We start from the raw sequence: 69,020 nt of genomic DNA on the forward strand, positions 1-69,020 counted from the left end.
GTCGAGGGGCTCAGAACGGATAAACCCCCCGGCCTGCGCCCGGCCCTGCCCCTCTCTTACAGCCTCCATGGCAGTTCCCCTGCAGCTGAATAGAACCATCAACGCTCTGTCTTCAGTGCAGTTTCTTGTACATAGAAAAAGGGGACAGCACAAAGCGTGAAGCAAAGCCAAGAAGGTGGCACCTGATTTTAAAAAGAATACATTCAGTACATCACAAAAAAATGCGGTGGAACTCACTCTTCCAATTGGGTTAGGCAGGAGGAAAATGGATTTGGAAAGCAAATAAGAATCGCTCACTTCAAGCTATAAGGTGGCTACTAAACACAGACTCTCCCGTGCATGTCCTGCTCATTAGTTCTGCGCTTTGGACATGCCTGCGGCTTCCCTGAAGCACCCTCTCTGGGTTACTCTTCCAAAGGGGTTCCTGGGACATCTGCATAGGGAAGCTGCCTGAAGCAATCACCGTTTGTTATCCTGTCAGGTTTCAGCCAGGGCAGATAGCCTGTGCATGCAGGGACTACAAACTGCAGGCATCGCAACTTGTGGATCCCAGGAAAAAGGGGGTACATGATATGAATTTACGGTACAAGGCTGTCACTGAAACAAGCCATGTGAAGTGGAATATAGTACTTCTAGCACCAGTGAAATAGTGTACGTTAAAAGAGTATTCATCTATATACAAAAAAGTCATGAAAACTTATTTTCAGGACATTTCTCAAGATCTTGAGAAATAGACCTCTGTTTACTGGTAAGGGAAGAAGAAGTAAGAAACTAAAAAGTGTCCATCCCAATACACACACCACCACCACAAACACCACGACCCGCCCCCAAATTACCTCAGGTGAGCCGCGGCCTTTTTAAAAAGTGCCAGCATCTAAAGCGTATGTAGTGACCTGGAACAACGTTGCTGCATATTTGGGATTCAGATGATACAGGGCAGCGTGAGGATTGCTAACATGGACAAAACAGCGGGACTTACTTTGCCTCTTTATTTCGGTAGCTAGGTAAATAGCTAAGGATTGAGGCTCTTGTGGCGAGGTGTCTGCTTACCCTTGAGCAAACAGTACTTCCATAAGTGCAAAACCAAACCTGCAACGTTGGGAATGGCAGTTTCCTGCTGACACGCATTTTTTTCCAAAAGGCAGGTGTCTGCTTCCTATCTGGGGCCATCTTTGTGCACGCTAAAAATAGTTCATGCCCTTAGTGCAGTGCTGAGAGTTTTGAAAGATGGACAGCAGTGTCTGGTACACACCTTCTTCAGGAAGGTCAGGAAGGGCTTCTTGACCTTCCTGAATTTTTTCAGCGGTTGATCTCGAAAAGCTTTTCTTCTCTCCTTTTCTCTTCTGGTGTGCTTTCAGCCTCTTCTCCAGAGACCTGTTTTCCCTTTCTGTTTCTTTGCTTTTCATTTTCCTGAAACGAAAGACCCTGCAAACCTTGATATTCCACAGTGTTATTAGAGAGGTAAAACCACGATCAACTGGAATCAGTTCTCATTTTAAACAAAGGGAGCTCATTTTACCTTCTTTCCTCTGAAAGGCTCATCAGCTGTTCCGGGTCTACCGAGGAGTCTGCTGTGCTCTCGGGGGTGGTTGGAAGCAAAGGTACAAGCGCCTGAACCGGAAAGGTTGAAGTTGACAGGTGGCAAGACACCTGGAGCAGTAAGCTACCGTTTTCCAAATTGCTACCTTAGCTCCTCAAATAAGATCCCTTTGGTTGCTTTGCATTATCCACATTTTGCACCGTCGTAAGATAGGCTTCAGGAGCTCTGATGAATTGGGATGATGGGCTGCCCCTTCTCGCGGGCTGGGGCACCACAAACTGGAGGGGTCTTGGAGGGTAGGACAGACCCTTGCCAGCTTCGTTCTGCTGGGCTTTCTTCTGCCTTCCTGGGACACGGTTCTGCCGTTATCCCTTGGGCAGCATTATCCCATTCTGGGGCGTGAGCCTTTTATTTTTAAATCTGCGATTTTGTATTTGACTTCTTGTAAGTATTTAGATTGATTAAGCACATTCCCAATGCATCTGAGAAACAACCTTTCTGTTTTTTCTTCTCTATCATTACAGGGTGGGAAAAGTCAAACAGACAAGGGATCTAATGACAGGAGGAGGCACAGCAGCTGCTTGGACCTATCAGAAACTACTGTCATACATGAGAAACGTGTCAGTGTTTGTTGGCCTGACATCCCTCTACTATTTCTGATTTCACCACCATACCTGCCCCTGCTTCTTTGTAGAGGATGAACAGAGAGGGTGCTGTGTGCAAGAAGTCTTTTGCCTGGGGCTCTGCGTTTGCTTCACCTGCACGGCTCCTTTGATCTTCCAAACGCACCCGTGGAACACAAAAGCACGTGCAGCAAAGTGACCTCGTGGAAGTGGACAACACCTAAACCAAAATCCACCAGCAGCACAATAAGGAATTGGACCAGAAGCCCCAGATTTTGAAAACCCTCAGCCCCTCCTCATACCTGTGCACCTGTCCACAGGTGCTGGCACCTCCTCGGCTGATGGAGGGGAGAGGCCGGCCACCTCCTCCCCAAAGATGTCCCCGCAGTTTTCAATCACAAACTGCACCAGCACGTTCCCCTGCACACATCAAAGCCTTGGTCTCAGCCTACGAGTTTTCTCCCTTTGAGCCTCCCAGTTCCCCCTGCCATCCCCCTGGGGAGGGAGGGAGGGAGGGAGGGAGCAGCTGTGTGTTGCACAGCTGGCGGCCCCGCTTGAACCACAGCAGCCTATGAGCAACAGTTAGCTGGTTGATGGTGAGAGTGCTCATCCTTCGTCCTCCATCAGGGTGCGGGCGTCTCCCGTATCACACTGGGACGCAAAAAAGCCTCAGCAGTCCGGCTGCTGTTGGAGCTGCTGGAAAAGCTTTTTGGGCGAGCCGACGTATTTGTAGTGGCCAGCATGGCAGTTTGCTTTATACCGTTGCCCTGAGCGTGGGCGTCTGAAGAAACTGCCCGGCAGTCAGTGTGCAGGGATGACGGCCGCAGGGGACAGCAAGCTGCAGGTGATGGTCAGCGGCGGCACCGTGTCTGCCTGCGTGTTGTCCCGGCTCTGAGCTAATGGCGCTGCTCCCCAGTGGAGCATCCATCGAGCCTGAGCACAGGCTGTGTCTTAGCCAGAATCCGAGCAGGAGCTGAGGGGACAGTGACACCTCCAGAGGTGCCATCCGGCCCCCACCTCCCTGTGTGACTGTGCTGTGAGTCCTAAAGCTCAGCCGTGATGCCCACTGGCAAGGAGTCTGGGCCAAGGGATGATCCCAAAGTCCTCCCCTAGGACGCACCACCAAACAATATCTGCCCAGTCCCCAATTATCACATGGCAGACGTAGTCAGAAGAGAGGAAAGATCATTTTATTGAGGACATCAGCTGCAGGCTGGGGGGGTGGTGGCTACCCAGGAGCCCCAGGGCTTCAGGCAGGAAAACAGCACCTGCAACAATAAGAGCCAGGAAGCACTGCTAAAGCCACAAAGCCAGGACGAGGCGTGACTTGGTTGCCCTTGCTTTGGGGAACGCTTTACAAAGTGCCTTGAATCAGCGCTCCCGCCCAAAGGACTGGTTCTCTTCATTTACTCCAGCAGCCTCGGCAGACAATAAAAGCCTTACACAAGCAGCCTGCCACAGCAAGAAAGGATCTTCCTGACTTGCCGTTCAGTTCTCAAATGTTACGTTACTGCCTGTGGAACAGGGTTTAATAGGCTGTATTCCCAAGACCTCTGACTCCCCTTTACTGACCTGGGGCCTCGCGTTTGTGCTTTTCCCAAATGATATTCGTTCTAGTGTTTGGTCCACAGTTCCCCATTCTAGTATCTAATAGTGCATTCCACCACTTCATACGTTGACTTTTCAATCGCTTCGTCCGTCTCTGGCCGGCCCCCTCGCAGGGAACACGGAAACGCAGATCGGGACTCCCCACTCACTTCACAGTTAAACTGTGTCTCTCACACACATCACACTTGCTGGGCAGCCCTCAGCCACACAGGCAGCATGTTACATACAACTCTAGGACTGCTGACAGTTTGCGTTAGCACACAAAGTACGTGTTTCAATGAACAATTGCCAAAAACCAAGTTCTAATTTTTTCTGGCCCTAAGCAGGGGCCCTCTGCTCTGTTGCCCCTTCTTCCCCCAGTTTCTTACCGGAACTAGTAACTCCAGCTCACCAGCTCCTTGACCATGGCTTCAATCTGTTCCTGAGCCACATGCACATCTTCTGTAGGTCCTTCCAAAGTGATGTTATCCTCTCCTCCAGTGAATTTGATGTGAACCTTGAGGTGAAAGACAATGGATCTCTTAAGAATTTGCCAAGATCCAAGCCAGGCCAATGCTCTTGGTCAGGCCTACACCATCCATCCCTGCCACTAAGAGATGCGCTCCTTCCCAAAAAGCCCAAACAAAATCCCCACAATTTTACAAGTCAGTAACTTAACGATTTCGGCCATATGGCAGTGCCTAGAGCCCAAGGCTCTGGTGCTGTCCCAGTTTCTGCAAGGGCTTTGGAGAAGTTTACCCATCTAGCCTTTATCTAGATACCGCCTAACTCACCAGGGAGAAGCCTCGCTGCACTCGCCATTTCCAGGTATCCTACTACATCAGTTCTCAAAACAGCACCACATAAAGCTTCCTTGGAAGGGCTCAACCCATGACAATAACATAGGAGGAGCAGTGTTTGCAGCAGTAAAAGAGAGGGTTCCCTTGAACAGCAAAGATCTGTGTCATTTCCCCCTGGGTTTACCCACGCTAGAAGACACCTCTCTCTTCCGTGACGAGTGATCTGGACTAAACCTTCTTCTACGCCGGGGGTGCTAAGCTAACCAGCTCATCCATACCTTTGGCATCTGCTGAGTTATTTTGGCCAGGTTCTGTCCTTTCTTTCCAATAATGAAACGATGAAGCCAAGAGGGGGCAGAGACCGAGGAGACGGTAAAACTGTTGGCCTGAGAGACAGAAAAACAGAGAAGCTGTTTGATGGACAAACTGGGAGAGGCCTTCACAACAATTCAGTTCCAATTCCCATGCTGCACCTCCGGTATTGACTTCTAAGCTGCACCTCTAATGGCCCAAGAGAGACCACCCCCGCTACACCTGTCAGTGCTCACAAATGTATCTTCGCGGGACCTTCAAAGGAGGCCTAGCCCATCTTGTCAGTACCTTTGCATAGACTTCAGTCAATGCTTGCCCAAGTTTCTCAGGCTCGCCTCGCAGTATCAGCGTCTCCGAGCTACTGTCTGTGGGTGGGATCTCGACAGAGACTCCAGTCTTCTCCAAGATCTCCTGCAGGGAATTCCCCTTGGGGCCGATGACATACTTGTGCTGGGACTTCTTCACCTCCACTGCAATAGTAGTAGTCTTCTTTTTCTGTAGGGGCAGAGACACTGAGGCATCAATCACAAGGGGGCGGGGAAGGACAAGAGCGACAGGAAGAGGCACAAGATGCAGTCAAACTCTGCACCCAGCAAAGAGCAAAGCCAAGCTGAGCACAGTGGCTCGGCAGTACCCTAGCACCCCTTGGACCCCTGCCTACAGAAAGCCTTGTGCTCAAAAATTCACAGGGGAAGTACAAAACTAGCATGCTGGGTCAAGCTCCCTGGGACACGGCATGCAAGAGACCACACACACACACACACACAGGCATGTCGTTGTCGTCGTCCCCGTCCCCCCGTTGGACAACAGGGTTCAACTCCCAGCCGTCTCCCAGGCAGTGCCGTGATGCAACACTGTGCAGGCTATAAGCCGATTGTTGAAATCCAGACCGGTACAAATACAGACCTAACCACGAGGAGAAACAGCCCAGCAACCCACAACAAGGATATTCACAGCAGCGTTGGCTGTGGGAAATAAACTGGAGTGACATTCACTCTTCAGCAACTTCTGCTTATGTAGCAGCTTTGATACTGTCAGCTGGCCACCACTGTAGACCTCACACTTCTTTCCTTCCTTAGTAGCCCCGGTGTGAACAAGAGCCAGGGGAGCTCTTGGTGGCCTGCTAATTCCCACGATACAGAAAAGCCAGAAATCTGTCACCTCCCGGATAGTATCAGCCCAGCTCCCACTCTGCCGAGTGAGGAAACGGTAGGATTCGGGGTCATGTACTGCAAGGGCTGCTGAGCCAGATGCAACCGAGGGATGCACAAAAGTAGAACAAGAAGGGAAGAGTGCCTAGGAGCGGGTGCCAGGGGAAGGTGGGAAGCTTTATGGACCATCCGTACCTTCTCCTCATAGATCTTCTTAACGCGAGCCACAGCCTGGGCTAGTTGCTCCTTTTCTCCGGTGAAGACTATCTCGGTCTTGTTGACACTGGGTGGAGGAATGTTGATGCGCGTCCCTGTGTCCTGCATGAGCTCCCTCACCAGCTTGTTGTAAGGGCCAGCAATGAAAGGGTGGTACACTTTCTCCACGTCCAGCCGCTCCACGGCACGCTTATCCTGGAAGAGCCCACAACAGACCTTGGTGGGAACTGCCCTCTATATTACAGTCTCTGCCAGGCACAGCTAAGTTCCCAGGGGTGTCCTGCCTGACACTCTGGCCCAAGCAACCTTCTCAGTTTGCGGGCTTGTAGATCTCCACCTCTTTCAATCTACAAATACGGTTGCTGCTGCTGCTCCTTGTTTACGATATTCACCCCTGTGATCTCCTGCCTTATCCCAGCTGGCACCTAAGACGCTTCACTTCAACTATCAAATGCTTGTTTGGGCTTCAGAGATGGACAAAACGCAGCACAAGAAGTTTCAGGACCTGGCAGCGGTGCTCATACAGCCGGCGAGTGGCACAGTATACGTCTCCGTTCAGGCTAACGTTAGCCACTGACTGTAGCCACGGTGGCTACAAACTCCGACTATACCGTGGGGAAGCAAAATGGCTGACCAGCTAATGCCATGAGAGAGATCACAGTACTGAGGTACCTGCTCAGCGGAGATAAGCAGGATCTCGTGCCGGGCCTTCTCAATCCCTTCTTTAGTGCCGCTGATCTTGATCTGGTTGCTGGGGTCATCTGGGCGGGGGATCTGCATTTTGGTTGCAGTTTTGAGCTTCAGGTCCTGCAGCCTCTCACCCTTCTTTCCAATGACAAAACGGTGGTGCTCCTTGGGGATGGCAACTGTCGCTGAAGCCTGCGGCAGAAGAACCAAGCATCTGTGAAAAGCCTTGCCTGCACTGGCAGATCCACAGGAACAGAGCCAGGGAAAGCAAGGTAGACGCTGCTCAGCGGTACTGCTCCTCAGAGCAAACACAACGCCTTCCCAGCACATTCTGTCTGAGGGCTGACACTGTACCAGCTGATCTACAGTGCCTCTATGCCAGGAGTATAAAGCCCACCTTTCCCTCAAAACCCTTCTGTTTGCACAGGAGCAGTACTCTGAATTAGCAAAGGCCTTCCGACACAGACGAGGAGGTGCCTCTCCTCCAGTGTAAGACACCAGGCAACAACTGAGATGGCAGCGCACAGCTGGAGTTTATCTGAACTCTGGCATCTGCTGCCAAGGCTACAGAGAGCAAGACGTACAGTATGACTCCTAGGAAAGAGAAATTCAACACCAGAAACCTACTGCAGGAGGCAGGCAGCTAGCAGATGCTTACCGCTACTTAAGTGCTAAGGCGTCTTCAAGTGTAGCACATGCTGCTCCTGGGACTGCTTCTAGAAGGCCCCGCATGCAAAAGGGGTCCTTCTCAATCTACCATTAAAGGGCTGCTCTATACAAGGGCTTCCTGACTTCTTCCCTTCTCACTGAGTTTTTACAGGTCTGGTAGCTGATGACTGCTATCGTGCTCCTGATCCCTGTGATTAGGCAACCACTAACAGCAATCAGACAATGAACATTCAAGCTATAATGGAAAAATAAAGGATGAAGAAAAGATCACTCGGTGTGACTTTTCAGCTCTGTGTTCCTGTCCTGAAGCTAGCCAAGCCCAAGAGAAGCTGGAATACAGACACACCTTCCAGACCTGGGGCCAGGGCAGAAGGAGCTATATTTGAGAACAGTGGCTCACGGGTCTGTGGCGGCACGACCTGAACTGTTTTTTCAGATGCACATTGTGGATGTAGGGTTTCGTTCCTTTCTCTTTCCTCTGGCAGGGTATGACACAGGGGCTGAACAGCGCTAAGCAGACATGGTATTAACATTGCATTACCTACCTTTGGCATTATACTTTAAAACACACTGCAACACCTGGCTGCGATACATCCTAACAAGAGCTACCACCTTGACTATGAGCTCAAGAACCTTAAGGTAAGAGATCAAAACCTAGAGGACTGAAGCAACCGAAACAACAGGGTTGTGGCTCCTTACCAGTGTGCCTTGAGTTACACAATGCAGAACCCTGACCCGAAGCTTTTGGCTTTTGGCAGGACTTCCTTTCCTCTACTTTTCTTTCTCCCAGCCTTCCACGTTCTCCTCTGAAGGACTTCAGGAAAAGCACAGTCCCGTTCTCACACACTACTAGCTTTGTGTGTGAGGCTCCTGCACCCCCTCCAGCACCAGCACCTCAGCACAAAGTCACTGGTTGCAACTCAAATGTTCCAGAGATCGCAGGCTCCACGCTTCATGCAACACCACGGCCTGTAATTACCTTGGAACCCTATTTTAAGCCTCATTCCCATTCCAAATTGCCAGTTGGGTGCTTTGAAAACGTACAGCAAAGCTGAATTAGTCATACCTCTTTGGCTTACAAGCACACGGGCCCAAGGGTCTCAAAGCATTTGCGAGTCTTGGGGAAGAGCAAAGACGAAGGCAGAAACAGTTAGATGCCCTCACCCGAGTCTGCAGTCGAGCGACAATCTGCTTCCGAGCCTTCGTGACTGCTTCCGCCTTGCCAGAGACCACGATCGAAAGGCCCTGGTCCTTTGCGAGAGACAGCTCCAGGTGAGCTCCCGTCTTCCGCATGATGTCAAGGCAGATCTTGGCCTGCTCGCCTTCTCCAAACTGATTCATGCCCTTGTATTTCCTCTCCTCCAGTGGCACATGGAACACCTGCTCAGCCACGGGACAGACACAAGCAGGGCACAGCAAGGTGTCAGTGTGCTTTGGATTGTCAGTGCCTCCCTCTGCAATCCTCCCTTCAGGCCTGTTCCAGCTATCTGTGCAACAGGGATGCAGAGCTTTGTCTGGGCAGTTTTTCAACACATCCCTCCCCCTCCAGAGCAGTCCTAGCATTCAGCTTCAGTCTTCCTTGTGCGCCAGGGCAAAGGACAGCAAAGAGGCAGTTACTCTGACACACTAAGGGATTTCATACTCCAGGGAAAGCTTCACTTCACCTACTTTTTGGAGGGATGAAAAGGAGGGAGATAAGACACCCACTCCCACCAACCTGAGTGATGACAGAAGCCTTTATTGGCCGGATTTTGCTCCAGGGCCCAGCAGGTTCCCGGGCAGCTTCCAAACATGGTGCTTTCTCAGGGAGCGCAGGGAAGGCTTCCTCGTAGGTGGGAGGATCCTTCTCTTCTTCAGAGTTTAAAGCTGTTACTGCGGTGAAGCAAACAAGGCAAATGAGATGCTCTCCCCACAGAAACGCCCCCATTCATAGGCAGTGCAACTCTATTGAGGCATCATCAAAGAGAGACAACAAAGGACTTGTGCACTACTATTCATCCTGCTACAGTTATGCTTGTGGAGAGCAGCCGAGTCGGGAGCACAGCTGAGCTCAGCACAGCACAGACTGCAGTAGGTGCCGCCATGGATGCAGGAAGCAACCGTGCAAGTGAATGGTGGCAGCAAACAAGCACATTATGGCCAACTTTGTTGAGAGGAGCTTGATCGGGGGACAACAGGCCAAGCAGAAGGAAATCAAAGGGACACAGCAAGGCTGTAGGTCAGAAGGGGACAAGACAGACACATGCCCAGGAAGAAGGCAGAGAGAAGCAGAAGCACTCTAGTTGGGGCAGAGTCCAGGGAAAGCCTGTAGCTTATGTTCGACTCAGCTGTGCACTGGGCTGTGCCAAGCGGGCCAGCTCGCAGCTGGAGAATGGGTGCCGAGACCCATCAGTGAGTCAGTCAATACGGTTATAATGACTTTCCCCAACACCTGGCTGAGCAAAGGAGGAAGTGACAATCCAGCACACTGATCCCACGAGGCTCTCTTGCAGCCCAATGACCCATGCTTGCACATGCCCTGCCCCACGGCTGACAGCGTTGCTAGCCAGAGCTCTGTGAAGATCTGAGGCTTGCCTCCGCCTGGCCCTGCACTGTGCAGCACCACCGATGTGCTCCTGTGGGTGGAAAGCCAGAGTCTGGCAGGCCGCCAGCCTAGGAATGGCGAACGCCGTGCCTGGACACTTAGGGGGAGCCGGAGGCATGGAGCGAGCTTGGCTAACAGCAAGGAACCTTGCCTGCGCAGTCTCTATTTAGAGGCACATCACAGGAACTCAGCTGTGTCTTCTCACCTTTCACCTGCTGCTGCGTCAAGCCACTGCGGTGTTCGGCAAAGCTCTCCTGGGTCAAAAGTGCCACCGAGCTCATCGTCGACCTCCCACGCACACACACAATCTGGGTATGCCACTGGAAGAGACAGAGGAGGCAACGCTATTACCAGCACCATTCAAGATGCACACAAGTCACTCCAGGAAGGCAAAAGACGTGTTTACTGAGCACTTTTCCAGCCGGCCTCTTGAGAAGCGCCTACAGGGCCAGTCTGCTGCCCTGTTCTCTTGCTGAACCACACAGAAACTCAGGGGGGATTTTTCCTCATAGCACAGCGGGCATCAAAACCAGAGCTCCTCGTTAAGAAGGCAGAGGATGTGCAACCTAAGAAGCCTCTTGGAAAGGGGGACACCCCAAGCTGTTAAAGCATACTCTCATTAATCTATCAAGTATTAATGGCGTGCAGTTTTAAAACCAGTCTCCCAAGGTACACATAGGCAGTGCAAGACCCTTGTGGAACCCTGGAGAGAAAACAAAAAAGAGCCCAGGATGCTGCCTCTTCCTGAAAAACTTACGCCTTGATTACCAACCGAGCATGAGCACCTGGGGCCCAGAGAGCAGCTCCTGGTGTCTCCAGCTCCTCTGCAATCCCTCCCACAACAGGCTCTACCGAGCGTGACCTTCCCTTCCGCTCCACGTACAGTCTCACAGCCCACAGTAAATACCACAGCCTCCTGGTAGCAGACTCTGCTGGAACTGCTTCTAGAACCCCCCCCCCCCAGAAAAACAATCACCCAAACAAAAAAACTACCTGCAAAGCCCACTACAGTACATCATGCAGCCTAACAGTTTCTTCTCTCAAGGTTAGGAACATTAGGAAGAGAGGCCTAATCCTGCAGCTGGGTTTTACTTTCCTGTCTCTACTTTATCTGTTTTCATATTTTAATACAAAGAACACCTCCCTACTTCTTGCACAGACCCGTGTTGCAAAAGTTTTACAGGCTCTGGGCCTCTCAGTGACATGCTCTTGGACAAGTGAGACTCCTTACATGCTGGGTGAACATGCCTTTCCCAGCCCACTTCAGAAAAGCCCCGGACTTTCTGCAGCAGTGCATGTCTTTGTCAAGGATGTCACAGCATTTCCCTAAGGGTAATGCTGCAGAAAGAAGGCTGCTCTTGTGCTTGATCCACAGGGGCTAAAAGGCTTGTATTTCTTGTTATAGTGTCTGCTCAGGCCGTGCCTGGGTGCCCACTCCTGCTAAGGATGGGACCAACGGATCTGCAACTTCTCTCTTTCTGGCCGCAAGGGAAGTGCAAAGGCAGTTTCCAGATCCTGCCTTTACTGCTTGTCAGCTTCAAAACAGCCACGAGGACACCTGCCAGGCTCTTGCTCTCCTGCTGTAAGGTTCATTTGATAAGCTCTGCACAGTATAGGCCTGAGGATTTTCTTCTGTAGCATTCTTGAACACAAAACAAATGTGAACCATAGTTTAGTACTTTTCTTTTTTTTTTTTTAAGAGAAACAATGCTTTCACATGAAGTGGGTATTTTGCAGAAACCCACAGATCAAATTGTCAGATACCCTCACAGCCACGGCGAATGAACTTTTTCAGCCATACGCTCGCATTCAGTTTGAACATGTTAGACTGGTCTCAGTGCAGCTGCTGACTGCTCTAACCACCTGACTGGTAGCGGCCTGGGTGAATGACCTGGATCCCCGCAGCAGCACAATCCTAAGTGCACTTGTATCAGCTTAACATGCTTCTATATGCAAAGGGAAGAGTATGTTTTGGGAAAGGCAGTATCAGCGGAAATACTGTAACCAATAGCACATCTTGATTTTCTTTGACAAGGTGTGAACCGCACAGGGGGGCTTATCTGGGATGGCTCTGCACTCTGATAACAGCTGTAAAATCCAGGGTTACAGATCTCTCTTCCAATAGGCCGTACCCTCTTCAGAAGCAGCTTAATGTGCATTGGGAAAAAAAGACTAGCTACCTGACCGAGAGCAACTGCCCTTATCCTACCAAAGAAAAAGTTACCATTGTTACCGGAGAGCGGCGGGGAGGCGACTGGGCGACCGCCCCCCGCAGCCCTGTCCCCTCGGGGGTGGCCCCGGCCCTCCCACCAACCCGCGGGGCAGCCGCCACAGACAGGGGGAGCGCGACGTGACTCAGGGATTTTGTCCGTGCCCTGGGTGCCGCCGGAGCGCTCCCCGTTGCCGGCGCAGTGCGGGGCGGCCACTGCGTGGGGGAGCGGCTGGGGAGGCCGGCAGGTTGGGCGGGTGCAGGAGGCCGGTGGGCCGAGCCCCTCCGCGCAGCCCCCGCACCCCCGCTCGCTGCGGAGGGTTGCGCTGGCGGCACGTGGGCCACACCACGCCAATGGGAAAGGCCGAGACCACAGAGTGCAGTCGGGTGCTCGCTGGACATCCCGCTTGCGGAGCCCGTCTCTCTGCTGCCGCTGTCTTGTTGGAGGCAGCGCAACCCGCCCGGCCGCAGAGACGGGCCCGCACCCTCCTCCCGCTATAGCTGAGGCTATACCCCCAACCCCCACCGCCCGCCCCGCGCGGCCAGTGCCACCGCGTGCCCCGGGACCGGCCTTACCTCTAGTAGGCCCGCAGCTAAGCCTATGCTGGGCACGAGGCCGAGGGGCCTGCCGTCATCGTGGTCAAGAAGAGAGATGTGTGTGACCTCCCAACATACGGGTGGTCCCTCCCCTGTGTGCCCTTTGTCAGCCGGTTGCTAGGGGAAGAGCCCGACTCGTTCCCATAGCAACCGACCAAAGGGCACATGGGGGCGGGGCCACACCTGTGTTGGCAGGTCACGCACTTCTCTCCTCTTCACCAAGATGGTGCCCCGGGACCGGCTTTACCTCTCGTAGGCCTGCAGCGAAGCCTGTGCTGGGCACGAGGCCGAGGGGCCCGCCTCTTCCTGCCAGCTGTGCGCGCGTGGGAGCGGCGGTCGGGGTCGCTGGCTGCGCGAGGCGCGGGGCAAAGGTGAGGAGACGCGGCGGGAGGGGGGCGGCCAGCGGCGCTGCCCTCCCTCGGCGGGGCTCGGGGGTCTGCCTGCGTGGCCCCCGTCTGGAGGGGCGGTGCAGGACAGCCCCTTCCCCGGCTCTCCGGGAACTCTCCGGGAAGCCCCTCTGGGGTGCTGAGCAGGTGCTGGTGAGGAGGAAGCAGCCGAGGGGAGCTGTGGGGTGGGGCACACACACACCCCTACCACCACCACCCCCATACCCACAAACACCCCCGCCCACCCCGGTCCATCCCTAAAATCCTTCATCAATTCCCACCCGTCCGTCCCTAAACCCCTTCCCCCGCCCCCTCCCCTACTCCCGTCCCTCTGTCCCTGGCATGGCCCAACTGCCCAGCACCACCAGACCACTCTGGCCCAAACACCATAAGGCAATGGTTCCCACCTGACAACAGCAAGTCGAGGAACCTTTTTTTTCCTAAATAAAGACATTTTTGCTTCATATGCTGCCCACTACACCAAATTATGTCTTGCTGACTGACTGGATACCCAGCAAAGATGAACTCCACATCAAATCGATCAAATATATCAATCATTGAAACATATCCAAGGTAGTTTCTTGTATTATAATACAGGAAAATAGCATGCAATATGATAAAAGGAAACAGCAGTAGCTATTGTGAGCGATATGACAAAAGAGCAATAGGAGCGAAGCACCAAATTGTCACTGCAAAGCCTTAACGAGACTAAGGAAAGGAGACATCACCAATTCCAACCCCAACATCACACAAGACCACCCTTTATCTGGGAGCGCCCTTGCAGCCGGCACCAGCAGTCTCTTGGGAAATGGGAAATTCCCCTGGAGAAGGTGCCAGAAAGGAATTCCCCTGCTGCTTCTCAACCTGCCCTGGCAGACATGTGAGGCACAGCACAAAAGTTCTGCTCCCTGATTTCTGTGGTGAGCAAAATTGACACGGCACATTTGCAATATTACACAGACCCAAGAAGTCACCTTGGAAAAGTAAAAGCTCCCCTGGAGAAGTGCAGCGAATGAAGAGACGGGACGCAGCTTGATGCAAGCAAGTTGTCCCTTTATTAGTGATTTTCTTACAATTATATATGTTTCTACCTTCTACATATTACACACTGATTGGTTAAATCTTAAGCGTAAGAAACACTGATTGGTTAATATTTAAGGCACACCGTTAGAACAATAGGTACTTACTAGTTTATCTTGACCTAGCAATAATTTTTATTCCAAGGTTAGGGAGTTTCTTTCTACGTGGCTTTCTTAATTACATATCGGCGCCATCTGTTCCCTTATCTGGCTACTTTGTTTCTCTGTCCGTCTGGTTGCCTCCTCAACTGTGACGGCTCAGGGGTCTGCAGTTAGCTTGTTCCTTTGCTCCCAGGGCTTGTGCCCTACAAGTTCTAACAAGTCTCTGTTCATCAGGCTATCAGTACTTGGACTCTTGTCCTTGAGGCCTTGTCCTACAGAGAAGGTGCAAGGAAGGAGTTCTCTTGCTGTTTCTCACCCTCCCCTTGCAGCCATGTAAGGAACAGCACAAAAGTTCTGCTCCCTGCTTTCTGCTCTGAGAAAAAGAAAATTGACCTCTCATACCTGGAATCATTCACATTCCAAAAGAAGCCACCTTGGGAACGTGCAGCGCTGCTCCCCTGGAGAAGGTTCCAGAAAGGAATTCTCTTGCTGCTTTTCGCCCTGCCCTGGTAGCCCTGTCAGGCACAGAGCACAAGTTCTGCTCCCTGCTTTCTGTGGTGAGCAAAATTGGCCTCTTTTCATTGGCAGTCATGCACAGCCCCAAAAAACTCACCTTGACAAAGTGCAGCAGTGCTCCCTGGAGAAGGTGCCAGGAAGGAATTCTCTTGCTGTTTCTCTCCCTGCCCTTGCAACCATGTGGGGAGAAGCACAAAAGTCCTTCTCCCTGCTTCCTGTGGTGAGGAAATTGACCAAAAACTTATGCACTCATGCAGAACCAGAGCTCACCCGGTGAAAGTGCAGCACTGCTCCCCTGGAGAAGGTGCCAGGCAGGAATTCTCTTGCTGCTTCTCACCATGCCCTGGGAGCCATGTGAGGCTCTGCTCCCTGATTTCTGTGGTGAACAAAATTGACCGGTTTAGTTGTACTCACGGAGAGACAAGACTTTCTTACTCAAAAGCAAAACCAGAAAGCCACACAGGCTTGGGAATCCTCTTCTTCTTCTGCGTGGCTGGTGACTTCCCATGGCTATTCCTCAAGGCAGGATAAACAACCATGAATTTGGAAGCCCGCATAAATTCAAGTACACTTAGTCCTCTGACAGTCACTACTTGTGGGCCAGCAGTCCTCTCACCCCTCCACTGATCTGCCTCTTAGTCCTCTAGCAGTCATTCTCCATGGAGGGACCACAAGTCCTCCATACCTACCTACCAACTCACCAGAAATGAGTCAGACCACATCAGAAGTAACACTGCCTGACCTGCAGGAGATATAGAAACCATCATTACTGGTCGACAAGACAGAAAAAACACCGCCATCCACCAGACAGCAGAAAAACAACCAGAAGAAACATTGTATACAAACCAAAGGCCCCCACCCAAACCCTGCAAAGGCCAAAAACATGAAAAAAGGCACTCTCCACATAAAAAAAACAAACCAAAACCACACAAAGAACACATAATAAGATCACACTACCATAACCCCAGGAATACAGAGCCAACAAACCCAGATTCTGTCCATAAAAATAACACGCTTTAACGCTTCACTCGCTTAACCTCTGGCATACCATAACCTTGTCGCCCCCAAACCCCAGCACGCTGTAGCCCTAAGGCAACACAAAATGGAACACAAAGTCCCTGGAGATCTCTGTCAGGGCCTTCAGGTGGACGCTGACCTCAGGCATCGTAACCTTGAAGTGGGAGCCATGTGGAGGCACCAGAACATCACCGGCACCCATCTTCACACCCTGAAACAGTGCCTGGGATAAACGCTCCTGGGCAGAAAGACTGAGGCACTCGGAGGCTTTGAACCGGCCGGCCACAGTCACAGGGCTTGAGCTCATCATTTCTGTGTCAGAGCCACCAGGCAGGTGGCCCCATCCTCCCAGAGAGACCCCTCAGGGCACCTGTACCCAGCTCCAGGGGGCTGGATACACAGCCTCGGATCCATGGTGGGAGGGGTGCTTTAATCCTGGGAGCGGGATTTCTAACAGTGCCCCTGAGGAGGAAAGCCTCCTCAGGCCTGGAAGCCTGAGAGACATCCCTGCGCTGCTCCACACGTCACCAAAAGCAGGGGCTGAGGAAGGCTGCTTTGGGGCCCGTCGAGGGAACCAGCTCCCCTGGGCTGCTCTGCGGCCACTGGCTGCCGTTGCTGTCACGCAGGTCTCAGTGCTGCTCTGCAGTCGGCCGTCACCTCCCTGCGCGACACTCTCCAGCGCAGCACACGTCTGCACTGGCTCTCCCTGGGGACAAAGATCACAAGCGAGGGATGGGCTTGGCTTTGCCCCCAGTCCCAGGCTGCCACCAGAGAGACCTGCCACCCCCGCCCCAGCTGTGCGATGTGGGCACCACGTACAGCTGCAGACGTGGGTCAGGGCAGCTGTGGGCAGGGGGCAAGCCCCGTGGCGGTGCCCCCGGCGCTGGCAGCAGGCAGAGCTGGGGAGAGCGAGGGGCAGCCCAGGGCAGCCGGCAGCTGGCGGCGGGGCCCGGCAGGGTGCAGCACCCTCAGCAATGCCCGGCTCCTTGCGCCTCGGCCCCAGGGCTGCAGCGCAGGGCTGGCCCCAGCCGGGGCTGGGCTGGGAACAGCCAGGCAGGGCCCCCTGGCAGCCCCGGCACGCACCTGCTCCCTGCATGGGGCAGCCTGGTCCTTTGCAATCGACCCCGTGGCATCCAGAGAAGGGCCCTGCCCTGGGCCAGAGCCATCTCTGCAGGCAGGAGGCCTTCCTCGGCGTCCGTCCCTCAAATCCCTCCCTCCGGCCCCCACAGTCCGTCCCTAAAACACTTCCCCTCGCCCCCAGTCCCTGCGAGCGGGGAATCCGCCTCCCCAGCTTTGAGCCCGGGCGGCGCAAGCCCCCCCAGGGCTCACCCTGCCATCCATGTGGTTCCTGGACGAAACACCATCCCACCATGCCCGCAGGCAAACCGCTATCCCTATGGACACAATGGGGGCAGCCGGCACGGGGCGGGGGGGGGGGGGTGTCACTCTCGGGGCTATTCTAGTGAGCAACACTCAGAGAGGCCAAAAACTGGAGTGCAGGGGTGATGCCGGCATTACAGCCGGCTGCAAGCGAAAGGCACTCAATGGGCATGGGCGCTGCTGGGAGGGAAAGCGCCACGTCAGGACGGTCGGGAATCTCGGCTGGCTGGGAGGGAGCTCCATCGAGCGCTCAGAGTCGAGGCTTGAGATCCTTGCAGCCACGGAGGTTTTTGCACGGAGAGCTGCGCTAAGCAAGGCTGGTTTATCACTTTGGCTGCAACACGAGCGTGCTGCACCCATGCATGTGTGCTTCCCCTGAGCCGACAGAGAACTTTCTCTCCTGGGCTTTGTTCCCTCTGGGACAGCGGCTGTGAGCGAGGCAGGGCTGTCAGATATGCACAGCAGGGGTCGAGGGGCTCAGAACGGATAAACCCCCCGGCCTGCGCCCGGCCCTGCCCCTCTCTTACAGCCTCCATGGCAGTTCCCCTGCAGCTGAATAGAACCATCAACGCTCTGTCTTCAGTGCAGTTTCTTGTACATAGAAAAAGGGGACAGCACAAAGCGTGAAGCAAAGCCAAGAAGGTGGCACCTGATTTTAAAAAGAATACATTCAGTACATCACAAAAAAATGCGGTGGAACTCACTCTTCCAATTGGGTTAGGCAGGAGGAAAATGGATTTGGAAAGCAAATAAGAATCGCTCACTTCAAGCTATAAGGTGGCTACTAAACACAGACTCTCCCGTGCATGTCCTGCTCATTAGTTCTGCGCTTTGGACATGCCTGCGGCTTCCCTGAAGCACCCTCTCTGGGTTACTCTTCCAAAGGGGTTCCTGGGACATCTGCATAGGGAAGCTGCCTGAAGCAATCACCGTTTGTTATCCTGTCAGGTTTCAGCCAGGGCAGATAGCCTGTGCATGCAGGGACTACAAACTGCAGGCATCGCAACTTGTGGATCCCAGGAAAAAGGGGGTACACGATATGAATTTACGGTACAAGGCTGTCACTGAAACAAGCCATGTGAAGTGGAATATAGTACTTCTAGCACCAGTGAAATAGTGTACGTTAAAAGAGTATTCATCTATATACAAAAAAGTCATGAAAACTTATTTTCAGGACATTTCTCAAGATCTTGAGAAATAGACCTCTGTTTACTGGTAAGGGAAGAAGAAGTAAGAAACTAAAAAGTGTCCATCCCAATACACACACCACCACCACAAACACCACGACCCGCCCCCAAATTACCTCAGGTGAGCCGCGGCCTTTTTAAAAAGTGCCAGCATCTAAAGCGTATGTAGTGACCTGGAACAACGTTGCTGCATATTTGGGATTCAGATGATACAGGGCAGCGTGAGGATTGCTAACATGGACAAAACAGCGGGACTTACTTTGCCTCTTTATTTCGGTAGCTAGGTAAATAGCTAAGGATTGAGGCTCTTGTGGCGAGGTGTCTGCTTACCCTTGAGCAAACAGTACTTCCATAAGTGCAAAACCAAACCTGCAACGTTGGGAATGGCAGTTTCCTGCTGACACGCATTTTTTTCCAAAAGGCAGGTGTCTGCTTCCTATCTGGGGCCATCTTTGTGCACGCTAAAAATAGTTCATGCCCTTAGTGCAGTGCTGAGAGTTTTGAAAGATGGACAGCAGTGTCTGGTACACACCTTCTTCAGGAAGGTCAGGAAGGGCTTCTTGACCTTCCTGAATTTTTTCAGCGGTTGATCTCGAAAAGCTTTTCTTCTCTCCTTTTCTCTTCTGGTGTGCTTTCAGCCTCTTCTCCAGAGACCTGTTTTCCCTTTCTGTTTCTTTGCTTTTCATTTTCCTGAAACGAAAGACCCTGCAAACCTTGATATTCCACAGTGTTATTAGAGAGGTAAAACCACGATCAACTGGAATCAGTTCTCATTTTAAACAAAGGGAGCTCATTTTACCTTCTTTCCTCTGAAAGGCTCATCAGCTGTTCCGGGTCTACCGAGGAGTCTGCTGTGCTCTCGGGGGTGGTTGGAAGCAAAGGTACAAGCGCCTGAACCGGAAAGGTTGAAGTTGACAGGTGGCAAGACACCTGGAGCAGTAAGCTACCGTTTTCCAAATTGCTACCTTAGCTCCTCAAATAAGATCCCTTTGGTTGCTTTGCATTATCCACATTTTGCACCGTCGTAAGATAGGCTTCAGGAGCTCTGATGAATTGGGATGATGGGCTGCCCCTTCTCGCGGGCTGGGGCACCACAAACTGGAGGGGTCTTGGAGGGTAGGACAGACCCTTGCCAGCTTCGTTCTGCTGGGCTTTCTTCTGCCTTCCTGGGACACGGTTCTGCCGTTATCCCTTGGGCAGCATTATCCCATTCTGGGGCGTGAGCCTTTTATTTTTAAATCTGCGATTTTGTATTTGACTTCTTGTAAGTATTTAGATTGATTAAGCACATTCCCAATGCATCTGAGAAACAACCTTTCTGTTTTTTCTTCTCTATCATTACAGGGTGGGAAAAGTCAAACAGACAAGGGATCTAATGACAGGAGGAGGCACAGCAGCTGCTTGGACCTATCAGAAACTACTGTCATACATGAGAAACGTGTCAGTGTTTGTTGGCCTGACATCCCTCTACTATTTCTGATTTCACCACCATACCTGCCCCTGCTTCTTTGTAGAGGATGAACAGAGAGGGTGCTGTGTGCAAGAAGTCTTTTGCCTGGGGCTCTGCGTTTGCTTCACCTGCACGGCTCCTTTGATCTTCCAAACGCACCCGTGGAACACAAAAGCACGTGCAGCAAAGTGACCTCGTGGAAGTGGACAACACCTAAACCAAAATCCACCAGCAGCACAATAAGGAATTGGACCAGAAGCCCCAGATTTTGAAAACCCTCAGCCCCTCCTCATACCTGTGCACCTGTCCACAGGTGCTGGCACCTCCTCGGCTGATGGAGGGGAGAGGCCGGCCACCTCCTCCCCAAAGATGTCCCCGCAGTTTTCAATCACAAACTGCACCAGCACGTTCCCCTGCACACATCAAAGCCTTGGTCTCAGCCTACGAGTTTTCTCCCTTTGAGCCTCCCAGTTCCCCCTGCCATCCCCCTGGGGAGGGAGGGAGGGAGGGAGGGAGCAGCTGTGTGTTGCACAGCTGGCGGCCCCGCTTGAACCACAGCAGCCTATGAGCAACAGTTAGCTGGTTGATGGTGAGAGTGCTCATCCTTCGTCCTCCATCAGGGTGCGGGCGTCTCCCGTATCACACTGGGACGCAAAAAAGCCTCAGCAGTCCGGCTGCTGTTGGAGCTGCTGGAAAAGCTTTTTGGGCGAGCCGACGTATTTGTAGTGGCCAGCATGGCAGTTTGCTTTATACCGTTGCCCTGAGCGTGGGCGTCTGAAGAAACTGCCCGGCAGTCAGTGTGCAGGGATGACGGCCGCAGGGGACAGCAAGCTGCAGGTGATGGTCAGCGGCGGCACCGTGTCTGCCTGCGTGTTGTCCCGGCTCTGAGCTAATGGCGCTGCTCCCCAGTGGAGCATCCATCGAGCCTGAGCACAGGCTGTGTCTTAGCCAGAATCCGAGCAGGAGCTGAGGGGACAGTGACACCTCCAGAGGTGCCATCCGGCCCCCACCTCCCTGTGTGACTGTGCTGTGAGTCCTAAAGCTCAGCCGTGATGCCCACTGGCAAGGAGTCTGGGCCAAGGGATGATCCCAAAGTCCTCCCCTAGGACGCACCACCAAACAATATCTGCCCAGTCCCCAATTATCACATGGCAGACGTAGTCAGAAGAGAGGAAAGATCATTTTATTGAGGACATCAGCTGCAGGCTGGGGGGGTGGTGGCTACCCAGGAGCCCCAGGGCTTCAGGCAGGAAAACAGCACCTGCAACAATAAGAGCCAGGAAGCACTGCTAAAGCCACAAAGCCAGGACGAGGCGTGACTTGGTTGCCCTTGCTTTGGGGAACGCTTTACAAAGTGCCTTGAATCAGCGCTCCCGCCCAAAGGACTGGTTCTCTTCATTTACTCCAGCAGCCTCGGCAGACAATAAAAGCCTTACACAAGCAGCCTGCCACAGCAAGAAAGGATCTTCCTGACTTGCCGTTCAGTTCTCAAATGTTACGTTACTGCCTGTGGAACAGGGTTTAATAGGCTGTATTCCCAAGACCTCTGACTCCCCTTTACTGACCTGGGGCCTCGCGTTTGTGCTTTTCCCAAATGATATTCGTTCTAGTGTTTGGTCCACAGTTCCCCATTCTAGTATCTAATAGTGCATTCCACCACTTCATACGTTGACTTTTCAATCGCTTCGTCCGTCTCTGGCCGGCCCCCTCGCAGGGAACACGGAAACGCAGATCGGGACTCCCCACTCACTTCACAGTTAAACTGTGTCTCTCACACACATCACACTTGCTGGGCAGCCCTCAGCCACACAGGCAGCATGTTACATACAACTCTAGGACTGCTGACAGTTTGCGTTAGCACACAAAGTACGTGTTTCAATGAACAATTGCCAAAAACCAAGTTCTAATTTTTTCTGGCCCTAAGCAGGGGCCCTCTGCTCTGTTGCCCCTTCTTCCCCCAGTTTCTTACCGGAACTAGTAACTCCAGCTCACCAGCTCCTTGACCATGGCTTCAATCTGTTCCTGAGCCACATGCACATCTTCTGTAGGTCCTTCCAAAGTGATGTTATCCTCTCCTCCAGTGAATTTGATGTGAACCTTGAGGTGAAAGACAATGGATCTCTTAAGAATTTGCCAAGATCCAAGCCAGGCCAATGCTCTTGGTCAGGCCTACACCATCCATCCCTGCCACTAAGAGATGCGCTCCTTCCCAAAAAGCCCAAACAAAATCCCCACAATTTTACAAGTCAGTAACTTAACGATTTCGGCCATATGGCAGTGCCTAGAGCCCAAGGCTCTGGTGCTGTCCCAGTTTCTGCAAGGGCTTTGGAGAAGTTTACCCATCTAGCCTTTATCTAGATACCGCCTAACTCACCAGGGAGAAGCCTCGCTGCACTCGCCATTTCCAGGTATCCTACTACATCAGTTCTCAAAACAGCACCACATAAAGCTTCCTTGGAAGGGCTCAACCCATGACAATAACATAGGAGGAGCAGTGTTTGCAGCAGTAAAAGAGAGGGTTCCCTTGAACAGCAAAGATCTGTGTCATTTCCCCCTGGGTTTACCCACGCTAGAAGACACCTCTCTCTTCCGTGACGAGTGATCTGGACTAAACCTTCTTCTACGCCGGGGGTGCTAAGCTAACCAGCTCATCCATACCTTTGGCATCTGCTGAGTTATTTTGGCCAGGTTCTGTCCTTTCTTTCCAATAATGAAACGATGAAGCCAAGAGGGGGCAGAGACCGAGGAGACGGTAAAACTGTTGGCCTGAGAGACAGAAAAACAGAGAAGCTGTTTGATGGACAAACTGGGAGAGGCCTTCACAACAATTCAGTTCCAATTCCCATGCTGCACCTCCGGTATTGACTTCTAAGCTGCACCTCTAATGGCCCAAGAGAGACCACCCCCGCTACACCTGTCAGTGCTCACAAATGTATCTTCGCGGGACCTTCAAAGGAGGCCTAGCCCATCTTGTCAGTACCTTTGCATAGACTTCAGTCAATGCTTGCCCAAGTTTCTCAGGCTCGCCTCGCAGTATCAGCGTCTCCGAGCTACTGTCAGTGGGTGGGATCTCGACAGAGACTCCAGTCTTCTCCAAGATCTCCTGCAGGGAATTCCCCTTGGGGCCGATGACATACTTGTGCTGGGACTTCTTCACCTCCACTGCAATAGTAGTAGTCTTCTTTTTCTGTAGGGGCAGAGACACTGAGGCATCAATCACAAGGGGGCGGGGAAGGACAAGAGCGACAGGAAGAGGCACAAGATGCAGTCAAACTCTGCACCCAGCAAAGAGCAAAGCCAAGCTGAGCACAGTGGCTCGGCAGTACCCTAGCACCCCTTGGACCCCTGCCTACAGAAAGCCTTGTGCTCAAAAATTCACAGGGGAAGTACAAAACTAGCATGCTGGGTCAAGCTCCCTGGGACACGGCATGCAAGAGACCACACACACACACACACACAGGCATGTCGTTGTCGTCGTCCCCGTCCCCCCGTTGGACAACAGGGTTCAACTCCCAGCCGTCTCCCAGGCAGTGCCGTGATGCAACACTGTGCAGGCTATAAGCCGATTGTTGAAATCCAGACCGGTACAAATACAGACCTAACCACGAGGAGAAACAGCCCAGCAACCCACAACAAGGATATTCACAGCAGCGTTGGCTGTGGGAAATAAACTGGAGTGACATTCACTCTTCAGCAACTTCTGCTTATGTAGCAGCTTTGATACTGTCAGCTGGCCACCACTGTAGACCTCACACTTCTTTCCTTCCTTAGTAGCCCCGGTGTGAACAAGAGCCAGGGGAGCTCTTGGTGGCCTGCTAATTCCCACGATACAGAAAAGCCAGAAATCTGTCACCTCCCGGATAGTATCAGCCCAGCTCCCACTCTGCCGAGTGAGGAAACGGTAGGATTCGGGGTCATGTACTGCAAGGGCTGCTGAGCCAGATGCAACCGAGGGATGCACAAAAGTAGAACAAGAAGGGAAGAGTGCCTAGGAGCGGGTGCCAGGGGAAGGTGGGAAGCTTTATGGACCATCCGTACCTTCTCCTCATAGATCTTCTTAACGCGAGCCACAGCCTGGGCTAGTTGCTCCTTTTCTCCGGTGAAGACTATCTCGGTCTTGTTGACACTGGGTGGAGGAATGTTGATGCGCGTCCCTGTGTCCTGCATGAGCTCCCTCACCAGCTTGTTGTAAGGGCCAGCAATGAAAGGGTGGTACACTTTCTCCACGTCCAGCCGCTCCACGGCACGCTTATCCTGGAAGAGCCCACAACAGACCTTGGTGGGAACTGCCCTCTATATTACAGTCTCTGCCAGGCACAGCTAAGTTCCCAGGGGTGTCCTGCCTGACACTCTGGCCCAAGCAACCTTCTCAGTTTGCGGGCTTGTAGATCTCCACCTCTTTCAATCTACAAATACGGTTGCTGCTGCTGCTCCTTGTTTACGATATTCACCCCTGTGATCTCCTGCCTTATCCCAGCTGGCACCTAAGACGCTTCACTTCAACTATCAAATGCTTGTTTGGGCTTCAGAGATGGACAAAACGCAGCACAAGAAGTTTCAGGACCTGGCAGCGGTGCTCATACAGCCGGCGAGTGGCACAGTATACGTCTCCGTTCAGGCTAACGTTAGCCACTGACTGTAGCCACGGTGGCTACAAACTCCGACTATACCGTGGGGAAGCAAAATGGCTGACCAGCTAATGCCATGAGAGAGATCACAGTACTGAGGTACCTGCTCAGCGGAGATAAGCAGGATCTCGTGCCGGGCCTTCTCAATCCCTTCTTTAGTGCCGCTGATCTTGATCTGGTTGCTGGGGTCATCTGGGCGGGGGATCTGCATTTTGGTTGCAGTTTTGAGCTTCAGGTCCTGCAGCCTCTCACCCTTCTTTCCAATGACAAAACGGTGGTGCTCCTTGGGGATGGCAACTGTCGCTGAAGCCTGCGGCAGAAGAACCAAGCATCTGTGAAAAGCCTTGCCTGCACTGGCAGATCCACAGGAACAGAGCCAGGGAAAGCAAGGTAGACGCTGCTCAGCGGTACTGCTCCTCAGAGCAAACACAACGCCTTCCCAGCACATTCTGTCTGAGGGCTGACACTGTACCAGCTGATCTACAGTGCCTCTATGCCAGGAGTATAAAGCCCACCTTTCCCTCAAAACCCTTCTGTTTGCACAGGAGCAGTACTCTGAATTAGCAAAGGCCTTCCGACACAGACGAGGAGGTGCCTCTCCTCCAGTGTAAGACACCAGGCAACAACTGAGATGGCAGCGCACAGCTGGAGTTTATCTGAACTCTGGCATCTGCTGCCAAGGCTACAGAGAGCAAGACGTACAGTATGACTCCTAGGAAAGAGAAATTCAACACCAGAAACCTACTGCAGGAGGCAGGCAGCTAGCAGATGCTTACCGCTACTTAAGTGCTAAGGCGTCTTCAAGTGTAGCACATGCTGCTCCTGGGACTGCTTCTAGAAGGCCCCGCATGCAAAAGGGGTCCTTCTCAATCTACCATTAAAGGGCTGCTCTATACAAGGGCTTCCTGACTTCTTCCCTTCTCACTGAGTTTTTACAGGTCTGGTAGCTGATGACTGCTATCGTGCTCCTGATCCCTGTGATTAGGCAACCACTAACAGCAATCAGACAATGAACATTCAAGCTATAATGGAAAAATAAAGGATGAAGAAAAGATCACTCGGTGTGACTTTTCAGCTCTGTGTTCCTGTCCTGAAGCTAGCCAAGCCCAAGAGAAGCTGGAATACAGACACACCTTCCAGACCTGGGGCCAGGGCAGAAGGAGCTATATTTGAGAACAGTGGCTCACGGGTCTGTGGCGGCACGACCTGAACTGTTTTTTCAGATGCACATTGTGGATGTAGGGTTTCGTTCCTTTCTCTTTCCTCTGGCAGGGTATGACACAGGGGCTGAACAGCGCTAAGCAGACATGGTATTAACATTGCATTACCTACCTTTGGCATTATACTTTAAAACACACTGCAACACCTGGCTGCGATACATCCTAACAAGAGCTACCACCTTGACTATGAGCTCAAGAACCTTAAGGTAAGAGATCAAAACCTAGAGGACTGAAGCAACCGAAACAACAGGGTTGTGGCTCCTTACCAGTGTGCCTTGAGTTACACAATGCAGAACCCTGACCCGAAGCTTTTGGCTTTTGGCAGGACTTCCTTTCCTCTACTTTTCTTTCTCCCAGCCTTCCACGTTCTCCTCTGAAGGACTTCAGGAAAAGCACAGTCCCGTTCTCACACACTACTAGCTTTGTGTGTGAGGCTCCTGCACCCCCTCCAGCACCAGCACCTCAGCACAAAGTCACTGGTTGCAACTCAAATGTTCCAGAGATCGCAGGCTCCACGCTTCATGCAACACCACGGCCTGTAATTACCTTGGAACCCTATTTTAAGCCTCATTCCCATTCCAAATTGCCAGTTGGGTGCTTTGAAAACGTACAGCAAAGCTGAATTAGTCATACCTCTTTGGCTTACAAGCACACGGGCCCAAGGGTCTCAAAGCATTTGCGAGTCTTGGGGAAGAGCAAAGACGAAGGCAGAAACAGTTAGATGCCCTCACCCGAGTCTGCAGTCGAGCGACAATCTGCTTCCGAGCCTTCGTGACTGCTTCCGCCTTGCCAGAGACCACGATCGAAAGGCCCTGGTCCTTTGCGAGAGACAGCTCCAGGTGAGCTCCCGTCTTCCGCATGATGTCAAGGCAGATCTTGGCCTGCTCGCCTTCTCCAAACTGATTCATGCCCTTGTATTTCCTCTCCTCCAGTGGCACATGGAACACCTGCTCAGCCACGGGACAGACACAAGCAGGGCACAGCAAGGTGTCAGTGTGCTTTGGATTGTCAGTGCCTCCCTCTGCAATCCTCCCTTCAGGCCTGTTCCAGCTATCTGTGCAACAGGGATGCAGAGCTTTGTCTGGGCAGTTTTTCAACACATCCCTCCCCCTCCAGAGCAGTCCTAGCATTCAGCTTCAGTCTTCCTTGTGCGCCAGGGCAAAGGACAGCAAAGAGGCAGTTACTCTGACACACTAAGGGATTTCATACTCCAGGGAAAGCTTCACTTCACCTACTTTTTGGAGGGATGAAAAGGAGGGAGATAAGACACCCACTCCCACCAACCTGAGTGATGACAGAAGCCTTTATTGGCCGGATTTTGCTCCAGGGCCCAGCAGGTTCCCGGGCAGCTTCCAAACATGGTGCTTTCTCAGGGAGCGCAGGGAAGGCTTCCTCGTAGGTGGGAGGATCCTTGTCTTCTTCAGAGTTTAAAGCTGTTACTGCGGTGAAGCAAACAAGGCAAATGAGATGCTCTCCCCACAGAAACGCCCCCATTCATAGGCAGTGCAACTCTATTGAGGCATCATCAAAGAGAGACAACAAAGGACTTGTGCACTACTATTCATCCTGCTACAGTTATGCTTGTGGAGAGCAGCCGAGTCGGGAGCACAGCTGAGCTCAGCACAGCACAGACTGCAGTAGGTGCCGCCATGGATGCAGGAAGCAACCGTGCAAGTGAATGGTGGCAGCAAACAAGCACATTATGGCCAACTTTGTTGAGAGGAGCTTGATCGGGGGACAACAGGCCAAGCAGAAGGAAATCAAAGGGACACAGCAAGGCTGTAGGTCAGAAGGGGACAAGACAGACACATGCCCAGGAAGAAGGCAGAGAGAAGCAGAAGCACTCTAGTTGGGGCAGAGTCCAGGGAAAGCCTGTAGCTTATGTTCGACTCAGCTGTGCACTGGGCTGTGCCAAGCGGGCCAGCTCGCAGCTGGAGAATGGGTGCCGAGACCCATCAGTGAGTCAGTCAATACGGTTATAATGACTTTCCCCAACACCTGGCTGAGCAAAGGAGGAAGTGACAATCCAGCACACTGATCCCACGAGGCTCTCTTGCAGCCCAATGACCCATGCTTGCACATGCCCTGCCCCACGGCTGACAGCGTTGCTAGCCAGAGCTCTGTGAAGATCTGAGGCTTGCCTCCGCCTGGCCCTGCACTGTGCAGCACCACCGATGTGCTCCTGTGGGTGGAAAGCCAGAGTCTGGCAGGCCGCCAGCCTAGGAATGGCGAACGCCGTGCCTGGACACTTAGGGGGAGCCGGAGGCATGGAGCGAGCTTGGCTAACAGCAAGGAACCTTGCCTGCGCAGTCTCTATTTAGAGGCACATCACAGGAACTCAGCTGTGTCTTCTCACCTTTCACTTCACCTGCTGCTGCGTCAAGCCACTGCGGTGTTCGGCAAAGCTCTCCTGGGTCAAAAGTGCCACCGAGCTCATCGTCGACCTCCCACGCACACACACAATCTGGGTATGCCACTGGAAGAGACAGAGGAGGCAACGCTATTACCAGCACCATTCAAGATGCACACAAGTCACTCCAGGAAGGCAAAAGACGTGTTTACTGAGCACTTTTCCAGCCGGCCTCTTGAGAAGCGCCTACAGGGCCAGTCTGCTGCCCTGTTCTCTTGCTGAACCACACAGAAACTCAGGGGGGATTTTTCCCTCATAGCACAGCGGGCATCAAAACCAGAGCTCCTCGTTAAGAAGGCAGAGGATGTGCAACCTAAGAAGCCTCTTGGAAAGGGGGACACCCCAAGCTGTTAAAGCATACTCTCATTAATCTATCAAGTATTAATGGCGTGCAGTTTTAAAACCAGTCTCCCAAGGTACACATAGGCAGTGCAAGACCCTTGTGGAACCCTGGAGAGAAAACAAAAAAGAGCCCAGGATGCTGCCTCTTCCTGAAAAACTTACGCCTTGATTACCAACCGAGCATGAGCACCTGGGGCCCAGAGAGCAGCTCCTGGTGTCTCCAGCTCCTCTGCAATCCCTCCCACAACAGGCTCTACCGAGCGTGACCTTCCCTTCCGCTCCACGTACAGTCTCACAGCCCACAGTAAATACCACAGCCTCCTGGTAGCAGACTCTGCTGGAACTGCTTCTAGAACTCCCCCCCACCCCACCCCCCCCCCCCCCAGAAAAACAATCACCCCAAACAAAAAAACTACCTGCAAAGCCCACTACAGTACATCATGCAGCCTAACAGTTTCTTCTCTCAAGGTTAGGAACATTAGGAAGAGAGGCCTAATCCTGCAGCTGGGTTTTACTTTCCTGTCTCTACTTTATCTGTTTTCATATTTTAATACAAAGAACACCTCCCTACTTCTTGCACAGACCCGTGTTGCAAAAGTTTTACAGGCTCTGGGCCTCTCAGTGACATGCTCTTGGACAAGTGAGACTCCTTACATGCTGGGTGAACATGCCTTTCCCAGCCCACTTCAGAAAAGCCCCCGGACTTTCTGCAGCAGTGCATGTCTTTGTCAAGGATGTCACAGCATTTCCCTAAGGGTAATGCTGCAGAAAGAAGGCTGCTCTTGTGCTTGATCCACAGGGGCTAAAAGGCTTGTATTTCTTGTTATAGTGTCTGCTCAGGCCGTGCCTGGGTGCCCACTCCTGCTAAGGATGGGACCAACGGATCTGCAACTTCTCTCTTTCTGGCCGCAAGGGAAGTGCAAAGGCAGTTTCCAGATCCTGCCTTTACTGCTTGTCAGCTTCAAAACAGCCACGAGGACACCTGCCAGGCTCTTGCTCTCCTGCTGTAAGGTTCATTTGATAAGCTCTGCACAGTATAGGCCTGAGGATTTTCTTCTGTAGCATTCTTGAACACAAAACAAATGTGAACCATAGTTTAGTACTTTTCTTTTTTTTTTTTAAGAGAAACAATGCTTTCACATGAAGTGGGTATTTTGCAGAAACCCACAGATCAAATTGTCAGATACCCTCACAGCCACGGCGAATGAACTTTTTCAGCCATACGCTCGCATTCAGTTTGAACATGTTAGACTGGTCTCAGTGCAGCTGCTGACTGCTCTAACCACCTGACTGGTAGCGGCCTGGGTGAATGACCTGGATCCCCGCAGCAGCACAATCCTAAGTGCACTTGTATCAGCTTAACATGCTTCTATATGCAAAGGGAAGAGTATGTTTTGGGAAAGGCAGTATCAGCGGAAATACTGTAACCAATAGCACATCTTGATTTTCTTTGACAAGGTGTGAACCGCACAGGGGGGCTTATCTGGGATGGCTCTGCACTCTGATAACAGCTGTAAAATCCAGGGTTACAGATCTCTCTTCCAATAGGCCGTACCCTCTTCAGAAGCAGCTTAATGTGCATTGGGAAAAAAAGACTAGCTACCTGACCGAGAGCAACTGCCCTTATCCTACCAAAGAAAAAGTTACCATTGTTACCGGAGAGCGGCGGGGAGGCGACTGGGCGACCGCCCCCCGCAGCCCTGTCCCCTCGGGGGTGGCCCCGGCCCTCCCACCAACCCGCGGGGCAGCCGCCACAGACAGGGGGAGCGCGACGTGACTCAGGGATTTTGTCCGTGCCCTGGGTGCCGCCGGAGCGCTCCCCGTTGCCGGCGCAGTGCGGGGCGGCCACTGCGTGGGGGAGCGGCTGGGGAGGCCGGCAGGTTGGGCGGGTGCAGGAGGCCGGTGGGCCGAGCCCCTCCGCGCAGCCCCCGCACCCCCGCTCGCTGCGGAGGGTTGCCCTGGCGGCACGTGGGCCACACCACGCCAATGGGAAAGGCCGAGACCACAGAGTGCAGTCGGGTGCTCGCTGGACATCCCGCTTGCGGAGCCCGTCTCTCTGCTGCCGCTGTCTTGTTGGAGGCAGCGCAACCCGCCCGGCCGCAGAGACGGGCCCGCACCCTCCTCCCGCTATAGCTGAGGCTATACCCCCAACCCCCACCGCCCGCCCCGCGCGGCCAGTGCCACCGCGTGCCCCGGGACCGGCCTTACCTCTAGTAGGCCCGCAGCTAAGCCTATGCTGGGCACGAGGCCGAGGGGCCTGCCGTCATCGTGGTCAAGAAGAGAGATGTGTGTGACCTCCCAACATACGGGTGGTCCCTCCCCTGTGTGCCCTTTGTCAGCCGGTTGCTAGGGGAAGAGCCCGACTCGTTCCCATAGCAACCGACCAAAGGGCACATGGGGGCGGGGCCACACCTGTGTTGGCAGGTCACGCACTTCTCTCCTCTTCACCAAGATGGTGCCCCGGGACCGGCTTTACCTCTCGTAGGCCTGCAGCGAAGCCTGTGCTGGGCACGAGGCCGAGGGGCCCGCCTCTTCCCGCCAGCTGTGCGCGCGTGGGAGCGGCGGTCGGGGTCGCTGGCTGCGCGAGGCGCGGGGCAAAGGTGAGGAGACGCGGCGGGAGGGGGGCGGCCAGCGGCGCTGCCCTCCCTCGGCGGGGCTCGGGGGTCTGCCTGCGTGGCCCCCGTCTGGAGGGGCGGTGCAGGACAGCCCCTTCCCCGGCTCTCCGGGAACTCTCCGGGAAGCCCCTCTGGGGTGCTGAGCAGGTGCTGGTGAGGAGGAAGCAGCCGAGGGGAGCTGCGGGGTGGGGCACACACACACCCCTACCACCACCACCCCCATACCCACAAACACCCCCCGCCCACCCCGGTCCATCCCTAAAATCCTTCATCAATTCCCACCCGTCCGTCCCTAAACCCCTTCCCCCGCCCCCTCCCCTACTCCCGTCCCTCTGTCCCTGGCATGGCCCAACTGCCCAGCACCACCAGACCACTCTGGCCCAAACACCATAAGGCAATGGTTCCCACCTGACAACAGCAAGTCGAGGAACCTTTTTTTTCCTAAATAAAGACATTTTTGCTTCATATGCTGCCCACTACACCAAATTATGTCTTGCTGACTGACTGGATACCCAGCAAAGATGAACTCCACATCAAATCGATCAAATATATCAATCATTGAAACATATCCAAGGTAGTTTCTTGTATTATAATACAGGAAAATAGCATGCAATATGATAAAAGGAAACAGCAGTAGCTATTGTGAGCGATATGACAAAAGAGCAATAGGAGCGAAGCACCAAATTGTCACTGCAAAGCCTTAACGAGACTAAGGAAAGGAGACATCACCAATTCCAACCCCAACATCACACAAGACCACCCTTTATCTGGGAGCGCCCTTGCAGCCGGCACCAGCAGTCTCTTGGGAAATGGGAAATTCCCCTGGAGAAGGTGCCAGAAAGGAATTCCCCTGCTGCTTCTCAACCTGCCCTGGCAGACATGTGAGGCACAGCACAAAAGTTCTGCTCCCTGATTTCTGTGGTGAGCAAAATTGACACGGCACATTTGCAATATTACACAGACCCAAGAAGTCACCTTGGAAAAGTAAAAGCTCCCCTGGAGAAGTGCAGCGAATGAAGAGACGGGACGCAGCTTGATGCAAGCAAGTTGTCCCTTTATTAGTGATTTTCTTACAATTATATATGTTTCTACCTTCTACATATTACACACTGATTGGTTAAATCTTAAGCGTAAGAAACACTGATTGGTTAATATTTAAGGCACACCGTTAGAACAATAGGTACTTACTAGTTTATCTTGACCTAGCAATAATTTTTATTCCAAGGTTAGGGAGTTTCTTTCTACGCAGCTTTCTTAATTACATATCGGCGCCATCTGTTCCCTTATCTGGCTACTTGTTTCTCTGTCCGTCTGGTTGCCTCCTCAACTGTGACGGCTCAGGGGTCTGCAGTTAGCTTGTTCCTTTGCTCCCAGGGCTTGTGCCCTACAAGTTCTAACAAGTCTCTGTTCATCAGGCTATCAGTACTTGGACTCTTGTCCTTGAGGCCTTGACCTACAGAGAAGGTGCAAGGAAGGAGTTCTCTTGCTGTTTCTCACCCTCCCCTTGCAGCCATGTAAGGAACAGCACAAAAGTTCTGCTCCCTGCTTTCTGCTCTGAGAAAAAGAAAATTGACCTCTCATACCTGGAATCATTCACATTCCAAAAGAAGCCACCTTGGGAACGTGCAGCGCTGCTCCCCTGGAGAAGGTTCCAGAAAGGAATTCTCTTGCTGCTTCTCACCATGCCCTGGGAGCCATGTGAGGCACAGCACAAAAATTCTGCTCCCTGATTTCTGTGGTGAACAAAATTGACCGGTTTAGTTGTACTCACGGAGAGACAAGACTTTCTTACTCAAAAGCAAAACCAGAAAGCCACACAGGCTTGGGAATCCTCTTCTTCTTCTGCGTGGCTGGTGACTTCCCATGGCTATTCCTCAAGGCAGGATAAACAACCATGAATTTGGAAGCCCGCATAAATTCAAGTACACTTAGTCCTCTGACAGTCACTACTTGTGGGCCAGCAGTCCTCTCACCCCTCCACTGATCTGCCTCTTAGTCCTCTAGCAGTCATTCTCCATGGAGGGACCACAAGTCCTCCATACCTACCTACCAACTCACCAGAAATGAGTCAGACCACATCAGAAGTAACACTGCCTGACCTGCAGGAGATATAGAAACCATCATTACTGGTCGACAAGACAGAAAAAACACCGCCATCCACCAGACAGCAGAAAAACAACCAGAAGAAACATTGTATACAAACCAAAGGCCCCCACCCAAACCCTGCAAAGGCCAAAAACATGAAAAAAGGCACTCTCCACATAAAAAAAACAAACCAAAACCACACAAAGAACACATAATAAGATCACACTACCATAACCCCAGGAATACAGAGCCAACAAACCCAGATTCTGTCCATAAAAATAACACGCTTTAACGCTTCACTCGCTTAACCTCTGGCATACCATAACCTTGTCGCCCCCAAACCCCAGCACGCTGTAGCCCTAAGGCAACACAAAATGGAACACAAAGTCCCTGGAGATCTCTGTCAGGGCCTTCAGGTGGACGCTGACCTCAGGCATCGTAACCTTGAAGTGGGAGCCATGTGGAGGCACCAGAACATCACCGGCACCCATCTTCACACCCTGAAACAGTGCCTGGGATAAACGCTCCTGGGCAGAAAGACTGAGGCACTCGGAGGCTTTGAACCGGCCGGCCACAGTCACAGGGCTTGAGCTCATCATTTCTGTGTCAGAGCCACCAGGCAGGTGGCCCCATCCTCCCAGAGAGACCCCTCAGGGCACCTGTACCCAGCTCCAGGGGGCTGGATACACAGCCTCGGATCCATGGTGGGAGGGGTGCTTTAATCCTGGGAGCGGGATTTCTAACAGTGCCCCTGAGGAGGAAAGCCTCCTCAGGCCTGGAAGCCTGAGAGACATCCCTGCGCTGCTCCACACGTCACCAAAAGCAGGGGCTGAGGAAGGCTGCTTTGGGGCCCGTCGAGGGAACCAGCTCCCCTGGGCTGCTCTGCGGCCACTGGCTGCCGTTGCTGTCACGCAGGTCTCAGTGCTGCTCTGCAGTCGGCCGTCACCTCCCTGCGCGACACTCTCCAGCGCAGCACACGTCTGCACTGGCTCTCCCTGGGGACAAAGATCACAAGCGAGGGATGGGCTTGGCTTTGCCCCCAGTCCCAGGCTGCCACCAGAGAGACCTGCCACCCCCCGCCCCAGCTGTGCGATGTGGGCACCACGTACAGCTGCAGACGTGGGTCAGGGCAGCTGTGGGCAGGGGGCAAGCCCCGTGGCGGTGCCCCCGGCGCTGGCAGCAGGCAGAGCTGGGGAGAGCGAGGGGCAGCCCAGGGCAGCCGGCAGCTGGCGGCGGGGCCCGGCAGGGTGCAGCACCCTCAGCAATGCCCGGCTCCTTGCGCCTCGGCCCCAGGGCTGCAGCGCAGGGCTGGCCCCAGCCGGGGCTGGGCTGGGAACAGCCAGGCAGGGCCCCCTGGCAGCCCCGGCACGCACCTGCTCCCTGCATGGGGCAGCCTGGTCCTTTGCAATCGACCCCGTGGCATCCAGAGAAGGGCCCTGCCCTGGGCCAGAGCCATCTCTGCAGGCAGGAGGCCTTCCTCGGCGTCCGTCCCTCAAATCCCTCCCTCCGGCCCCCACAGTCCGTCCCTAAAACACTTCCCCTCGCCCCCAGTCCCTGCGAGCGGGGAATCCGCCTCCCCAGCTTTGAGCCCGGGCGGCGCAAGCCCCCCCAGGGCTCACCCTGCCATCCATGTGGTTCCTGGAAGAAACACCATCCCACCATGCCCGCAGGCAAACCGCTATCCCTATGGACACAATGGGGGCAGCCGGCACGGGGCGGGGGGGGGGGGTGTCACTCTCGGGGCTATTCTAGTGAGCAACACTCAGAGAGGCCAAAAACTGGAGTGCAGGGGTGATGCCGGCATTACAGCCAGCTGCAAGCGAAAGGCACTCAATGGGCATGGGCGCTGCTGGGAGGGAAAGCGCCACGTCAGGACGGTCGGGAATCTCGGCTGGCTGGGAGGGAGCTCCATCGAGCGCTCAGAGTCGAGGCTTGAGATCCTTGCAGCCACGGAGGTTTTTGCACGGAGAGCTGCGCTAAGCAAGGCTGGTTTATCACTTTGGCTGCAACACGAGCGTGCTGCACCCATGCATGTGTGCTTCCCCTGAGCCGACAGAGAACTTTCTCTCCTGGGCTTTGTTCCCTCTGGGACAGCGGCTGTGAGCGAGGCAGGGCTGTCAGATATGCACAGCAGGGGTCGAGGGGCTCAGAACGGATAAACCCCCCGGCCTGCGCCCGGCCCTGCCCCTCTCTTACAGCCTCCATGGCAGTTCCCCTGCAGCTGAATAGAACCATCAACGCTCTGTCTTCAGTGCAGTTTCTTGTACATAGAAAAAGGGGACAGCACAAAGCGTGAAGCAAAGCCAAGAAGGTGGCACCTGATTTTAAAAAGAATACATTCAGTACATCACAAAAAAATGCGGTGGAACTCACTCTTCCAATTGGGTTAGGCAGGAGGAAAATGGATTTGGAAAGCAAATAAGAATCGCTCACTTCAAGCTATAAGGTGGCTACTAAACACAGACTCTCCCGTGCATGTCCTGCTCATTAGTTCTGCGCTTTGGACATGCCTGCGGCTTCCCTGAAGCACCCTCTCTGGGTTACTCTTCCAAAGGGGTTCCTGGGACATCTGCATAGGGAAGCTGCCTGAAGCAATCACCGTTTGTTATCCTGTCAGGTTTCAGCCAGGGCAGATAGCCTGTGCATGCAGGGACTACAAACTGCAGGCATCGCAACTTGTGGATCCCAGGAAAAAGGGGGTACATGATATGAATTTACGGTACAAGGCTGTCACTGAAACAAGCCATGTGAAGTGGAATATAGTACTTCTAGCACCAGTGAAATAGTGTACGTTAAAAGAGTATTCATCTATATACAAAAAAGTCATGAAAACTTATTTTCAGGACATTTCTCAAGATCTTGAGAAATAGACCTCTGTTTACTGGTAAGGGAAGAAGAAGTAAGAAACTAAAAAGTGTCCATCCCAATACACACACCACCACCACAAACACCACGACCCGCCCCCAAATTACCTCAGGTGAGCCGCGGCCTTTTTAAAAAGTGCCAGCATCTAAAGCGTATGTAGTGACCTGGAACAACGTTGCTGCATATTTGGGATTCAGATGATACAGGGCAGCGTGAGGATTGCTAACATGGACAAAACAGCGGGACTTACTTTGCCTCTTTATTTCGGTAGCTAGGTAAATAGCTAAGGATTGAGGCTCTTGTGGCGAGGTGTCTGCTTACCCTTGAGCAAACAGTACTTCCATAAGTGCAAAACCAAACCTGCAACGTTGGGAATGGCAGTTTCCTGCTGACACGCATTTTTTTCCAAAAGGCAGGTGTCTGCTTCCTATCTGGGGCCATCTTTGTGCACGCTAAAAATAGTTCATGCCCTTAGTGCAGTGCTGAGAGTTTTGAAAGATGGACAGCAGTGTCTGGTACACACCTTCTTCAGGAAGGTCAGGAAGGGCTTCTTGACCTTCCTGAATTTTTTCAGCGGTTGATCTCGAAAAGCTTTTCTTCTCTCCTTTTCTCTTCTGGTGTGCTTTCAGCCTCTTCTCCAGAGACCTGTTTTCCCTTTCTGTTTCTTTGCTTTTCATTTTCCTGAAACGAAAGACCCTGCAAACCTTGATATTCCACAGTGTTATTAGAGAGGTAAAACCACGATCAACTGGAATCAGTTCTCATTTTAAACAAAGGGAGCTCATTTTACCTTCTTTCCTCTGAAAGGCTCATCAGCTGTTCCGGGTCTACCGAGGAGTCTGCTGTGCTCTCGGGGGTGGTTGGAAGCAAAGGTACAAGCGCCTGAACCGGAAAGGTTGAAGTTGACAGGTGGCAAGACACCTGGAGCAGTAAGCTACCGTTTTCCAAATTGCTACCTTAGCTCCTCAAATAAGATCCCTTTGGTTGCTTTGCATTATCCACATTTTGCACCGTCATAAGATAGGCTTCAGGAGCTCTGATGAATTGGGATGATGGGCTGCCCCTTCTCGCGGGCTGGGGCACCACAAACTGGAGGGGTCTTGGAGGGTAGGACAGACCCTTGCCAGCTTCGTTCTGCTGGGCTTTCTTCTGCCTTCCTGGGACACGGTTCTGCCGTTATCCCTTGGGCAGCATTATCCCATTCTGGGGCGTGAGCCTTTTATTTTTAAATCTGCGATTTTGTATTTGACTTCTTGTAAGTATTTAGATTGATTAAGCACATTCCCAATGCATCTGAGAAACAACCTTTCTGTTTTTTCTTCTCTATCATTACAGGGTGGGAAAAGTCAAACAGACAAGGGATCTAATGACAGGAGGAGGCACAGCAGCTGCTTGGACCTATCAGAAACTACTGTCATACATGAGAAACGTGTCAGTGTTTGTTGGCCTGACATCCCTCTACTATTTCTGATTTCACCACCATACCTGCCCCTGCTTCTTTGTAGAGGATGAACAGAGAGGGTGCTGTGTGCAAGAAGTCTTTTGCCTGGGGCTCTGCGTTTGCTTCACCTGCACGGCTCCTTTGATCTTCCAAACGCACCCGTGGAACACAAAAGCACGTGCAGCAAAGTGACCTCGTGGAAGTGGACAACACCTAAACCAAAATCCACCAGCAGCACAATAAGGAATTGGACCAGAAGCCCCAGATTTTGAAAACCCTCAGCCCCTCCTCATACCTGTGCACCTGTCCACAGGTGCTGGCACCTCCTCGGCTGATGGAGGGGAGAGGCCGGCCACCTCCTCCCCAAAGATGTCCCCGCAGTTTTCAATCACAAACTGCACCAGCACGTTCCCCTGCACACATCAAAGCCTTGGTCTCAGCCTACGAGTTTTCTCCCTTTGAGCCTCCCAGTTCCCCCTGCCATCCCCCTGGGGAGGGAGGGAGGGAGGGAGGGAGCAGCTGTGTGTTGCACAGCTGGCGGCCCCGCTTGAACCACAGCAGCCTATGAGCAACAGTTAGCTGGTTGATGGTGAGAGTGCTCATCCTTCGTCCTCCATCAGGGTGCGGGCGTCTCCCGTATCACACTGGGACGCAAAAAAGCCTCAGCAGTCCGGCTGCTGTTGGAGCTGCTGGAAAAGCTTTTTGGGCGAGCCGACGTATTTGTAGTGGCCAGCATGGCAGTTTGCTTTATACCGTTGCCCTGAGCGTGGGCGTCTGAAGAAACTGCCCGGCAGTCAGTGTGCAGGGATGACGGCCGCAGGGGACAGCAAGCTGCAGGTGATGGTCAGCGGCGGCACCGTGTCTGCCTGCGTGTTGTCCCGGCTCTGAGCTAATGGCGCTGCTCCCCAGTGGAGCATCCATCGAGCCTGAGCACAGGCTGTGTCTTAGCCAGAATCCGAGCAGGAGCTGAGGGGACAGTGACACCTCCAGAGGTGCCATCCGGCCCCCACCTCCCTGTGTGACTGTGCTGTGAGTCCTAAAGCTCAGCCGTGATGCCCACTGGCAAGGAGTCTGGGCCAAGGGATGATCCCAAAGTCCTCCCCTAGGACGCACCACCAAACAATATCTGCCCAGTCCCCAATTATCACATGGCAGACGTAGTCAGAAGAGAGGAAAGATCATTTTATTGAGGACATCAGCTGCAGGCTGGGGGGGTGGTGGCTACCCAGGAGCCCCAGGGCTTCAGGCAGGAAAACAGCACCTGCAACAATAAGAGCCAGGAAGCACTGCTAAAGCCACAAAGCCAGGACGAGGCGTGACTTGGTTGCCCTTGCTTTGGGGAACGCTTTACAAAGTGCCTTGAATCAGCGCTCCCGCCCAAAGGACTGGTTCTCTTCATTTACTCCAGCAGCCTCGGCAGACAATAAAAGCCTTACACAAGCAGCCTGCCACAGCAAGAAAGGATCTTCCTGACTTGCCGTTCAGTTCTCAAATGTTACGTTACTGCCTGTGGAACAGGGTTTAATAGGCTGTATTCCCAAGACCTCTGACTCCCCTTTACTGACCTGGGGCCTCGCGTTTGTGCTTTTCCCAAATGATATTCGTTCTAGTGTTTGGTCCACAGTTCCCCATTCTAGTATCTAATAGTGCATTCCACCACTTCATACGTTGACTTTTCAATCGCTTTGTCCGTCTCTGGCCGGCCCCCTCGCAGGGAACACGGAAACGCAGATCGGGACTCCCCACTCACTTCACAGTTAAACTGTGTCTCTCACACACATCACACTTGCTGGGCAGCCCTCAGCCACACAGGCAGCATGTTACATACAACTCTAGGACTGCTGACAGTTTGCGTTAGCACACAAAGTACGTGTTTCAATGAACAATTGCCAAAAACCAAGTTCTAATTTTTTCTGGCCCTAAGCAGGGGCCCTCTGCTCTGTTGCCCCTTCTTCCCCCAGTTTCTTACCGGAACTAGTAACTCCAGCTCACCAGCTCCTTGACCATGGCTTCAATCTGTTCCTGAGCCACATGCACATCTTCTGTAGGTCCTTCCAAAGTGATGTTATCCTCTCCTCCAGTGAATTTGATGTGAACCTTGAGGTGAAAGACAATGGATCTCTTAAGAATTTGCCAAGATCCAAGCCAGGCCAATGCTCTTGGTCAGGCCTACACCATCCATCCCTGCCACTAAGAGATGCGCTCCTTCCCAAAAAGCCCAAACAAAATCCCCACAATTTTACAAGTCAGTAACTTAACGATTTCGGCCATATGGCAGTGCCTAGAGCCCAAGGCTCTGGTGCTGTCCCAGTTTCTGCAAGGGCTTTGGAGAAGTTTACCCATCTAGCCTTTATCTAGATACCGCCTAACTCACCAGGGAGAAGCCTCGCTGCACTCGCCATTTCCAGGTATCCTACTACATCAGTTCTCAAAACAGCACCACATAAAGCTTCCTTGGAAGGGCTCAACCCATGACAATAACATAGGAGGAGCAGTGTTTGCAGCAGTAAAAGAGAGGGTTCCCTTGAACAGCAAAGATCTGTGTCATTTCCCCCTGGGTTTACCCACGCTAGAAGACACCTCTCTCTTCCGTGACGAGTGATCTGGACTAAACCTTCTTCTACGCCGGGGGTGCTAAGCTAACCAGCTCATCCATACCTTTGGCATCTGCTGAGTTATTTTGGCCAGGTTCTGTCCTTTCTTTCCAATAATGAAACGATGAAGCCAAGAGGGGGCAGAGACCGAGGAGACGGTAAAACTGTTGGCCTGAGAGACAGAAAAACAGAGAAGCTGTTTGATGGACAAACTGGGAGAGGCCTTCACAACAATTCAGTTCCAATTCCCATGCTGCACCTCCGGTATTGACTTCTAAGCTGCACCTCTAATGGCCCAAGAGAGACCACCCCCGCTACACCTGTCAGTGCTCACAAATGTATCTTCGCGGGACCTTCAAAGGAGGCCTAGCCCATCTTGTCAGTACCTTTGCATAGACTTCAGTCAATGCTTGCCCAAGTTTCTCAGGCTCGCCTCGCAGTATCAGCGTCTCCGAGCTACTGTCTGTGGGTGGGATCTCGACAGAGACTCCAGTCTTCTCCAAGATCTCCTGCAGGGAATTCCCCTTGGGGCCGATGACATACTTGTGCTGGGACTTCTTCACCTCCACTGCAATAGTAGTAGTCTTCTTTTTCTGTAGGGGCAGAGACACTGAGGCATCAATCACAAGGGGGCGGGGAAGGACAAGAGCGACAGGAAGAGGCACAAGATGCAGTCAAACTCTGCACCCAGCAAAGAGCAAAGCCAAGCTGAGCACAGTGGCTCGGCAGTACCCTAGCACCCCTTGGACCCCTGCCTACAGAAAGCCTTGTGCTCAAAAATTCACAGGGGAAGTACAAAACTAGCATGCTGGGTCAAGCTCCCTGGGACACGGCATGCAAGAGACCACACACACACACACACACAGGCATGTCGTTGTCGTCGTCCCCGTCCCCCCGTTGGACAACAGGGTTCAACTCCCAGCCGTCTCCCAGGCAGTGCCGTGATGCAACACTGTGCAGGCTATAAGCCGATTGTTGAAATCCAGACCGGTACAAATACAGACCTAACCACGAGGAGAAACAGCCCAGCAACCCACAACAAGGATATTCACAGCAGCGTTGGCTGTGGGAAATAAACTGGAGTGACATTCACTCTTCAGCAACTTCTGCTTATGTAGCAGCTTTGATACTGTCAGCTGGCCACCACTGTAGACCTCACACTTCTTTCCTTCCTTAGTAGCCCCGGTGTGAACAAGAGCCAGGGGAGCTCTTGGTGGCCTGCTAATTCCCACGATACAGAAAAGCCAGAAATCTGTCACCTCCCGGATAGTATCAGCCCAGCTCCCACTCTGCCGAGTGAGGAAACGGTAGGATTCGGGGTCATGTACTGCAAGGGCTGCTGAGCCAGATGCAACCGAGGGATGCACAAAAGTAGAACAAGAAGGGAAGAGTGCCTAGGAGCGGGTGCCAGGGGAAGGTGGGAAGCTTTATGGACCATCCGTACCTTCTCCTCATAGATCTTCTTAACGCGAGCCACAGCCTGGGCTAGTTGCTCCTTTTCTCCGGTGAAGACTATCTCGGTCTTGTTGACACTGGGTGGAGGAATGTTGATGCGCGTCCCTGTGTCCTGCATGAGCTCCCTCACCAGCTTGTTGTAAGGGCCAGCAATGAAAGGGTGGTACACTTTCTCCACGTCCAGCCGCTCCACGGCACGCTTATCCTGGAAGAGCCCACAACAGACCTTGGTGGGAACTGCCCTCTATATTACAGTCTCTGCCAGGCACAGCTAAGTTCCCAGGGGTGTCCTGCCTGACACTCTGGCCCAAGCAACCTTCTCAGTTTGCGGGCTTGTAGATCTCCACCTCTTTCAATCTACAAATACGGTTGCTGCTGCTGCTCCTTGTTTACGATATTCACCCCTGTGATCTCCTGCCTTATCCCAGCTGGCACCTAAGACGCTTCACTTCAACTATCAAATGCTTGTTTGGGCTTCAGAGATGGACAAAACGCAGCACAAGAAGTTTCAGGACCTGGCAGCGGTGCTCATACAGCCGGCGAGTGGCACAGTATACGTCTCCGTTCAGGCTAACGTTAGCCACTGACTGTAGCCACGGTGGCTACAAACTCCGACTATACCGTGGGGAAGCAAAATGGCTGACCAGCTAATGCCATGAGAGAGATCACAGTACTGAGGTACCTGCTCAGCGGAGATAAGCAGGATCTCGTGCCGGGCCTTCTCAATCCCTTCTTTAGTGCCGCTGATCTTGATCTGGTTGCTGGGGTCATCTGGGCGGGGGATCTGCATTTTGGTTGCAGTTTTGAGCTTCAGGTCCTGCAGCCTCTCACCCTTCTTTCCAATGACAAAACGGTGGTGCTCCTTGGGGATGGCAACTGTCGCTGAAGCCTGCGGCAGAAGAACCAAGCATCTGTGAAAAGCCTTGCCTGCACTGGCAGATCCACAGGAACAGAGCCAGGGAAAGCAAGGTAGACGCTGCTCAGCGGTACTGCTCCTCAGAGCAAACACAACGCCTTCCCAGCACATTCTGTCTGAGGGCTGACACTGTACCAGCTGATCTACAGTGCCTCTATGCCAGGAGTATAAAGCCCACCTTTCCCTCAAAACCCTTCTGTTTGCACAGGAGCAGTACTCTGAATTAGCAAAGGCCTTCCGACACAGACGAGGAGGTGCCTCTCCTCCAGTGTAAGACACCAGGCAACAACTGAGATGGCAGCGCACAGCTGGAGTTTATCTGAACTCTGGCATCTGCTGCCAAGGCTACAGAGAGCAAGACGTACAGTATGACTCCTAGGAAAGAGAAATTCAACACCAGAAACCTACTGCAGGAGGCAGGCAGCTAGCAGATGCTTACCGCTACTTAAGTGCTAAGGCGTCTTCAAGTGTAGCACATGCTGCTCCTGGGACTGCTTCTAGAAGGCCCCGCATGCAAAAGGGGTCCTTCTCAATCTACCATTAAAGGGCTGCTCTATACAAGGGCTTCCTGACTTCTTCCCTTCTCACTGAGTTTTTACAGGTCTGGTAGCTGATGACTGCTATCGTGCTCCTGATCCCTGTGATTAGGCAACCACTAACAGCAATCAGACAATGAACATTCAAGCTATAATGGAAAAATAAAGGATGAAGAAAAGATCACTCGGTGTGACTTTTCAGCTCTGTGTTCCTGTCCTGAAGCTAGCCAAGCCCAAGAGAAGCTGGAATACAGACACACCTTCCAGACCTGGGGCCAGGGCAGAAGGAGCTATATTTGAGAACAGTGGCTCACGGGTCTGTGGCGGCACGACCTGAACTGTTTTTTCAGATGCACATTGTGGATGTAGGGTTTCGTTCCTTTCTCTTTCCTCTGGCAGGGTATGACACAGGGGCTGAACAGCGCTAAGCAGACATGGTATTAACATTGCATTACCTACCTTTGGCATTATACTTTAAAACACACTGCAACACCTGGCTGCGATACATCCTAACAAGAGCTACCACCTTGACTATGAGCTCAAGAACCTTAAGGTAAGAGATCAAAACCTAGAGGACTGAAGCAACCGAAACAACAGGGTTGTGGCTCCTTACCAGTGTGCCTTGAGTTACACAATGCAGAACCCTGACCCGAAGCTTTTGGCTTTTGGCAGGACTTCCTTTCCTCTACTTTTCTTTCTCCCAGCCTTCCACGTTCTCCTCTGAAGGACTTCAGGAAAAGCACAGTCCCGTTCTCACACACTACTAGCTTTGTGTGTGAGGCTCCTGCACCCCCTCCAGCACCAGCACCTCAGCACAAAGTCACTGGTTGCAACTCAAATGTTCCAGAGATCGCAGGCTCCACGCTTCATGCAACACCACGGCCTGTAATTACCTTGGAACCCTATTTTAAGCCTCATTCCCATTCCAAATTGCCAGTTGGGTGCTTTGAAAACGTACAGCAAAGCTGAATTAGTCATACCTCTTTGGCTTACAAGCACACGGGCCCAAGGGTCTCAAAGCATTTGCGAGTCTTGGGGAAGAGCAAAGACGAAGGCAGAAACAGTTAGATGCCCTCACCCGAGTCTGCAGTCGAGCGACAATCTGCTTCCGAGCCTTCGTGACTGCTTCCGCCTTGCCAGAGACCACGATCGAAAGGCCCTGGTCCTTTGCGAGAGACAGCTCCAGGTGAGCTCCCGTCTTCCGCATGATGTCAAGGCAGATCTTGGCCTGCTCGCCTTCTCCAAACTGATTCATGCCCTTGTATTTCCTCTCCTCCAGTGGCACATGGAACACCTGCTCAGCCACGGGACAGACACAAGCAGGGCACAGCAAGGTGTCAGTGTGCTTTGGATTGTCAGTGCCTCCCTCTGCAATCCTCCCTTCAGGCCTGTTCCAGCTATCTGTGCAACAGGGATGCAGAGCTTTGTCTGGGCAGTTTTTCAACACATCCCTCCCCCTCCAGAGCAGTCCTAGCATTCAGCTTCAGTCTTCCTTGTGCGCCAGGGCAAAGGACAGCAAAGAGGCAGTTACTCTGACACACTAAGGGATTTCATACTCCAGGGAAAGCTTCACTTCACCTACTTTTTGGAGGGATGAAAAGGAGGGAGATAAGACACCCACTCCCACCAACCTGAGTGATGACAGAAGCCTTTATTGGCCGGATTTTGCTCCAGGGCCCAGCAGGTTCCCGGGCAGCTTCCAAACATGGTGCTTTCTCAGGGAGCGCAGGGAAGGCTTCCTCGTAGGTGGGAGGATCCTTCTCTTCTTCAGAGTTTAAAGCTGTTACTGCGGTGAAGCAAACAAGGCAAATGAGATGCTCTCCCCACAGAAACGCCCCCATTCATAGGCAGTGCAACTCTATTGAGGCATCATCAAAGAGAGACAACAAAGGACTTGTGCACTACTATTCATCCTGCTACAGTTATGCTTGTGGAGAGCAGCCGAGTCGGGAGCACAGCTGAGCTCAGCACAGCACAGACTGCAGTAGGTGCCGCCATGGATGCAGGAAGCAACCGTGCAAGTGAATGGTGGCAGCAAACAAGCACATTATGGCCAACTTTGTTGAGAGGAGCTTGATCGGGGGACAACAGGCCAAGCAGAAGGAAATCAAAGGGACACAGCAAGGCTGTAGGTCAGAAGGGGACAAGACAGACACATGCCCAGGAAGAAGGCAGAGAGAAGCAGAAGCACTCTAGTTGGGGCAGAGTCCAGGGAAAGCCTGTAGCTTATGTTCGACTCAGCTGTGCACTGGGCTGTGCCAAGCGGGCCAGCTCGCAGCTGGAGAATGGGTGCCGAGACCCATCAGTGAGTCAGTCAATACGGTTATAATGACTTTCCCCAACACCTGGCTGAGCAAAGGAGGAAGTGACAATCCAGCACACTGATCCCACGAGGCTCTCTTGCAGCCCAATGACCCATGCTTGCACATGCCCTGCCCCACGGCTGACAGCGTTGCTAGCCAGAGCTCTGTGAAGATCTGAGGCTTGCCTCCGCCTGGCCCTGCACTGTGCAGCACCACCGATGTGCTCCTGTGGGTGGAAAGCCAGAGTCTGGCAGGCCGCCAGCCTAGGAATGGCGAACGCCGTGCCTGGACACTTAGGGGGAGCCGGAGGCATGGAGCGAGCTTGGCTAACAGCAAGGAACCTTGCCTGCGCAGTCTCTATTTAGAGGCACATCACAGGAACTCAGCTGTGTCTTCTCACCTTTCACCTGCTGCTGCGTCAAGCCACTGCGGTGTTCGGCAAAGCTCTCCTGGGTCAAAAGTGCCACCGAGCTCATCGTCGACCTCCCACGCACACACACAATCTGGGTATGCCACTGGAAGAGACAGAGGAGGCAACGCTATTACCAGCACCATTCAAGATGCACACAAGTCACTCCAGGAAGGCAAAAGACGTGTTTACTGAGCACTTTTCCAGCCGGCCTCTTGAGAAGCGCCTACAGGGCCAGTCTGCTGCCCTGTTCTCTTGCTGAACCACACAGAAACTCAGGGGGGATTTTTCCTCATAGCACAGCGGGCATCAAAACCAGAGCTCCTCGTTAAGAAGGCAGAGGATGTGCAACCTAAGAAGCCTCTTGGAAAGGGGGACACCCCAAGCTGTTAAAGCATACTCTCATTAATCTATCAAGTATTAATGGCGTGCAGTTTTAAAACCAGTCTCCCAAGGTACACATAGGCAGTGCAAGACCCTTGTGGAACCCTGGAGAGAAAACAAAAAAGAGCCCAGGATGCTGCCTCTTCCTGAAAAACTTACGCCTTGATTACCAACCGAGCATGAGCACCTGGGGCCCAGAGAGCAGCTCCTGGTGTCTCCAGCTCCTCTGCAATCCCTCCCACAACAGGCTCTACCGAGCGTGACCTTCCCTTCCGCTCCACGTACAGTCTCACAGCCCACAGTAAATACCACAGCCTCCTGGTAGCAGACTCTGCTGGAACTGCTTCTAGAACCCCCCCCCCCCCAGAAAAACAATCACCCAAACAAAAAAACTACCTGCAAAGCCCACTACAGTACATCATGCAGCCTAACAGTTTCTTCTCTCAAGGTTAGGAACATTAGGAAGAGAGGCCTAATCCTGCAGCTGGGTTTTACTTTCCTGTCTCTACTTTATCTGTTTTCATATTTTAATACAAAGAACACCTCCCTACTTCTTGCACAGACCCGTGTTGCAAAAGTTTTACAGGCTCTGGGCCTCTCAGTGACATGCTCTTGGACAAGTGAGACTCCTTACATGCTGGGTGAACATGCCTTTCCCAGCCCACTTCAGAAAAGCCCCGGACTTTCTGCAGCAGTGCATGTCTTTGTCAAGGATGTCACAGCATTTCCCTAAGGGTAATGCTGCAGAAAGAAGGCTGCTCTTGTGCTTGATCCACAGGGGCTAAAAGGCTTGTATTTCTTGTTATAGTGTCTGCTCAGGCCGTGCCTGGGTGCCCACTCCTGCTAAGGATGGGACCAACGGATCTGCAACTTCTCTCTTTCTGGCCGCAAGGGAAGTGCAAAGGCAGTTTCCAGATCCTGCCTTTACTGCTTGTCAGCTTCAAAACAGCCACGAGGACACCTGCCAGGCTCTTGCTCTCCTGCTGTAAGGTTCATTTGATAAGCTCTGCACAGTATAGGCCTGAGGATTTTCTTCTGTAGCATTCTTGAACACAAAACAAATGTGAACCATAGTTTAGTACTTTTCTTTTTTTTTTTTTAAGAGAAACAATGCTTTCACATGAAGTGGGTATTTTGCAGAAACCCACAGATCAAATTGTCAGATACCCTCACAGCCACGGCGAATGAACTTTTTCAGCCATACGCTCGCATTCAGTTTGAACATGTTAGACTGGTCTCAGTGCAGCTGCTGACTGCTCTAACCACCTGACTGGTAGCGGCCTGGGTGAATGACCTGGATCCCCGCAGCAGCACAATCCTAAGTGCACTTGTATCAGCTTAACATGCTTCTATATGCAAAGGGAAGAGTATGTTTTGGGAAAGGCAGTATCAGCGGAAATACTGTAACCAATAGCACATCTTGATTTTCTTTGACAAGGTGTGAACCGCACAGGGGGGCTTATCTGGGATGGCTCTGCACTCTGATAACAGCTGTAAAATCCAGGGTTACAGATCTCTCTTCCAATAGGCCGTACCCTCTTCAGAAGCAGCTTAATGTGCATTGGGAAAAAAAGACTAGCTACCTGACCGAGAGCAACTGCCCTTATCCTACCAAAGAAAAAGTTACCATTGTTACCGGAGAGCGGCGGGGAGGCGACTGGGCGACCGCCCCCCGCAGCCCTGTCCCCTCGGGGGTGGCCCCGGCCCTCCCACCAACCCGCGGGGCAGCCGCCACAGACAGGGGGAGCGCGACGTGACTCAGGGATTTTGTCCGTGCCCTGGGTGCCGCCGGAGCGCTCCCCGTTGCCGGCGCAGTGCGGGGCGGCCACTGCGTGGGGGAGCGGCTGGGGAGGCCGGCAGGTTGGGCGGGTGCAGGAGGCCGGTGGGCCGAGCCCCTCCGCGCAGCCCCCGCACCCCCGCTCGCTGCGGAGGGTTGCGCTGGCGGCACGTGGGCCACACCACGCCAATGGGAAAGGCCGAGACCACAGAGTGCAGTCGGGTGCTCGCTGGACATCCCGCTTGCGGAGCCCGTCTCTCTGCTGCCGCTGTCTTGTTGGAGGCAGCGCAACCCGCCCAGCCGCAGAGACGGGCCCGCACCCTCCTCCCGCTATAGCTGAGGCTATACCCCCAACCCCCACCGCCCGCCCCGCGCGGCCAGTGCCACCGCGTGCCCCGGGACCGGCCTTACCTCTAGTAGGCCCGCAGCTAAGCCTATGCTGGGCACGAGGCCGAGGGGCCTGCCGTCATCGTGGTCAAGAAGAGAGATGTGTGTGACCTCCCAACATACGGGTGGTCCCTCCCCTGTGTGCCCTTTGTCAGCCGGTTGCTAGGGGAAGAGCCCGACTCGTTCCCATAGCAACCGACCAAAGGGCACATGGGGGCGGGGCCACACCTGTGTTGGCAGGTCACGCACTTCTCTCCTCTTCACCAAGATGGTGCCCCGGGACCGGCTTTACCTCTCGTAGGCCTGCAGCGAAGCCTGTGCTGGGCACGAGGCCGAGGGGCCCGCCTCTTCCTGCCAGCTGTGCGCGCGTGGGAGCGGCGGTCGGGGTCGCTGGCTGCGCGAGGCGCGGGGCAAAGGTGAGGAGACGCGGCGGGAGGGGGGCGGCCAGCGGCGCTGCCCTCCCTCGGCGGGGCTCGGGGGTCTGCCTGCGTGGCCCCCGTCTGGAGGGGCGGTGCAGGACAGCCCCTTCCCCGGCTCTCCGGGAACTCTCCGGGAAGCCCCTCTGGGGTGCTGAGCAGGTGCTGGTGAGGAGGAAGCAGCCGAGGGGAGCTGTGGGGTGGGGCACACACACACCCCTACCACCACCACCCCCATACCCACAAACACCCCCGCCCACCCCGGTCCATCCCTAAAATCCTTCATCAATTCCCACCCGTCCGTCCCTAAACCCCTTCCCCCGCCCCCTCCCCTACTCCCGTCCCTCTGTCCCTGGCATGGCCCAACTGCCCAGCACCACCAGACCACTCTGGCCCAAACACCATAAGGCAATGGTTCCCACCTGACAACAGCAAGTCGAGGAACCTTTTTTTTCCTAAATAAAGACATTTTTGCTTCATATGCTGCCCACTACACCAAATTATGTCTTGCTGACTGACTGGATACCCAGCAAAGATGAACTCCACATCAAATCGATCAAATATATCAATCATTGAAACATATCCAAGGTAGTTTCTTGTATTATAATACAGGAAAATAGCATGCAATATGATAAAAGGAAACAGCAGTAGCTATTGTGAGCGATATGACAAAAGAGCAATAGGAGCGAAGCACCAAATTGTCACTGCAAAGCCTTAACGAGACTAAGGAAAGGAGACATCACCAATTCCAACCCCAACATCACACAAGACCACCCTTTATCTGGGAGCGCCCTTGCAGCCGGCACCAGCAGTCTCTTGGGAAATGGGAAATTCCCCTGGAGAAGGTGCCAGAAAGGAATTCCCCTGCTGCTTCTCAACCTGCCCTGGCAGACATGTGAGGCACAGCACAAAAGTTCTGCTCCCTGATTTCTGTGGTGAGCAAAATTGACACGGCACATTTGCAATATTACACAGACCCAAGAAGTCACCTTGGAAAAGTAAAAGCTCCCCTGGAGAAGTGCAGCGAATGAAGAGACGGGACGCAGCTTGATGCAAGCAAGTTGTCCCTTTATTAGTGATTTTCTTACAATTATATATGTTTCTACCTTCTACATATTACACACTGATTGGTTAAATCTTAAGCGTAAGAAACACTGATTGGTTAATATTTAAGGCACACCGTTAGAACAATAGGTACTTACTAGTTTATCTTGACCTAGCAATAATTTTTATTCCAAGGTTAGGGAGTTTCTTTCTACGTGGCTTTCTTAATTACATATCGGCGCCATCTGTTCCCTTATCTGGCTACTTTGTTTCTCTGTCCGTCTGGTTGCCTCCTCAACTGTGACGGCTCAGGGGTCTGCAGTTAGCTTGTTCCTTTGCTCCCAGGGCTTGTGCCCTACAAGTTCTAACAAGTCTCTGTTCATCAGGCTATCAGTACTTGGACTCTTGTCCTTGAGGCCTTGTCCTACAGAGAAGGTGCAAGGAAGGAGTTCTCTTGCTGTTTCTCACCCTCCCCTTGCAGCCATGTAAGGAACAGCACAAAAGTTCTGCTCCCTGCTTTCTGCTCTGAGAAAAAGAAAATTGACCTCTCATACCTGGAATCATTCACATTCCAAAAGAAGCCACCTTGGGAACGTGCAGCGCTGCTCCCCTGGAGAAGGTTCCAGAAAGGAATTCTCTTGCTGCTTTTCGCCCTGCCCTGGTAGCCCTGTCAGGCACAGAGCACAAGTTCTGCTCCCTGCTTTCTGTGGTGAGCAAAATTGGCCTCTTTTCATTGGCAGTCATGCACAGCCCCAAAAAACTCACCTTGACAAAGTGCAGCAGTGCTCCCTGGAGAAGGTGCCAGGAAGGAATTCTCTTGCTGTTTCTCTCCCTGCCCTTGCAACCATGTGGGGAGAAGCACAAAAGTCCTTCTCCCTGCTTCCTGTGGTGAGGAAATTGACCAAAAACTTATGCACTCATGCAGAACCAGAGCTCACCCGGTGAAAGTGCAGCACTGCTCCCCTGGAGAAGGTGCCAGGCAGGAATTCTCTTGCTGCTTCTCACCATGCCCTGGGAGCCATGTGAGGCTCTGCTCCCTGATTTCTGTGGTGAACAAAATTGACCGGTTTAGTTGTACTCACGGAGAGACAAGACTTTCTTACTCAAAAGCAAAACCAGAAAGCCACACAGGCTTGGGAATCCTCTTCTTCTTCTGCGTGGCTGGTGACTTCCCATGGCTATTCCTCAAGGCAGGATAAACAACCATGAATTTGAAGCCCGCATAAATTCAAGTACACTTAGTCCTCTGACAGTCACTACTTGTGGGCCAGCAGTCCTCTCACCCCTCCACTGATCTGCCTCTTAGTCCTCTAGCAGTCATTCTCCATGGAGGGACCACAAGTCCTCCATACCTACCTACCAACTCACCAGAAATGAGTCAGACCACATCAGAAGTAACACTGCCTGACCTGCAGGAGATATAGAAACCATCATTACTGGTCGACAAGACAGAAAAAACACCGCCATCCACCAGACAGCAGAAAAACAACCAGAAGAAACATTGTATACAAACCAAAGGCCCCCACCCAAACCCTGCAAAGGCCAAAAACATGAAAAAAGGCACTCTCCACATAAAAAAAACAAACCAAAACCACACAAAGAACACATAATAAGATCACACTACCATAACCCCAGGAATACAGAGCCAACAAACCCAGATTCTGTCCATAAAAATAACACGCTTTAACGCTTCACTCGCTTAACCTCTGGCATACCATAACCTTGTCGCCCCCAAACCCCAGCACGCTGTAGCCCTAAGGCAACACAAAATGGAACACAAAGTCCCTGGAGATCTCTGTCAGGGCCTTCAGGTGGACGCTGACCTCAGGCATCGTAACCTTGAAGTGGGAGCCATGTGGAGGCACCAGAACATCACCGGCACCCATCTTCACACCCTGAAACAGTGCCTGGGATAAACGCTCCTGGGCAGAAAGACTGAGGCACTCGGAGGCTTTGAACCGGCCGGCCACAGTCACAGGGCTTGAGCTCATCATTTCTGTGTCAGAGCCACCAGGCAGGTGGCCCCATCCTCCCAGAGAGACCCCTCAGGGCACCTGTACCCAGCTCCAGGGGGCTGGATACACAGCCTCGGATCCATGGTGGGAGGGGTGCTTTAATCCTGGGAGCGGGATTTCTAACAGTGCCCCTGAGGAGGAAAGCCTCCTCAGGCCTGGAAGCCTGAGAGACATCCCTGCGCTGCTCCACACGTCACCAAAAGCAGGGGCTGAGGAAGGCTGCTTTGGGGCCCGTCGAGGGAACCAGCTCCCCTGGGCTGCTCTGCGGCCACTGGCTGCCGTTGCTGTCACGCAGGTCTCAGTGCTGCTCTGCAGTCGGCCGTCACCTCCCTGCGCGACACTCTCCAGCGCAGCACACGTCTGCACTGGCTCTCCCTGGGGACAAAGATCACAAGCGAGGGATGGGCTTGGCTTTGCCCCCAGTCCCAGGCTGCCACCAGAGAGACCTGCCACCCCCCGCCCCAGCTGTGCGATGTGGGCACCACGTACAGCTGCAGACGTGGGTCAGGGCAGCTGTGGGCAGGGGGCAAGCCCCGTGGCGGTGCCCCCGGCGCTGGCAGCAGGCAGAGCTGGGGAGAGCGAGGGGCAGCCCAGGGCAGCCGGCAGCTGGCGGCGGGGCCCGGCAGGGTGCAGCACCCTCAGCAATGCCCGGCTCCTTGCGCCTCGGCCCCAGGGCTGCAGCGCAGGGCTGGCCCCAGCCGGGGCTGGGCTGGGAACAGCCAGGCAGGGCCCCCTGGCAGCCCCGGCACGCACCTGCTCCCTGCATGGGGCAGCCTGGTCCTTTGCAATCGACCCCGTGGCATCCAGAGAAGGGCCCTGCCCTGGGCCAGAGCCATCTCTGCAGGCAGGAGGCCTTCCTCGGCGTCCGTCCCTCAAATCCCTCCCTCCGGCCCCCACAGTCCGTCCCTAAAACACTTCCCCTCGCCCCCAGTCCCTGCGAGCGGGGAATCCGCCTCCCCAGCTTTGAGCCCGGGCGGCGCAAGCCCCCCCAGGGCTCACCCTGCCATCCATGTGGTTCCTGGACGAAACACCATCCCACCATGCCCGCAGGCAAACCGCTATCCCTATGGACACAATGGGGGCAGCCGGCACGGGGTGGGGGGGGGGGGGGGTGTCACTCTCGGGGCTATTCTAGTGAGCAACACTCAGAGAGGCCAAAAACTGGAGTGCAGGGGTGATGCCGGCATTACAGCCGGCTGCAAGCGAAAGGCACTCAATGGGCATGGGCGCTGCTGGGAGGGAAAGCGCCACGTCAGGACGGTCGGGAATCTCGGCTGGCTGGGAGGGAGCTCCATCGAGCGCTCAGAGTCGAGGCTTGAGATCCTTGCAGCCACGGAGGTTTTTGCACGGAGAGCTGCGCTAAGCAAGGCTGGTTTATCACTTTGGCTGCAACACGAGCGTGCTGCACCCATGCATGTGTGCTTCCCCTGAGCCGACAGAGAACTTTCTCTCCTGGGCTTTGTTCCCTCTGGGACAGCGGCTGTGAGCGAGGCAGGGCTGTCAGATATGCACAGCAGGGGTCGAGGGGCTCAGAACGGATAAACCCCCCGGCCTGCGCCCGGCCCTGCCCCTCTCTTACAGCCTCCATGGCAGTTCCCCTGCAGCTGAATAGAACCATCAACGCTCTGTCTTCAGTGCAGTTTCTTGTACATAGAAAAAGGGGACAGCACAAAGCGTGAAGCAAAGCCAAGAAGGTGGCACCTGATTTTAAAAAGAATACATTCAGTACATCACAAAAAAATGCGGTGGAACTCACTCTTCCAATTGGGTTAGGCAGGAGGAAAATGGATTTGGAAAGCAAATAAGAATCGCTCACTTCAAGCTATAAGGTGGCTACTAAACACAGACTCTCCCGTGCATGTCCTGCTCATTAGTTCTGCGCTTTGGACATGCCTGCGGCTTCCCTGAAGCACCCTCTCTGGGTTACTCTTCCAAAGGGGTTCCTGGGACATCTGCATAGGGAAGCTGCCTGAAGCAATCACCGTTTGTTATCCTGTCAGGTTTCAGCCAGGGCAGATAGCCTGTGCATGCAGGGACTACAAACTGCAGGCATCGCAACTTGTGGATCCCAGGAAAAAGGGGGTACACGATATGAATTTACGGTACAAGGCTGTCACTGAAACAAGCCATGTGAAGTGGAATATAGTACTTCTAGCACCAGTGAAATAGTGTACGTTAAAAGAGTATTCATCTATATACAAAAAAGTCATGAAAACTTATTTTCAGGACATTTCTCAAGATCTTGAGAAATAGACCTCTGTTTACTGGTAAGGGAAGAAGAAGTAAGAAACTAAAAAGTGTCCATCCCAATACACACACCACCACCACAAACACCACGACCCGCCCCCAAATTACCTCAGGTGAGCCGCGGCCTTTTTAAAAAGTGCCAGCATCTAAAGCGTATGTAGTGACCTGGAACAACGTTGCTGCATATTTGGGATTCAGATGATACAGGGCAGCGTGAGGATTGCTAACATGGACAAAACAGCGGGACTTACTTTGCCTCTTTATTTCGGTAGCTAGGTAAATAGCTAAGGATTGAGGCTCTTGTGGCGAGGTGTCTGCTTACCCTTGAGCAAACAGTACTTCCATAAGTGCAAAACCAAACCTGCAACGTTGGGAATGGCAGTTTCCTGCTGACACGCATTTTTTTCCAAAAGGCAGGTGTCTGCTTCCTATCTGGGGCCATCTTTGTGCACGCTAAAAATAGTTCATGCCCTTAGTGCAGTGCTGAGAGTTTTGAAAGATGGACAGCAGTGTCTGGTACACACCTTCTTCAGGAAGGTCAGGAAGGGCTTCTTGACCTTCCTGAATTTTTTCAGCGGTTGATCTCGAAAAGCTTTTCTTCTCTCCTTTTCTCTTCTGGTGTGCTTTCAGCCTCTTCTCCAGAGACCTGTTTTCCCTTTCTGTTTCTTTGCTTTTCATTTTCCTGAAACGAAAGACCCTGCAAACCTTGATATTCCACAGTGTTATTAGAGAGGTAAAACCACGATCAACTGGAATCAGTTCTCATTTTAAACAAAGGGAGCTCATTTTACCTTCTTTCCTCTGAAAGGCTCATCAGCTGTTCCGGGTCTACCGAGGAGTCTGCTGTGCTCTCGGGGGTGGTTGGAAGCAAAGGTACAAGCGCCTGAACCGGAAAGGTTGAAGTTGACAGGTGGCAAGACACCTGGAGCAGTAAGCTACCGTTTTCCAAATTGCTACCTTAGCTCCTCAAATAAGATCCCTTTGGTTGCTTTGCATTATCCACATTTTGCACCGTCGTAAGATAGGCTTCAGGAGCTCTGATGAATTGGGATGATGGGCTGCCCCTTCTCGCGGGCTGGGGCACCACAAACTGGAGGGGTCTTGGAGGGTAGGACAGACCCTTGCCAGCTTCGTTCTGCTGGGCTTTCTTCTGCCTTCCTGGGACACGGTTCTGCCGTTATCCCTTGGGCAGCATTATCCCATTCTGGGGCGTGAGCCTTTTATTTTTAAATCTGCGATTTTGTATTTGACTTCTTGTAAGTATTTAGATTGATTAAGCACATTCCCAATGCATCTGAGAAACAACCTTTCTGTTTTTTCTTCTCTATCATTACAGGGTGGGAAAAGTCAAACAGACAAGGGATCTAATGACAGGAGGAGGCACAGCAGCTGCTTGGACCTATCAGAAACTACTGTCATACATGAGAAACGTGTCAGTGTTTGTTGGCCTGACATCCCTCTACTATTTCTGATTTCACCACCATACCTGCCCCTGCTTCTTTGTAGAGGATGAACAGAGAGGGTGCTGTGTGCAAGAAGTCTTTTGCCTGGGGCTCTGCGTTTGCTTCACCTGCACGGCTCCTTTGATCTTCCAAACGCACCCGTGGAACACAAAAGCACGTGCAGCAAAGTGACCTCGTGGAAGTGGACAACACCTAAACCAAAATCCACCAGCAGCACAGTAAGGAATTGGACCAGAAGCCCCAGATTTTGAAAACCCTCAGCCCCTCCTCATACCTGTGCACCTGTCCACAGGTGCTGGCACCTCCTCGGCTGATGGAGGGGAGAGGCCGGCCACCTCCTCCCCAAAGATGTCCCCGCAGTTTTCAATCACAAACTGCACCAGCACGTTCCCCTGCACACATCAAAGCCTTGGTCTCAGCCTACGAGTTTTCTCCCTTTGAGCCTCCCAGTTCCCCCTGCCATCCCCCTGGGGAGGGAGGGAGGGAGGGAGGGAGCAGCTGTGTGTTGCACAGCTGGCGGCCCCGCTTGAACCACAGCAGCCTATGAGCAACAGTTAGCTGGTTGATGGTGAGAGTGCTCATCCTTCGTCCTCCATCAGGGTGCGGGCGTCTCCCGTATCACACTGGGACGCAAAAAAGCCTCAGCAGTCCGGCTGCTGTTGGAGCTGCTGGAAAAGCTTTTTGGGCGAGCCGACGTATTTGTAGTGGCCAGCATGGCAGTTTGCTTTATACCGTTGCCCTGAGCGTGGGCGTCTGAAGAAACTGCCCGGCAGTCAGTGTGCAGGGATGACGGCCGCAGGGGACAGCAAGCTGCAGGTGATGGTCAGCGGCGGCACCGTGTCTGCCTGCGTGTTGTCCCGGCTCTGAGCTAATGGCGCTGCTCCCCAGTGGAGCATCCATCGAGCCTGAGCACAGGCTGTGTCTTAGCCAGAATCCGAGCAGGAGCTGAGGGGACAGTGACACCTCCAGAGGTGCCATCCGGCCCCCACCTCCCTGTGTGACTGTGCTGTGAGTCCTAAAGCTCAGCCGTGATGCCCACTGGCAAGGAGTCTGGGCCAAGGGATGATCCCAAAGTCCTCCCCTAGGACGCACCACCAAACAATATCTGCCCAGTCCCCAATTATCACATGGCAGACGTAGTCAGAAGAGAGGAAAGATCATTTTATTGAGGACATCAGCTGCAGGCTGGGGGGGTGGTGGCTACCCAGGAGCCCCAGGGCTTCAGGCAGGAAAACAGCACCTGCAACAATAAGAGCCAGGAAGCACTGCTAAAGCCACAAAGCCAGGACGAGGCGTGACTTGGTTGCCCTTGCTTTGGGGAACGCTTTACAAAGTGCCTTGAATCAGCGCTCCCGCCCAAAGGACTGGTTCTCTTCATTTACTCCAGCAGCCTCGGCAGACAATAAAAGCCTTACACAAGCAGCCTGCCACAGCAAGAAAGGATCTTCCTGACTTGCCGTTCAGTTCTCAAATGTTACGTTACTGCCTGTGGAACAGGGTTTAATAGGCTGTATTCCCAAGACCTCTGACTCCCCTTTACTGACCTGGGGCCTCGCGTTTGTGCTTTTCCCAAATGATATTCGTTCTAGTGTTTGGTCCACAGTTCCCCATTCTAGTATCTAATAGTGCATTCCACCACTTCATACGTTGACTTTTCAATCGCTTCGTCCGTCTCTGGCCGGCCCCCTCGCAGGGAACACGGAAACGCAGATCGGGACTCCCCACTCACTTCACAGTTAAACTGTGTCTCTCACACACATCACACTTGCTGGGCAGCCCTCAGCCACACAGGCAGCATGTTACATACAACTCTAGGACTGCTGACAGTTTGCGTTAGCACACAAAGTACGTGTTTCAATGAACAATTGCCAAAAACCAAGTTCTAATTTTTTCTGGCCCTAAGCAGGGGCCCTCTGCTCTGTTGCCCCTTCTTCCCCCAGTTTCTTACCGGAACTAGTAACTCCAGCTCACCAGCTCCTTGACCATGGCTTCAATCTGTTCCTGAGCCACATGCACATCTTCTGTAGGTCCTTCCAAAGTGATGTTATCCTCTCCTCCAGTGAATTTGATGTGAACCTTGAGGTGAAAGACAATGGATCTCTTAAGAATTTGCCAAGATCCAAGCCAGGCCAATGCTCTTGGTCAGGCCTACACCATCCATCCCTGCCACTAAGAGATGCGCTCCTTCCCAAAAAGCCCAAACAAAATCCCCACAATTTTACAAGTCAGTAACTTAACGATTTCGGCCATATGGCAGTGCCTAGAGCCCAAGGCTCTGGTGCTGTCCCAGTTTCTGCAAGGGCTTTGGAGAAGTTTACCCATCTAGCCTTTATCTAGATACCGCCTAACTCACCAGGGAGAAGCCTCGCTGCACTCGCCATTTCCAGGTATCCTACTACATCAGTTCTCAAAACAGCACCACATAAAGCTTCCTTGGAAGGGCTCAACCCATGACAATAACATAGGAGGAGCAGTGTTTGCAGCAGTAAAAGAGAGGGTTCCCTTGAACAGCAAAGATCTGTGTCATTTCCCCCTGGGTTTACCCACGCTAGAAGACACCTCTCTCTTCCGTGACGAGTGATCTGGACTAAACCTTTTTCTACGCCGGGGGTGTTAAGCTAACCAGCTCATCCATACCTTTGGCATCTGCTGAGTTATTTTGGCCAGGTTCTGTCCTTTCTTTCCAATAATGAAACGATGAAGCCAAGAGGGGGCAGAGACCGAGGAGACGGTAAAACTGTTGGCCTGAGAGACAGAAAAACAGAGAAGCTGTTTGATGGACAAACTGGGAGAGGCCTTCACAACAATTCAGTTCCAATTCCCATGCTGCACCTCCGGTATTGACTTCTAAGCTGCACCTCTAATGGCCCAAGAGAGACCACCCCCGCTACACCTGTCAGTGCTCACAAATGTATCTTCGCGGGACCTTCAAAGGAGGCCTAGCCCATCTTGTCAGTACCTTTGCATAGACTTCAGTCAATGCTTGCCCAAGTTTCTCAGGCTCGCCTCGCAGTATCAGCGTCTCCGAGCTACTGTCAGTGGGTGGGATCTCGACAGAGACTCCAGTCTTCTCCAAGATCTCCTGCAGGGAATTCCCCTTGGGGCCGATGACATACTTGTGCTGGGACTTCTTCACCTCCACTGCAATAGTAGTAGTCTTCTTTTTCTGTAGGGGCAGAGACACTGAGGCATCAATCACAAGGGGGCGGGGAAGGACAAGAGCGACAGGAAGAGGCACAAGATGCAGTCAAACTCTGCACCCAGCAAAGAGCAAAGCCAAGCTGAGCACAGTGGCTCGGCAGTACCCTAGCACCCCTTGGACCCCTGCCTACAGAAAGCCTTGTGCTCAAAAATTCACAGGGGAAGTACAAAACTAGCATGCTGGGTCAAGCTCCCTGGGACACGGCATGCAAGAGACCACACACACACACACACACAGGCATGTCGTTGTCGTCGTCCCCGTCCCCCCGTTGGACAACAGGGTTCAACTCCCAGCCGTCTCCCAGGCAGTGCCGTGATGCAACACTGTGCAGGCTATAAGCCGATTGTTGAAATCCAGACCGGTACAAATACAGACCTAACCACGAGGAGAAACAGCCCAGCAACCCACAACAAGGATATTCACAGCAGCGTTGGCTGTGGGAAATAAACTGGAGTGACATTCACTCTTCAGCAACTTCTGCTTATGTAGCAGCTTTGATACTGTCAGCTGGCCACCACTGTAGACCTCACACTTCTTTCCTTCCTTAGTAGCCCCGGTGTGAACAAGAGCCAGGGGAGCTCTTGGTGGCCTGCTAATTCCCACGATACAGAAAAGCCAGAAATCTGTCACCTCCCGGATAGTATCAGCCCAGCTCCCACTCTGCCGAGTGAGGAAACGGTAGGATTCGGGGTCATGTACTGCAAGGGCTGCTGAGCCAGATGCAACCGAGGGATGCACAAAAGTAGAACAAGAAGGGAAGAGTGCCTAGGAGCGGGTGCCAGGGGAAGGTGGGAAGCTTTATGGACCATCCGTACCTTCTCCTCATAGATCTTCTTAACGCGAGCCACAGCCTGGGCTAGTTGCTCCTTTTCTCCGGTGAAGACTATCTCGGTCTTGTTGACACTGGGTGGAGGAATGTTGATGCGCGTCCCTGTGTCCTGCATGAGCTCCCTCACCAGCTTGTTGTAAGGGCCAGCAATGAAAGGGTGGTACACTTTCTCCACGTCCAGCCGCTCCACGGCACGCTTATCCTGGAAGAGCCCACAACAGACCTTGGTGGGAACTGCCCTCTATATTACAGTCTCTGCCAGGCACAGCTAAGTTCCCAGGGGTGTCCTGCCTGACACTCTGGCCCAAGCAACCTTCTCAGTTTGCGGGCTTGTAGATCTCCACCTCTTTCAATCTACAAATACGGTTGCTGCTGCTGCTCCTTGTTTACGATATTCACCCCTGTGATCTCCTGCCTTATCCCAGCTGGCACCTAAGACGCTTCACTTCAACTATCAAATGCTTGTTTGGGCTTCAGAGATGGACAAAACGCAGCACAAGAAGTTTCAGGACCTGGCAGCGGTGCTCATACAGCCGGCGAGTGGCACAGTATACGTCTCCGTTCAGGCTAACGTTAGCCACTGACTGTAGCCACGGTGGCTACAAACTCCGACTATACCGTGGGGAAGCAAAATGGCTGACCAGCTAATGCCATGAGAGAGATCACAGTACTGAGGTACCTGCTCAGCGGAGATAAGCAGGATCTCGTGCCGGGCCTTCTCAATCCCTTCTTTAGTGCCGCTGATCTTGATCTGGTTGCTGGGGTCATCTGGGCGGGGGATCTGCATTTTGGTTGCAGTTTTGAGCTTCAGGTCCTGCAGCCTCTCACCCTTCTTTCCAATGACAAAACGGTGGTGCTCCTTGGGGATGGCAACTGTCGCTGAAGCCTGCGGCAGAAGAACCAAGCATCTGTGAAAAGCCTTGCCTGCACTGGCAGATCCACAGGAACAGAGCCAGGGAAAGCAAGGTAGACGCTGCTCAGCGGTACTGCTCCTCAGAGCAAACACAACGCCTTCCCAGCACATTCTGTCTGAGGGCTGACACTGTACCAGCTGATCTACAGTGCCTCTATGCCAGGAGTATAAAGCCCACCTTTCCCTCAAAACCCTTCTGTTTGCACAGGAGCAGTACTCTGAATTAGCAAAGGCCTTCCGACACAGACGAGGAGGTGCCTCTCCTCCAGTGTAAGACACCAGGCAACAACTGAGATGGCAGCGCACAGCTGGAGTTTATCTGAACTCTGGCATCTGCTGCCAAGGCTACAGAGAGCAAGACGTACAGTATGACTCCTAGGAAAGAGAAATTCAACACCAGAAACCTACTGCAGGAGGCAGGCAGCTAGCAGATGCTTACCGCTACTTAAGTGCTAAGGCGTCTTCAAGTGTAGCACATGCTGCTCCTGGGACTGCTTCTAGAAGGCCCCGCATGCAAAAGGGGTCCTTCTCAATCTACCATTAAAGGGCTGCTCTATACAAGGGCTTCCTGACTTCTTCCCTTCTCACTGAGTTTTTACAGGTCTGGTAGCTGATGACTGCTATCGTGCTCCTGATCCCTGTGATTAGGCAACCACTAACAGCAATCAGACAATGAACATTCAAGCTATAATGGAAAAATAAAGGATGAAGAAAAGATCACTCGGTGTGACTTTTCAGCTCTGTGTTCCTGTCCTGAAGCTAGCCAAGCCCAAGAGAAGCTGGAATACAGACACACCTTCCAGACCTGGGGCCAGGGCAGAAGGAGCTATATTTGAGAACAGTGGCTCACGGGTCTGTGGCGGCACGACCTGAACTGTTTTTTCAGATGCACATTGTGGATGTAGGGTTTCGTTCCTTTCTCTTTCCTCTGGCAGGGTATGACACAGGGGCTGAACAGCGCTAAGCAGACATGGTATTAACATTGCATTACCTACCTTTGGCATTATACTTTAAAACACACTGCAACACCTGGCTGCGATACATCCTAACAAGAGCTACCACCTTGACTATGAGCTCAAGAACCTTAAGGTAAGAGATCAAAACCTAGAGGACTGAAGCAACCGAAACAACAGGGTTGTGGCTCCTTACCAGTGTGCCTTGAGTTACACAATGCAGAACCCTGACCCGAAGCTTTTGGCTTTTGGCAGGACTTCCTTTCCTCTACTTTTCTTTCTCCCAGCCTTCCACGTTCTCCTCTGAAGGACTTCAGGAAAAGCACAGTCCCGTTCTCACACACTACTAGCTTTGTGTGTGAGGCTCCTGCACCCCCTCCAGCACCAGCACCTCAGCACAAAGTCACTGGTTGCAACTCAAATGTTCCAGAGATCGCAGGCTCCACGCTTCATGCAACACCACGGCCTGTAATTACCTTGGAACCCTATTTTAAGCCTCATTCCCATTCCAAATTGCCAGTTGGGTGCTTTGAAAACGTACAGCAAAGCTGAATTAGTCATACCTCTTTGGCTTACAAGCACACGGGCCCAAGGGTCTCAAAGCATTTGCGAGTCTTGGGGAAGAGCAAAGACGAAGGCAGAAACAGTTAGATGCCCTCACCCGAGTCTGCAGTCGAGCGACAATCTGCTTCCGAGCCTTCGTGACTGCTTCCGCCTTGCCAGAGACCACGATCGAAAGGCCCTGGTCCTTTGCGAGAGACAGCTCCAGGTGAGCTCCCGTCTTCCGCATGATGTCAAGGCAGATCTTGGCCTGCTCGCCTTCTCCAAACTGATTCATGCCCTTGTATTTCCTCTCCTCCAGTGGCACATGGAACACCTGCTCAGCCACGGGACAGACACAAGCAGGGCACAGCAAGGTGTCAGTGTGCTTTGGATTGTCAGTGCCTCCCTCTGCAATCCTCCCTTCAGGCCTGTTCCAGCTATCTGTGCAACAGGGATGCAGAGCTTTGTCTGGGCAGTTTTTCAACACATCCCTCCCCCTCCAGAGCAGTCCTAGCATTCAGCTTCAGTCTTCCTTGTGCGCCAGGGCAAAGGACAGCAAAGAGGCAGTTACTCTGACACACTAAGGGATTTCATACTCCAGGGAAAGCTTCACTTCACCTACTTTTTGGAGGGATGAAAAGGAGGGAGATAAGACACCCACTCCCACCAACCTGAGTGATGACAGAAGCCTTTATTGGCCGGATTTTGCTCCAGGGCCCAGCAGGTTCCCGGGCAGCTTCCAAACATGGTGCTTTCTCAGGGAGCGCAGGGAAGGCTTCCTCGTAGGTGGGAGGATCCTTCTCTTCTTCAGAGTTTAAAGCTGTTACTGCGGTGAAGCAAACAAGGCAAATGAGATGCTCTCCCCACAGAAACGCCCCCATTCATAGGCAGTGCAACTCTATTGAGGCATCATCAAAGAGGGACAACAAAGGACTTGTGCACTACTATTCATCCTGCTACAGTTATGCTTGTGGAGAGCAGCCGAGTCGGGAGCACAGCTGAGCTCAGCACAGCACAGACTGCAGTAGGTGCCGCCATGGATGCAGGAAGCAACCGTGCAAGTGAATGGTGGCAGCAAACAAGCACATTATGGCCAACTTTGTTGAGAGGAGCTTCATCAGGGGACAACAGGCCAAGCAGAAGGAAATCAAAGGGACACAGCAAGGCTGTAGGTCAGAAGGGGACAAGACAGACACATGCCCAGGAAGAAGGCAGAGAGAAGCAGAAGCACTCTAGTTGGGGCAGAGTCCAGGGAAAGCCTGTAGCTTATGTTCGACTCAGCTGTGCACTGGGCTGTGCCAAGCGGGCCAGCTCGCAGCTGGAGAATGGGTGCCGAGACCCATCAGTGAGTCAGTCAATACGGTTATAATGACTTTCCCCAACACCTGGCTGAGCAAAGGAGGAAGTGACAATCCAGCACACTGATCCCACGAGGCTCTCTTGCAGCCCAATGACCCATGCTTGCACATGCCCTGCCCCACGGCTGACAGCGTTGCTAGCCAGAGCTCTGTGAAGATCTGAGGCTTGCCTCCGCCTGGCCCTGCACTGTGCAGCACCACCGATGTGCTCCTGTGGGTGGAAAGCCAGAGTCTGGCAGGCCGCCAGCCTAGGAATGGCGAACGCCGTGCCTGGACACTTAGGGGGAGCCGGAGGCATGGAGCGAGCTTGGCTAACAGCAAGGAACCTTGCCTGCGCAGTCTCTATTTAGAGGCACATCACAGGAACTCAGCTGTGTCTTCTCACCTTTCACCTGCTGCTGCGTCAAGCCACTGCGGTGTTCGGCAAAGCTCTCCTGGGTCAAAAGTGCCACCGAGCTCATCGTCGACCTCCCACGCACACACACAATCTGGGTATGCCACTGGAAGAGACAGAGGAGGCAACGCTATTACCAGCACCATTCAAGATGCACACAAGTCACTCCAGGAAGGCAAAAGACGTGTTTACTGAGCACTTTTCCAGCCGGCCTCTTGAGAAGCGCCTACAGGGCCAGTCTGCTGCCCTGTTCTCTTGCTGAACCACACAGAAACTCAGGGGGGATTTTTCCTCATAGCACAGCGGGCATCAAAACCAGAGCTCCTCGTTAAGAAGGCAGAGGATGTGCAACCTAAGAAGCCTCTTGGAAAGGGGGACACCCCAAGCTGTTAAAGCATACTCTCATTAATCTATCAAGTATTAATGGCGTGCAGTTTTAAAACCAGTCTCCCAAGGTACACATAGGCAGTGCAAGACCCTTGTGGAACCCTGGAGAGAAAACAAAAAAGAGCCCAGGATGCTGCCTCTTCCTGAAAAACTTACGCCTTGATTACCAACCGAGCATGAGCACCTGGGGCCCAGAGAGCAGCTCCTGGTGTCTCCAGCTCCTCTGCAATCCCTCCCACAACAGGCTCTACCGAGCGTGACCTTCCCTTCCGCTCCACGTACAGTCTCACAGCCCACAGTAAATACCACAGCCTCCTGGTAGCAGACTCTGCTGGAACTGCTTCTAGAACTCCCCCCCACCCCACCCCCCCCCCCCCAGAAAAACAATCACCCAAACAAAAAAACTACCTGCAAAGCCCACTACAGTACATCATGCAGCCTAACAGTTTCTTCTCTCAAGGTTAGGAACATTAGGAAGAGAGGCCTAATCCTGCAGCTGGGTTTTACTTTCCTGTCTCTACTTTATCTGTTTTCATATTTTAATACAAAGAACACCTCCCTACTTCTTGCACAGACCCGTGTTGCAAAAGTTTTACAGGCTCTGGGCCTCTCAGTGACATGCTCTTGGACAAGTGAGACTCCTTACATGCTGGGTGAACATGCCTTTCCCAGCCCACTTCAGAAAAGCCCCGGACTTTCTGCAGCAGTGCATGTCTTTGTCAAGGATGTCACAGCATTTCCCTAAGGGTAATGCTGCAGAAAGAAGGCTGCTCTTGTGCTTGATCCACAGGGGCTAAAAGGCTTGTATTTCTTGTTATAGTGTCTGCTCAGGCCGTGCCTGGGTGCCCACTCCTGCTAAGGATGGGACCAACGGATCTGCAACTTCTCTCTTTCTGGCCGCAAGGGAAGTGCAAAGGCAGTTTCCAGATCCTGCCTTTACTGCTTGTCAGCTTCAAAACAGCCACGAGGACACCTGCCAGGCTCTTGCTCTCCTGCTGTAAGGTTCATTTGATAAGCTCTGCACAGTATAGGCCTGAGGATTTTCTTCTGTAGCATTCTTGAACACAAAACAAATGTGAACCATAGTTTAGTACTTTTCTTTTTTTTTTTTTAAGAGAAACAATGCTTTCACATGAAGTGGGTATTTTGCAGAAACCCACAGATCAAATTGTCAGATACCCTCACAGCCACGGCGAATGAACTTTTTCAGCCATACGCTCGCATTCAGTTTGAACATGTTAGACTGGTCTCAGTGCAGCTGCTGACTGCTCTAACCACCTGACTGGTAGCGGCCTGGGTGAATGACCTGGATCCCCGCAGCAGCACAATCCTAAGTGCACTTGTATCAGCTTAACATGCTTCTATATGCAAAGGGAAGAGTATGTTTTGGGAAAGGCAGTATCAGCGGAAATACTGTAACCAATAGCACATCTTGATTTTCTTTGACAAGGTGTGAACCGCACAGGGGGGCTTATCTGGGATGGCTCTGCACTCTGATAACAGCTGTAAAATCCAGGGTTACAGATCTCTCTTCCAATAGGCCGTACCCTCTTCAGAAGCAGCTTAATGTGCATTGGGAAAAAAAGACTAGCTACCTGACCGAGAGCAACTGCCCTTATCCTACCAAAGAAAAAGTTACCATTGTTACCGGAGAGCGGCGGGGAGGCGACTGGGCGACCGCCCCCCGCAGCCCTGTCCCCTCGGGGGTGGCCCCGGCCCTCCCACCAACCCGCGGGGCAGCCGCCACAGACAGGGGGAGCGCGACGTGACTCAGGGATTTTGTCCGTGCCCTGGGTGCCGCCGGAGCGCTCCCCGTTGCCGGCGCAGTGCGGGGCGGCCACTGCGTGGGGGAGCGGCTGGGGAGGCCGGCAGGTTGGGCGGGTGCAGGAGGCCGGTGGGCCGAGCCCCTCCGCGCAGCCCCCGCACCCCCGCTCGCTGCGGAGGGTTGCCCTGGCGGCACGTGGGCCACACCACGCCAATGGGAAAGGCCGAGACCACAGAGTGCAGTCGGGTGCTCGCTGGACATCCCGCTTGCGGAGCCCGTCTCTCTGCTGCCGCTGTCTTGTTGGAGGCAGCGCAACCCGCCCGGCCGCAGAGACGGGCCCGCACCCTCCTCCCGCTATAGCTGAGGCTATACCCCCAATGCGACGAGAGAGGGGAAGCAAGCAGCCGACTCAGTATGAGTGATAAAGCAAGCTCCGATTTATTACGGCGCAATTATGGCATTTATACAATTCCAGTTAATTATGCCTACTAGTCATATGTTGATAGGCTAAGCCCTAACGGTTACGTCTTCATACGGCCTCCTACTTGCGGTTCCTGCGGTTAACTAGTCACGTAGCTCAGCTCCGTGCTCTACGTGACTTCCTCAAAGATAGTTGCAACATCTTCTGCAAGCTCAGCATTGACCTTTTCCTTATCTTCCTTGTCCATTGTCCATTATTGCAGTAACTTTTTTACTGCGGCCTAGTCTGGTTCACTCCAAACTCATGTCAAGTGCTGTGTCACACAGTCCTTCCAAGGATCCGTGGCCGTTTTCTCTCATCCATTCTGCAACACCCCAACCCCCACCGCCCGCCCCGCGCGGCCAGTGCCACCGCGTGCCCCGGGACCGGCCTTACCTCTAGTAGGCCCGCAGCTAAGCCTATGCTGGGCACGAGGCCGAGGGGCCTGCCGTCATCGTGGTCAAGAAGAGAGATGTGTGTGACCTCCCAACATACGGGTGGTCCCTCCCCTGTGTGCCCTTTGTCAGCCGGTTGCTAGGGGAAGAGCCTGACTCGTTCCCATAGCAACCGACCAAAGGGCACATGGGGGCGGGGCCACACCTGTGTTGGCAGGTCACGCACTTCTCTCCTCTTCACCAAGATGGTGCCCCGGGACCGGCTTTACCTCTCGTAGGCCTGCAGCGAAGCCTGTGCTGGGCACGAGGCCGAGGGGCCCGCCTCTTCCCGCCAGCTGTGCGCGCGTGGGAGCGGCGGTCGGGGTCGCTGGCTGCGCGAGGCGCGGGGCAAAGGTGAGGAGACGCGGCGGGAGGGGGGCGGCCAGCGGCGCTGCCCTCCCTCGGCGGGGCTCGGGGGTCTGCCTGCGTGGCCCCCGTCTGGAGGGGCGGTGCAGGACAGCCCCTTCCCCGGCTCTCCGGGAACTCTCCGGGAAGCCCCTCTGGGGTGCTGAGCAGGTGCTGGTGAGGAGGAAGCAGCCGAGGGGAGCTGTGGGGTGGGGCACACACACACCCCTACCACCACCACCCCCATACCCACAAACACCCCCGCCCACCCCGGTCCATCCCTAAAATCCTTCATCAATTCCCACCCGTCCGTCCCTAAACCCCTTCCCCCGCCCCCTCCCCTACTCCCGTCCCTCTGTCCCTGGCATGGCCCAACTGCCCAGCACCACCAGACCACTCTGGCCCAAACACCATAAGGCAATGGTTCCCACCTGACAACAGCAAGTCGAGGAACCTTTTTTTTCCTAAATAAAGACATTTTTGCTTCATATGCTGCCCACTACACCAAATTATGTCTTGCTGACTGACTGGATACCCAGCAAAGATGAACTCCACATCAAATCGATCAAATATATCAATCATTGAAACATATCCAAGGTAGTTTCTTGTATTATAATACAGGAAAATAGCATGCAATATGATAAAAGGAAACAGCAGTAGCTATTGTGAGCGATATGACAAAAGAGCAATAGGAGCGAAGCACCAAATTGTCACTGCAAAGCCTTAACGAGACTAAGGAAAGGAGACATCACCAATTCCAACCCCAACATCACACAAGACCACCCTTTATCTGGGAGCGCCCTTGCAGCCGGCACCAGCAGTCTCTTGGGAAATGGGAAATTCCCCTGGAGAAGGTGCCAGAAAGGAATTCCCCTGCTGCTTCTCAACCTGCCCTGGCAGACATGTGAGGCACAGCACAAAAGTTCTGCTCCCTGATTTCTGTGGTGAGCAAAATTGACACGGCACATTTGCAATATTACACAGACCCAAGAAGTCACCTTGGAAAAGTAAAAGCTCCCCTGGAGAAGTGCAGCGAATGAAGAGACGGGACGCAGCTTGATGCAAGCAAGTTGTCCCTTTATTAGTGATTTTCTTACAATTATATATGTTTCTACCTTCTACATATTACACACTGATTGGTTAAATCTTAAGCGTAAGAAACACTGATTGGTTAATATTTAAGGCACACCGTTAGAACAATAGGTACTTACTAGTTTATCTTGACCTAGCAATAATTTTTATTCCAAGGTTAGGGAGTTTCTTTCTACGTGGCTTTCTTAATTACATATCGGCGCCATCTGTTCCCTTATCTGGCTACTTGTTTCTCTGTCCGTCTGGTTGCCTCCTCAACTGTGACGGCTCAGGGGTCTGCAGTTAGCTTGTTCCTTTGCTCCCAGGGCTTGTGCCCTACAAGTTCTAACAAGTCTCTATTCATCAGGCTATCAGTACTTGGACTCTGCTCCTTGAGGCCTTGTCCTACATCTCCCCCTTCCTGTTGCACAAAAAGAACCCCTGAAATCGAGCAAAAACAAGGCACAAGTAATAGAACAAATAAAAAACCAACTAAGACATATTATCAATGTCAAAATAACCCACTTTCTTTGTTCCATACAATTTTACAATTTCCCCTTTTTGTTTTTGAACAGCTAGTACCAGGTTTGCCATGTTCTGCAGGGCCCTTGCAAACATGACAGCAACCAAGGTAATAGCAAACAAACAATACTGCCAATTGAGTGAATGGATGCCAAAAAAGGCTGAAATTTTCTCAGATTTTGATGACATGTTGCTGCAAT

The 69,020-nt window shown here is 52.9% G+C and overlaps 4 protein-coding genes across 4 annotated transcripts; all 4 read right to left on the bottom strand.

Annotated features, from left to right (window-relative positions):
• Positions 1-4,139: 4,139 nt before the first annotated feature.
• On the bottom strand, positions 4,140-10,516 carry LOC130143326 (vigilin-like). The gene is made up of 8 exons (XM_056326028.1): positions 10,375-10,516; positions 9,303-9,457; positions 8,750-8,965; positions 6,902-7,108; positions 6,209-6,424; positions 5,151-5,357; positions 4,829-4,936; positions 4,140-4,267 (listed from the first exon to the last, which is right to left on the bottom strand). The coding sequence occupies exons 1-8, from the start codon at positions 10,448-10,450 to the stop codon at positions 4,145-4,147; spliced, it is 1,308 nt and encodes a 435-aa protein (XP_056182003.1). The 5' UTR covers positions 10,451-10,516; the 3' UTR covers positions 4,140-4,144.
• Positions 10,517-22,061: 11,545 nt separating this feature from the next.
• LOC130143325 (vigilin-like) lies at positions 22,062-30,959 on the bottom strand. The gene is made up of 9 exons (XM_056326027.1): positions 30,950-30,959; positions 28,297-28,416; positions 27,225-27,379; positions 26,672-26,887; positions 24,824-25,030; positions 24,131-24,346; positions 23,073-23,279; positions 22,751-22,858; positions 22,062-22,189 (listed from the first exon to the last, which is right to left on the bottom strand). Exons 1-9 carry the CDS (start codon positions 30,957-30,959, stop codon positions 22,067-22,069), a joined length of 1,362 nt encoding a protein of 453 aa, XP_056182002.1. The 3' UTR covers positions 22,062-22,066.
• Positions 30,960-39,667: 8,708 nt separating this feature from the next.
• Positions 39,668-46,044, bottom strand: LOC130143328 (vigilin-like). Its single transcript, XM_056326030.1, has 8 exons — positions 45,903-46,044; positions 44,831-44,985; positions 44,278-44,493; positions 42,430-42,636; positions 41,737-41,952; positions 40,679-40,885; positions 40,357-40,464; positions 39,668-39,795 (listed from the first exon to the last, which is right to left on the bottom strand). Exons 1-8 carry the CDS (start codon positions 45,976-45,978, stop codon positions 39,673-39,675), a joined length of 1,308 nt encoding a protein of 435 aa, XP_056182005.1. The 5' UTR covers positions 45,979-46,044; the 3' UTR covers positions 39,668-39,672.
• An 11,548-nt stretch (positions 46,045-57,592) lies between these two features.
• LOC130143327 (vigilin-like) lies at positions 57,593-63,969 on the bottom strand. The gene is made up of 8 exons (XM_056326029.1): positions 63,828-63,969; positions 62,756-62,910; positions 62,203-62,418; positions 60,355-60,561; positions 59,662-59,877; positions 58,604-58,810; positions 58,282-58,389; positions 57,593-57,720 (listed from the first exon to the last, which is right to left on the bottom strand). The coding sequence occupies exons 1-8, from the start codon at positions 63,901-63,903 to the stop codon at positions 57,598-57,600; spliced, it is 1,308 nt and encodes a 435-aa protein (XP_056182004.1). The 5' UTR covers positions 63,904-63,969; the 3' UTR covers positions 57,593-57,597.
• Positions 63,970-69,020: the final 5,051 nt, after the last annotated feature.

This window comes from Falco biarmicus, unplaced genomic scaffold (genome assembly GCF_023638135.1).
Source record: "Falco biarmicus isolate bFalBia1 unplaced genomic scaffold, bFalBia1.pri scaffold_245, whole genome shotgun sequence".
NCBI lineage: Eukaryota > Metazoa > Chordata > Aves > Falconiformes > Falconidae > Falco > Falco biarmicus.

Coding starts and splice junctions, on each gene's coding strand:
- LOC130143326 (XM_056326028.1), bottom strand. CDS start 10,450: ATGAGCTCGGTGGCACTTTTGACCCAGGAGAGCTTTGCCGAACACCGC. Junction 8,966..9,302: donor AGGCTTCTGTCATCACTCAG/GTTGGTGGGAGT, acceptor GTGGCTGAGCAG/GTGTTCCATGTGCCACTGGA. Junction 5,358..6,208: donor AGAAGATCTATGAGGAGAAG/GTACGGATGGTC, acceptor CTGCCCCTACAG/AAAAAGAAGACTACTACTAT.
- LOC130143325 (XM_056326027.1), bottom strand. Junction 25,031..26,671: donor TCGCTCGACTGCAGACTCGG/GTGAGGGCATCT, acceptor CTTCTGCCGCAG/GCTTCAGCGACAGTTGCCAT. Junction 22,190..22,750: donor TAACTCAGCAGATGCCAAAG/GTATGGATGAGC, acceptor TTTCACCTCAAG/GTTCACATCAAATTCACTGG.
- LOC130143328 (XM_056326030.1), bottom strand. CDS start 45,978: ATGAGCTCGGTGGCACTTTTGACCCAGGAGAGCTTTGCCGAACACCGC. Junction 44,986..45,902: donor GACGCAGCAGCAGGTGAAAG/GTGAGAAGACAC, acceptor GCTTCACCGCAG/TAACAGCTTTAAACTCTGAA. Junction 40,886..41,736: donor AGAAGATCTATGAGGAGAAG/GTACGGATGGTC, acceptor CTGCCCCTACAG/AAAAAGAAGACTACTACTAT.
- LOC130143327 (XM_056326029.1), bottom strand. CDS start 63,903: ATGAGCTCGGTGGCACTTTTGACCCAGGAGAGCTTTGCCGAACACCGC. Junction 60,562..62,202: donor TCGCTCGACTGCAGACTCGG/GTGAGGGCATCT, acceptor CTTCTGCCGCAG/GCTTCAGCGACAGTTGCCAT. Junction 58,811..59,661: donor AGAAGATCTATGAGGAGAAG/GTACGGATGGTC, acceptor CTGCCCCTACAG/AAAAAGAAGACTACTACTAT.